Source organism: Aquila chrysaetos, chromosome 26 (assembly GCF_900496995.4).
Source record: "Aquila chrysaetos chrysaetos chromosome 26, bAquChr1.4, whole genome shotgun sequence".
Lineage (NCBI taxonomy): Eukaryota > Metazoa > Chordata > Aves > Accipitriformes > Accipitridae > Aquila > Aquila chrysaetos.
The window spans coordinates 1,254,442-1,319,302 of record NC_044029.1 but is presented as its reverse complement, the minus strand read 5'-3'; the positions used below and the strand labels follow the sequence as shown (position 1 = coordinate 1,319,302).

The 64,861-nt window shown below is 48.3% G+C and overlaps 3 protein-coding genes and 1 long non-coding RNA gene across 7 annotated transcripts; 2 read left to right on the top strand and 2 right to left on the bottom strand.

The window, feature by feature from the left end:
* Positions 1 to 15,589: 15,589 nt before the first annotated feature.
* Positions 15,590 to 24,695, bottom strand: PDE6H (phosphodiesterase 6H). 3 transcript variants are annotated; one of them, XM_030003048.1, is made up of 4 exons: positions 24,562 to 24,695; positions 19,715 to 19,904; positions 19,410 to 19,450; positions 15,590 to 18,513 (listed from the first exon to the last, which is right to left on the bottom strand). In XM_030003048.1, exons 2-4 carry the CDS (start codon positions 19,852 to 19,854, stop codon positions 18,437 to 18,439), a joined length of 258 nt encoding a protein of 85 aa, XP_029858908.1. In that variant the 5' UTR covers positions 19,855 to 19,904; positions 24,562 to 24,695; the 3' UTR covers positions 15,590 to 18,436. The 3 variants fall into 3 exon arrangements, with proteins under 3 accessions (XP_029858908.1, XP_029858909.1, XP_029858910.1); XM_030003049.1 differs by lacking the exon at positions 24,562 to 24,695 and adding an exon at positions 22,958 to 23,191; XM_030003050.1 differs by lacking the exon at positions 24,562 to 24,695 and adding an exon at positions 22,966 to 23,191.
* A 4,834-nt stretch (positions 24,696 to 29,529) lies between these two features.
* On the bottom strand, positions 29,530 to 35,992 carry LOC115336303. Its single transcript, XR_003921689.2, has 2 exons — positions 32,885 to 35,992; positions 29,530 to 30,634 (listed from the first exon to the last, which is right to left on the bottom strand). It is a non-coding gene; the product is annotated as an uncharacterized LOC115336303 (long non-coding RNA).
* A 284-nt stretch (positions 35,993 to 36,276) lies between these two features.
* On the top strand, positions 36,277 to 45,072 carry ARHGDIB (Rho GDP dissociation inhibitor beta). 2 transcript variants are annotated; one of them, XM_030003124.2, is made up of 6 exons: positions 36,277 to 36,405; positions 40,051 to 40,239; positions 40,811 to 40,894; positions 41,723 to 41,799; positions 43,300 to 43,363; positions 44,280 to 45,072. In XM_030003124.2, exons 2-6 carry the CDS (start codon positions 40,062 to 40,064, stop codon positions 44,477 to 44,479), a joined length of 603 nt encoding a protein of 200 aa, XP_029858984.1. In that variant the 5' UTR covers positions 36,277 to 36,405; positions 40,051 to 40,061; the 3' UTR covers positions 44,480 to 45,072. The 2 variants fall into 2 exon arrangements, with proteins under 2 accessions (XP_029858984.1, XP_029858985.1); XM_030003125.2 differs by lacking the exon at positions 36,277 to 36,405 and adding an exon at positions 39,911 to 39,934.
* A 209-nt stretch (positions 45,073 to 45,281) lies between these two features.
* ERP27 (endoplasmic reticulum protein 27) lies at positions 45,282 to 63,929 on the top strand. The gene is made up of 8 exons (XM_041120419.1): positions 45,282 to 45,300; positions 45,566 to 45,703; positions 45,918 to 46,018; positions 48,632 to 48,769; positions 52,223 to 52,336; positions 55,321 to 55,446; positions 62,473 to 62,670; positions 63,403 to 63,929. Exons 1-8 carry the CDS (start codon positions 45,282 to 45,284, stop codon positions 63,445 to 63,447), a joined length of 879 nt encoding a protein of 292 aa, XP_040976353.1. The 3' UTR covers positions 63,448 to 63,929.
* The last annotated feature ends 932 nt before the right edge of the window (positions 63,930 to 64,861 follow it).

The following is a 64,861-nucleotide window of genomic DNA, read 5'->3' as shown; positions in this document are numbered from 1 at the left end:
TTTGCGTCTTGAGCCAGGGAGGCCAATACTGCCTGTGTGCCTTAGGCCATACGGTGAAGCATTTGCAGTGTTCAAGCAGAGTTATTTTTGATCTATTTTCTTGAGTTATTTCACTTGGAGGTAATCTCGTGTGAGGTAGAGCAATGGGGGATAACACCATAGCGTCTCTCTTGTTCGCCCCGTAGGCTGGCGGCGTGTGACTTGATGCCCAAGTCCATTTTCAAATTGCCAGCGTAAGCTAGCATCTGGGCTTGTGTGCTGCCGTGAGGCCTTGGCTGGCTCATGCAGTCCGTCTGCTTTTTGGGCTCTCCTAATGGCACCCAGAATGGCACGGCCCCAGGTTGCAGAGTGCTGACCTCCTACGTACTCCTTCTGCCAGCTTGGATCGGTTCGGAGTAGTGCAGCGGGTTAACTTCATACTGCCTGGCTTTGTGAGAGATCAGGCGTCATCCACCCTTCCCGGGCTGCTGTAAAGTTTGTGTTAATAGAAAAAGAGAGTGACAACTCCATCATGTGCTCTCTCTGATTTGACAGAAATGCGGTCATATGCCCAGACGTGATCAAGATTAAATTTGTGCTGCTGAGCAATCTGACAGTGTGCAAAGCCCTATTAATGCGCATGAAGCCACAGTTCTGGGCAAAAAAATATGCTCTTATGTCTGCTGCTCCTGCTATGAGAGAAAGGGGAGCTTCTGACAGACTACTGGGGCAGACAGGGATCATATTGGTCTGCGTTACAATTACCAGAAAAGATATAGGAGGTTGTTCTGTAAACTGTTTCACTGTGAATTCTGGGAGAATTTGATGCATGGGAATTATGGAAAGGTGTGTGAGGACTGGCAGCACTAACCTATTTCTACCCTCTGTCGGCTCTACATCATACTTGAGTGAAGTTTTTGTGTGTCAGCAGGACTTAATATAAAGGCAATATTCAATTTACAACATTATAAGGTTAATTTAACTCTGCAATAAAGATAAGCCCTGCATTTCTTGCTGCATTTCTATCTATAAATGCTAGTTGTGCTGTGAATAGCAACAGGTTCATTTGGGCGCGGTGCTCAGATGAGAATGCTCAGACACTTTGCAGCATGCAGTTTAAACCTTTTAAAGCAAAAAAAAAAAAGGATGTCAGTACTAGTACGGACTCAACATTCATTGCCATTTGCTTACTGAGAGCCATAACCAACAGACTGAACTGCTGTTTCCTCCATGGAGTCCGTCTTTACTCTTGTGCAAGTTTTTCTCCTCAGTGCTAATGATTTAAACACCCCTTCACTGCTCAGCAAGACTCCATCCCTGGAGGCAAGGAAGGAGTGAAAAACTGTCACTTAATGTTGCACAGAATGAACTCGTGGTTTATATTAGGTCCCTTTCACCCAGTGCTGCGAACATGCACACATGCTTTAAATTTCTCTCCATTTCTATAGGACTATTCTTAGCGGTACAGTGAAATGTGCTCATGTTAAACATGCTACAGAGGAGTTTCAAAATAAATCATGTCCTGACTTGACCTGATTCCCTTCATTGTTGTTTTCCTTTGGCTGTAATATAGCTTATGGAGTGATAAAATGCAGCACTGAAGGTAATGGTCTAGTTTGTTTCTCTCTGATACAATCGTTGATACATTTTTCTATTTCTGGCTTAATTTCCATGTTTTCCTTTGATTTCACAATTCTCAAAGGTGCATCCTCCATTTTACAGAAAGCAAACTGTTTAAGAATATATATTCCAGCTACTTTTAGCTAAATACAAATAATATACTCTCTGCATACTTATACAAGCGGCTCACTTGAGGGATTTAGTAAATCTCTATGAATTTTTACAGGTATTTGAGAAGCTCTTAGTCAAGAAAACTCCTTTAAATCCAGTTATTTCCACTTTGTTCTTTTCTCTTCTTTGCAGATATTTTCTTCTCTCAGGCCATCTCATAAGCGTCACATCCCTAGCTGCCAATACTGATTCTTGTGTCCATGCTTGGGTTTCTTTTTTTTTTTATCTTTTCCCAGCTCCAACTTTAATAAGCCTCCTGGGCTTTCTTTGAAGATTTCATGTGCAACTGCAAATAAACCCTTGTGTACTCTGACGCTTCTATTTGGATTAAAAAGCCAAATGACCTTGTTTTAAAGACTGAACAAAGAGCTCTTGAAGATATATGGACATGGATACTCGACACACACCTGAACTCAAACCTGGAGTACAGAAAAAGTAAACACATTTTTAAAATTTTTTCTGCCTTCATTAACAAATTGCTCTGAGCCTGCTGTAATGTTTAAGTTCCTTCCTGTGTTTACTGAGTGAAAAAGGAGTTCTGTAAATTTTTTTCATTAGATGGGGTAAGTTTCTTTCCCATTTTCCCTCAAACGCTCTGGTACTTATATATATATATAAAGTTCTCCCACATACTTGGGGAACATTTCTAATATTTTTCTTTGTTACCTCATTCTGTTTTAAAGCCTTGGCTGAAGCTCTTGAGACATGTTGAAACAACCTGAGATCACCCAAAAGGAAACCTGAAATGTCATGCTACAAACTTGGCCTTGCAGTGTCAGAAAGTTTGCAAGCAACGATATATGCCCTGTTCTGAGGCAAACTTGTTTTAACACAAGTGCTTCCCAAAATCATGTTACTGCATTCCAGCACAACCCCTTGAGAGAAATGGGAAATGGTAAGGCCCTCCTGGAAATGGTTGGAGAAAAAAAAACCTCAGAGAAAATGGGTGGTGACCATGCATGGATCTTACTGCTCCAGCACATGTTCTCCGTGGATAGGGAGTGTTTTTTTATTATATAGTTGTACAGTGCTTAGCACAGCAAAGCTTTGAACCCTGCTAAGGGTTTTTGGATGTTTTGGGAATGCCAGTCAAAATTGTTCTATTTAACTAACAGTTGCTGTAGTGCTTTGAGAATTTGGTTTGTTCCTGCAGGTTTTATTTTTATCCACATTCCCCAGCTACGTGTCAGTGTGACTGTTGCTGTCACCGTTGTGCCAGGATTGGTCCTCACTGCATTCTGGACTACTTTATTTTTGGATTCTGAGTATGGCACTCACCTCTAATCACATGCAAATGTCTGGGTCTGAGCTAGGCACCTTAAGTTTTTTCCCTTGTCTGTGGAGGATTAATCGATGTAGCTGAGACTAGGGTACGATGCCTGTGTTTGGTTAGATGAAACTGTCCTACAACTCCAGTGGTTTTATTGACAAGATCGCCCTTGGCAGCCATGATAATAACCTTTCTCCCTTTTCCCCTCCGCCACATCTTCCCTCCCTGCCCTGTCCTGCTCTTCCCTTTGGCTAATCTCTGCTGCTGCTGTTCCCAGTGCTGTGCTTGTGCCCACACTGCCTTCTACCCAGTCTGCCTGGTTTTTTGCTGGTTGTTTCACTGGTTTTTTCACTGGGCATTTTTCACTAGTGTCTTTCTAACTGCAGGGGCAGTGGAAATAAGAGAAATTTCTCCCTCAGCTTTTGAAATAGCTTAGGGCATAAGACAAGCTGCACAGGGCCAGCCCCAGGGTTCACCCACCCGCTGTTGTGTTTCTGATAGCTGCCAATAGTGAACGCTGGGAAAGATGCAGGGCAAGCCCACGGTGGTTCCTCCAGCCTGCAGAGGTCTGGCTCAAAAGCTTTCTAAATCAGAGACATGATCTTTGAATCTAAATAAATGAACTTTCACAAACAAGGTGGGGATGTGGCAGTGAGTCTGAGGTTGACATGTCTAACCCCTCCTCTACCCTCCTCGCTCTTGACTGGGCATCGCTGGCTGTGTGGCTGTTTTGTAACTGTGGGATTTATTTACATGAACCAACTCAATTACTTTTTCTGATTTTTTAAAATAAAATAATAATTAATTTTTCCTTAGCTATAAACTCCAGAGAGACTGGCTATAGTAAGAGAGCGGAGAAGCAGTTAATGAAAGCATTGCCATTGGGGTTGATAATGGCCTTGTGGGAAACCAGTAGTAGCAGGGCTGATGCATCTCAGTGTCAGTACAGAGTCAGTGAGTTTGTGACTTGCACTGCAGATTGCCTCTGATTTAATACTCAGTCCAGGACATGGACCCGCTGGGATAACCAGGCTCTGAAGAGCCTTTTGACTTAGGAAGACCTCTGTAAGATGCAGTCCAGCCAGAAGTTCTTTAGCTCAGAGGATACATCCCCCAAATTGTAAAATACAGGCTGATCATAAGCAACAATGTGACAGCAGTGCTGGGAGGAACAGTGACCAACTTTCCAAAATGGCACAGAAATAGGGGAGACAGTGAGAAAAGCTCATGGGGAAGATGATCTAGGGAGGGAAAAGTTGAACAAAAGGGAAGGTGGGCAGACAGTACATACTTGCTGATAGCAAGCTCCAATCCTACAGCACCGCATCAAGAGAACAGCTATCCTGACTGAGTACCCTGTTAAGGAGCATGAACTTGAATTTACATTTCCACAGCATCAGTGACAGCCTAAAGCCAAACCCCTCTGAAGTTAACCCAGTGGTTTGCAGCCTGCTTTCCTGCCTAACTCAAACTGGGAATGACACCAAGCAGTTCCCTGGTGGAATGGCAAATAGATTATTTTGCTATGGTTTTTTGTACCTGCTACATTTGTAATGTACCACCCTTAACCTGCACTGTTTTATGCTGCTGCACAAGAGCATGGAAAATATTTTGTTATTTGCTGATTTATTTCTTTATGGAAACATGCTGTCTAAAGGTGGTGTGCTCTGTGTGAAATACTCAGCATCCCTCCAGTGATTTTTGGACTAGCACATAGGTGGCATGGCTGTACTTCAGAGCTCAGATGTCCTGGCGCTAGCTCCAGTTAGACTGGGAATAGCTGAGCAGTGCTGTGCTGAGATAGCAGTCTGGACCTAGAGAACAGTACAGCAGTTTCACTAGGGACTCCATTTCTCTGCAGGGAAAATTAGCTGGCCAGGCTGCTGTGCTGAGGTGTTAGGCTGTTTCCCAAATCAGAGCTATTTTTGTGGGCATTAACTCTGCAACCTTTGCACCAGGCTCTGTTGTACAATGCAGGTATGCTCTGTTGCCTGTTTCTGCACCAACAGATCCATGATATAACAGACAACATGACAAATATTAACCCAGCAGAGGTTATTTTTGTCTGTCTGTTGCAAGATAGCTGTACCGAGACTAGGATAACATGGAGTAGATCTGGTGATGCTGAACAAGTCAAGAAGATCTGGGACTGGCTGGGTAAATCAGCAAAGCAGATCTATAGTGCAGAAAACAAACAGTTCAATAATGTTCCTACTTTTAAGATGAAAGCAGAGCCTCTTGACAGTGAAATAACAACAGCTCAGATAAAGTAGCACTAGAAAGGTGATGAAACCACTGCACTAGCTTTAAGCTATCTGGCATGGATGCTGCTGAGGAAATTGGTGCAGCAGCAAGAATTCTGCATGGGCTGCAAAATGCTGCTGAGAAGCTGTATAAAATCACCATAGTTTCATGCTTCAACTAGTTGAAACACTTATAATCCAGAATGTGGTATGTATGAAGCAGGTTCCTGCTCTTTAGGTGGGTTCATGGACTCTTCTAGACAGCCTCCCATTTTGGATGATGTGTTTTATCTTTTTCCAATATGTTTCAAAATTCTTTCTAATGGAGTGTGAGTTCCTGCTTGCCTTGGTTGTTTTTCCTGGCCCCTTTAGAAATAGTTCACAGAGTCCCTGGGGTCTGTAGACCACAGGCTGAAAATCACTTAATAATTCTCTTTCCTGGTGCCTTGCAGATTCCTGGACACAGCATCTCTTTCAGCAGAAGAACCAGGGTGATATAGCCACAAATGCATTCATAGCTTATTTGAGACAGAAGGCATGTTTTTTAGGTCAGGACAGTGGGGTATGCATGGCAAAAAGAACCTGACAGAAAACAAAAGGGCTAAGTGACATTTAGTGCATGACAATGAATTATTCATTTCTTTTCGCATTCGAAACTTTTCTTTGGGAGGTGAGCTGAGAGGTAAGTGAGTTTGTAGGGTAGAAAACACTGGTTAGACTTACTCTGCTGTGGCTAGGGTTTTTTTTTATGTTGACTTGGGGTTAGGAATAGTCTGTAGCTGTTTCTTCTTCAATTGTATTTTTAACTTTTGGCAAAGTCTCACAGTCTTGAAGATGCTTATTTTTATAGATTACAGAAAACAAAATAAATAAAAACAGGCTATTTGTATCTCTGTGCTTGTGTCATTCAAAGTCATAGCTATGACTTTCACTGGTCAAAACAGGACCCAACAGCTGGTCTTCTACAGCTGTGGAGAGCTCAGATAATACTTGATAGTGCTAAAGGTACACTATATTTTCACCAAAGCCCCCTGTCTTTGCTTCCAGTAAGAGAAAGTTCTTATTTATGGGACAGCTGATGGGACAGCCAAAAGTTCTTATTTATGGGACAGCCAAAAGATGAAACTCATGTTATAAGATCACTTTTTTCCCAAGTCTGTACCAGCAGCTGGCATTTCCTAGAGTAGAAGTCACTGCTTCCACGTAGGGGGAATTTATCCTGAGATACACACACATCATTGTGGATGAGTATCCCGGACCCCTCTGTGCTGCTCCTGGCCCCAGACACTGCGGTATTGCTCCCCTCCCGCACGGTGGGGTGGGTCGTGGGAGGCAGCAGGGCTTCCCGTGCTCTGCATTCACATGTTGGGTATTACTAATCCCATGGTTCCTCTTCTGAAAACTCTCTAAATGTTTCTATGGATGAGGAACTTCCCTGTGTTTCAGTGCCAGTAATGGCAAGCTCTGTTTGAGGATGTAGCGTGCTGCCACATGCCAGCTGTGGCTTTGCAAGCCAACCGTTGTGCTTTTGGGCAGTTCTGGCAGTGCATTTTGGAAGGCAAAAACTACTCTGGCTCTCCTTTCCCCACTTTCAGCTGGACTTACAGGGCAACAAGAAAGTGGATAAGGGCTGGAAGATGGCAAAGGGCAGCAGGATGGGACAGTGATGCTGTGTCAGGAGGGTCTTCCCTTGGCACAGCCTCACTCAGAGTGATTTTGTACCAAAGCCTGAGAAGCATGGGCTGGTAAGGCAGAGATTTTAGGGCTCTGTTTTTACAGCCTCTTAAAGAATGCCATTGTCATAAAAGGAGCTTTATGGTATTTCTGGATTTTAAAAGTCCAATAAAAATTTAAGTGGGAAAACATACCAAAGTCACCCTTACTTTCTGTATCTATAGCTCCAGTTCTCACAGTACACCACGGACATTGCTGTCTAACCATACAAAGCCGTGTCCTCAATAAGGACATCTCTGTGTTAAGGAAATCCCCCTTGAGTTTGGCATGGTGAGGAGCAGAGCCCCCAGCACTGTGTGCAGTGACCCTTGGATGAACAGCAGGCAGAACCAGTACAAGCATGTGGGGATCCCCAAGAGAGCAGGACATATTTGCCAGCCACCGTCATCATCCTCCAAAGGAGCTTAAAGGAGGCACTTGCGTATGGGGGGGGAGCAAGAGTTGGAAATGGTGCCCACTCACACGCCTGCAGCCTCGCTGCCTCCAGGAACAAAACTGGAACAAAAGCAATGCCAGGTCAGTCCCAGTCTGTGCTTACTGGAACTGACAGCAAATCCAAGGGGTGACCTTGCTTCTTCTGCAGCTGGACTTTGCTCTGAGGGAACAGAGGTGTCCTGGCTACCTTCTTGTTAATTAAATCTTATTTGTTACAAATAAATTATTAGCATCTCTCTGTTTTGATCCCCACAGGAATCTGCAGTTCTCCCTCTGATTCTGCTATGTCAGGTGTGGACCCTGCCTGCTGGACACACTTGTCCTATCCCAATGTTACTCACCCAGTTTCTGTCCTAGGTGTGTCTTGCCAGCCTTTCTGAGGCAGTAATTCTCCACCATAGCCTTGCTTTGCGTAACCCATGAAATGTAATATCCTAGGTTAAAACATAGGTGAGCACGAGGCAGTGCCTTCTGGTTTGCCACAGCTGGCTAAAATGTTAAAGCAACAAACTACCTTGTCTTCTCTAAAATGTTCCTCCTGTCTAGTTACTTCATGCAGGCTAAGAACTTTACATCTCTTTTCACAGTCAAGCCCTCAGCCCCGTTGTTTCAATGAGCTTAGCTGAATTTTACTGCTGGGATCAGCTGCCAACCCTTGGAGGAGCCCAAGGTTGATACTGTGAATGGTGGTGCCTCAAAAACCAAATGTGGAAAAAGACTGTTTGCTGGAAGAAAACACAGTTCCTTGAAACAGGGCACACGAGCACCTGAGCTTCTCCTAAGGACCTGGAAAGCTGGTCTTGTGACCAGTTGCATTAAGTGTATGGTGACTTACGGGAGCAAGGTCAATTTTCAGCAGCAGAGGTTCTGACCCTGTCTGTAGGGGAAAGCTGTGAAGTGTATTTTTTTATCTTGAAACTACTGGGAGAATGCCGTAATTGTAGAGGTTATTTTATCTGCCCACAGGAACTTTACTAACCCAACTTCCAGTAACTTCTGCTAATCTCCACCATGTCCTATCTGAATTCTTGAAATGCTGCTCTGAAGTAACACTGACTTAAAAGAAAAACCAAGCTCCCACTGTCACTTATTACACTGTTTTGTAACTATATTTAAAGGCAGAAAGTTTCCTGACCTCTCTAGGTGAGGAATAATGTAAAGCTTGTAATATTTTTCAAGCAATAATGTTCTAACCTGGAACCCAGCATTTGTAGTTGATTACGACTGGCCAAAAAATGAATGACCACAGCATCCTCTGCTTTGGAGCACCAAGAGAAGGAGGAAAGCTTTGCTTTTGTCAGTATAGTGCTAGTGTCTCTTCCAAGGCAAGTATTGAGGAAACTTGCAGGTGACAGCAAGCAAAATGAGGTGGTTTTTTTCTGTATTCTGAGATAAGCAAAAGGTCACACTTCTATTTATTTCTTTATTAGGTATGAATGGGTTTGTTGTGTGATCTCCTTGCCTAAGGGTACTGTAGATAGTAAAGGTTTCTATGGGTTCAGAAAGTGTCTCTACTGCATCATGAAGAAAATATTTACCAAGTGCTATGAAACACAGAGACATCAACTCCTGCTCAGGATGTCCTTGAGTGCAAATCACTGGAAGCTACTAGATTACATAGTGACGTATATATTGCCACCTTCTTTTATCTTCTCCTTTGCATTGATTACTGACCACAGCTGGAGACAGAGTATTGGGTTTGAGGGACCGTTTGTCTGATTTGGTAGAGATGCTTCTGCCTTCTTAAGCTTTTCTGAATGTTTCTGATTTAAATTAGGTGTGCAGAAGGCAGCAATGAAGCCCTGTTTTGTCTGTCCCATGGCAACAGGCTAGAAATTTTACAGTGCCTGTGTCAGACTCAGTGACATTAGTTTAACGTACATGCCAATCTCCGTTTTTCCAAATACTTATGTATGAGTATAAAGGCTATCATATTTAAACACAGCTCTTGCTCATGGGCTCCCACCTGTGCACCAGTGGGTAAGCATGGGTGACAGATTGTTAAAACCAGCTGGGATCATCCTAGTGACATCCTGTATAGCTCTGACTTGGAAACTTCTCCAGTGGTCCTGCACAAGAGCTCTGAACTGCCTGAGCCACAGATGTTAGCCACAGCATATCTATCCTCCATCCTGTCACACAGTCTTGGTTTGAAGACCTACAGGGCACAGATCACATGGAAAGCTGTTTCTGAGGTTCATTATTTCCTCTGTCAGAACTGAGCAATATGGTTCTTATCTGAATTTGTCAAACACTAGTTTCCAGCCACCAGATCTGATTTTACTTTTGCTGCTTGGAAGATAGACTCATCTCCTATCAGAAATGCATTCCGATGAAGACATTGCTGGGTCTGATCAAATGGTCTTTTGACCGTCTCTTTAGGAAACCAAACTGGGGTTATGGATCCCTGATGGAAAGTAATGAAGCCATTTAGGGTTACTGAGTAGTGCTCAGCAGCTGAGCTGCAGCAATGAGCTGTTGCTTGTGCTCTGAGCTTGCTGCAAGCAGAAGGGATACATGCAAGCATAAGCCACCGTGACCTGCATTTTATTTGGCAACTGGAGCAGCCAAAGAGGTCACCTTCTCTAACCCAGTCAATGAGCAGTAACTTTTAAAGCTGTGGCAACCCGCCTGCTGTGGATGTGTGTTTGAGCCCCGAGCTAATTTGCCCCCTCTGTGCACATTCAGTGCCTCATCACAAAGCTCGAGGGACTGAAGGGGCCGTGGAGACAGATTTCTTTTCTCGTTTTTAAGTAGTGTCAAAGTGAAGATGCAGGAAGGGCGCTGAATGGTTTTTGCACTGTTGTGTAGCTCCTGGCCACAATTCCAATTTGAAAGCAAGCCAGAAGATTTGTACTATTGGGATCACTTGGGACTTTTATCTGGGGCTCAGAGAGAAATTCCAGGTGGTCCCCACAGTATGACTTTTCTCAGTCCTTCAAAAGAGGTGATTTAAAATTTGCTTTGTAATTAAATTATTATAACTAGCAGCAATTTCCTCCTGCTTGCAATTTAGATCATATTAAATTTATCTGTATCACTTTTGTCTTTGTGAACTTGGGAATCTTGTTTTTAATTGACTAATTTAGATAGATCAAGAGATAAGGTTCTTCTGTGAGTAGGCACCCGAAGGCTCCAAACTTCTCATGCTGAATCACGGTATCAGCCCAGGGCCAAGGTAGTGAGGGTAAGGAAATATTCCTTTCTGCAGAGTTTATCAAGAGCATCTTGGGATCAGGGTAGCTAATTATTCAGGTTAAAAACACTGCTTGAAGTTCTTGTGAATGCAGATTTTATATACCTCGAAAAGCTGTGTGTTAAAAGGATATAAAACCACAGCACTTTTTCAGTCAGGCAGTTCACTGGTTTCCAGTGGGTTGAGTTTTTTTTTTGAGCCTGACCTGATCCAAAGCCTGTGGAAGTCAGTGGAAAAACTCCAAAGACACTCCTGGCTTTAAGTCAAGGAATTAAGTTGTATGCCTCAGTGGCATAGGATATTATTGCACTAAAGAGCTTATTAAGATTAAAAATGGGATTAGGCATTACCATGAATGAATGCAAAGAGGTTACATGGCTGGGATAAAGCTGCAAATCTTTATTCCGCCTTTCAGGGAAATGGTCCCAGACTGGAGCCAAATAAAAAAACCTACATATCATAGCATTAGGCAAAATGAGGTGCATCTTGTATCTTCCAAAGTGGAGAAATCTGGCACTAAAGGTAGGATGTGGAACTAAAATCTCACTGTTTTTTTCCAAGAAGCAGTTCTTGCTGATCAGTGAAATGAAAATATCTCATGTACTTCCATGCTCTTTCTTTTGAGCCTTCAATTTTTGCTGCTTTTTTATATTTAATTTTCCAAATGAGCTTTCAGTTGCAGTTGCTCCCTTAGCACCTAGAGAATCAGCAAAGGACCCCTGGTGCTGCAGGAAAGATGGCTGGAGAGGAGAGGAGAGGAGAAGGGATGCAAGGAGACCTGGGCCAGCTGCTGCCGGTGGGAGCAGATGGAGGAGGGAAAAGGCTTTCCTGAAGTGCATTGTCTGGCAGAAAAGAAAAGCGAAGCGCACAGGAGGGAGGAGGCAGGCATGGGAGGAGAGAGGGGCAGGGAGGATGAAGCAGAGCGGGAGCAGGCAGGGTAGTGCCAGGGACCGCGGAGGGGGCACGCAGATGAGGTGGGGGCGAGCTGGAGGAGGGGGTGCTGAGCACTGCCCTCGGTGCGTCCGCGTCCGCACCACGCCGTCGTCGCGCCCGGCGAGGCGAGGCTGTTGCTGCTGACTTCGCTCTCTGATGGGGAAGTGGTCCTGCGGCAGCGGGAGGTCGCTGGGACTGTCCGGCGCTTGCTGAGGGCGGAGGGCAGGTACAGCCACCTTTCCCAGGGGGCTCGCTGGGTGCTAATGGGGGTGTGGGTCTGAGCCAATGGTCCCTACGCTTCTTTTTTATTTTTTGGGGTCCCACAGAGAAATAATAACCCCTGACAGGTAACAGGGAGCTGGGGTGCAAGCTCAGCTCAGACTTTTCTTCCATCATGTTAATGTGTTTCTATTTCTTCACTGGTTTGTTTGTGTCTTGTTATCGGAAGTTTACAGATGGCTGCTAAACAGAGCTTCCTGTGTATTTAACTTTGATATTGTAATGACTGAGCATAAATTTCATATGAAAAACAAACTTGCTTTCTATACATCATTACTGTATATCTTGAGAGAAAGCACCGATGGCGATGGCCCAGCGTGACTGCCCTGCCTCCCGCAGGAACTATGCCTGATCCATACCAGATGTTCTCTGCAGGGGATTCTTGGATGCTTTCTACAGCCCACAAACGTCCTAAGTAACAGAGCCTCCCCACTTCCCATGGGACAAGAGGCCAGCTTTCCCAAGGAAGACATTTGTTAGGACTCCTTGATAACAACTACTTAAAATTTTGATGTCTTGTCATGTTCAGATAGATTTTTCTTGTTTCATCCTAGCTAACATTTGTCCTCCTTTGTTATCTATGCCCTGCACTACTTCCAGTCGGTAATCGCTACTCCACCTGGCTGTTTCAGGGGGCTGTGCATGCTGGAGCAAATTCCCTGCTGACTGTGGAGTCCTCACGCCTCCTTTCTTCATTTTCCTATCCGTATGTTTCTTTCCTCTCTCTCCCCCTTCTACATTAGCTTGAAATGCTTAACAGTTTGTCAGCCTCTGTCCTCAAAACACCTAGAACTGAACGCAGCTTTCTGGATGGGGATGCAACAGTGTTAAGTTCCTCTCAGGTTTCTCATAATATAGCTCCTTGTGGTACTATTTCTGTATAGGCACCTGTAGTCCAAAATGTGCTGACCATGTTTCATTCCAATTTCATTGCTGACCTGCTTTCCCCTTGCTCTTGTCTGGGACTGGCGCTTACCAGTTCTTCTTCTAGCTTAAGATTTGTGTTTGAAAGGACTGTTGCCTGATGCCTCCATCTGTGTGTTCCTCATCCCAGCTGTCTGCGTGGGACCTGGCCAGGTACTGACATTTCCAAGACTGTGCTGCATCTCCACTGTCCCCCCTCCCTTGTTAGTGAAGTTCAGTATCCACAGGCTGGAGTGACAAACTGGCTTGGAGATCAGGATTATTACTAATTCACTAGTTCCCAGTGATGTACTTACACAGTGCCTAGCATGGAAAGACCTTGATCCCAGTGAGGGTTTCTGGGAACACTGCAGTTGCTAAAGGCAGATCTAACACTACTTGTGGTTTCCCATGTGGTTGGCCTGCTGTTATTTTTCTTCCTTTACTTTCAGACCTGCAGCCAGCTCCCCTGGTGCAGACAGATGCAAGCTTGCTATGCCCGTGCCAGCAGCTACCTGGATGAGAAGGTGGCTGTCTGGTGTACAGGTTTGAGCTGACTTGCATCCAACTAGCTTGTAAGATGAGCAAATGAGCTTGCCTTTCCCTTGTGCCTAGAGAAACCAATGTGGGGTTTTGATGAAGCAACGTGAGTTTGTGCCTCACGTCACCTGTGGGGCAGAAGCCTCTGTATGGCTGAGGAACTGGCCCTGTCTCCCATCTGTCTATAACCTGCTGCGCCCCTCTTCACCCTCTGTAAGCCTACATAGATCACACTTCCAAGGGATGTGTTCTAGCAGCCTACATCGGAGGGATTGTTAACAGTCCTGGGATTTCCATCTTTTGCTCCTCTGGGTGTCCTAACCAGAGGTGAGGTGAAACCTCTCACAGTACCAGAAGTCTTCTTCACACGGTAATGAAGTTCATCTATTTGTGTCGTATTCCTGGTCTGCCCAGCCATCGGGACAGCCTGGTGTATGTTGCATATGTGCTGGCGATTGCTGTGTTCAGCCACTTCATTTACAGCCTCAGGAATGTGAGAGGCCCTCAGAAAAATGCCAGAGACAAGAAAGTGTTTGAAAATGCCTGAAGGCAATGAGCCTTCATAGTGACGGTATCTCCTTCACCCAGCAGGAGCAGCTAGGGCCAAAAATCTCACCGCAGTTATGCTAAACTTCACAAGGGCAACCGCATAAAAAATGAGAGCACTTGTTAAAGATAAGCTAAAAGTTGCAACTGATAGAATTAAATCCTCATGCGCTCCCAGCACAGAGGCTTCAGCCATCCCACTCCCTACAGGTGGATTACAGCGGGTGTGGGGAAGCCTGGGAGCCGTAAGTGCTCCCTGCTTTGGGCAGTCAGGACAACCTCCGGAGGTGCCGGTGCCCGACATCGGGGTACCAAGCTGAGCCCGGCTTTAACGACCCTGGCAGCACTATGAGGACTGGGAGTCAGATTTCAAAGTTAAGCAGTCCAGTATGGGGAAATTCCAGTGTTGAGCACATTTATAAGCATGTGATACAATCTTTAATCTGAATTGCATGATCTTCTGTTCTTTTTTGTCAAAAGAAAAAAGATCTGCATCACAGTGGTGTGGAGATGCTGAAACAGACTGTTGGCTGGAATAACCTGCCCACCCTGAGTGATGCTTGAGCCATTCCTGTGAGGCATTGCATAAGTGCTCTCAAGATACATACTCATTGTTCCTCGGATCTCCAAGCTGAGGCCCTGGATCTTACTGTCTGAGTGAGATCAGACTCAGAGAGAGTGAGAGTCACTAATGAGTATTCATAGCTGCAACCACAACCAATGACATCTGTATTTCAAACACCAAGACATAATGTTAAGTACTCTGGAAAATCAGGTACTGGAGACCTAAAGGTGATGGACACTCTTGACATTAATTTTTCTAACTCTCAAAATCCAGTTTATAAAATAAAAAAATGCCCCACAATACACAGAGTGATATTGTCAGAGTACCTTTGTTAGTCCATACCATATTGATCAATACCATAGGAAAATGCAATAGTGGCTTGATACTGAGGTGCTGATTTTCAAACTGTTGGAAGATGGGAATCTTGCACTCAGCATCTTTGGATCTCCTGAAGAATCCAACTTACACTAAAGATTATTTTTTTCTAAAATTGAGATTCCTGAGGTGGTTTAGATATATTAGGGGAGGAAAAGCAAGACAAGTGCTTCTCACTTTTCCCAAGGTTCATTCTTCTTTTCTTTCAGGGGTTTAGGTTTATTTAAGTTTCTTGCTAGAGCCAGAAACTGAGGTCAGTGAGGATGGGACTCATCTTTGAGGGCACTCTTGGTGTGCTACAGAATTTTCTAGGCATCAGCTAAACCAGTAGGCAATTGAACCTGACCGACTTGAAACCCCTATGAACATTTAGAAAGTTCAGCAACAACAAGAAGTAAAAGGAGATGAGCATTTGCAGCTCTATCTTGCAGTCATAGCCATGAGAATGAAATAAGTAGCATTCACATCTCAGCCATTTTTTTTGCTATGGGGTAGAAACATGCTGACACTCAGTTGCATAAAGAGTCCCAGAAGACATAACTGACCAAAAGATTTCAGCCCTAAGGAAATCACGTGCACCGTGCCTGGGAGAATACACCATCACTCAGGGAAAAACTGCTTCTCAGATGATATCACAGTTAGTCTTTATTGCCTATTGTTTGGAGATAAATAGCTGGTTTTCTCTCATGAGGAGTGGTGAGTGGCTTTCAGAGCTTTCCTGAGGAAAGGATTTTAGAATGAAAAGCTAAGTTATCTGCCTTTCTCCGGATATATTTTGAAAACAAGACAGACTACATTCCTAGCATTTTTAAAACATTTTTTATTCATTTTTATTGCTTTTGACTTGTTTTTATAGTAAAAGAACAAAGAATAGCATATTACAATGTTTATAGACTGAAGTCCTTCAATAAGCTTCTTTAACACATTTGCTTTCTTGCACCATAGCCATCTCTCACTGTTTGTAAAATGGAAGTTTCGGGGGTTATAGCTCATTAGAAAAAGCTCAGAACCTCAGACAAAACAACTGTGAGGATGTTTTAAGACTCCTTCCAAGTCTCAAAATTCCTTACAAGTAAAGGAACAAATGTAGTCCCTGTTAATGAATAGAAATTATTTTTAAAATAGCTAACAAACTATGTTGACTCAAAACATCTTCTGATACAGCTCATCAGCCAGGCATGAGACCTGGGGTATGTGTGCATTCCTGCTGGATGCCTCTAGGAAGGAGAGTGGAGTAGGTCTCTGATGGGAGCCGGGGTTACAGCAATCAGATGTGGAACTACACCAGGACCCTCCCAATTGCTGAAATGTTTCAGTCCCTGGACTAAGAAGAACTTTGCTTTTACCCCAGTATTTTCTGACAGAGGATCTCACTATCTTTGGACTGCTTTCCCAAGGCCTGGGATGAAAGGGAGCAAAAGGGCTAATTCAAAGGTTCTCCTCTTGTTGTTCTCCTGCTTAAAAAAGGGGAAACTCAATGATAATAGAGGCAGCCATCTTGCAGGATCCAAAACTGGATGCAGTGGGTCTTCTCCCAGATAGAAGAGGACAGACTCAGGAGGTGGAATAAGGATCACATGCTACAGGGTGGTGTAATATGAGGGAAAGCACAAGAGCATTGACATAGGAATGTTCACATTTAACCACAGAAGGAGAGAGCTAGCACATGAGCTTGGAGAAAAATGAAATCAGTCCCCTACAGTAAAAGCTAAATAAAACATCATTTACATAAAGAACACTTAGGGAAAGAAGAAAAACCTTAAAAGGTGAGAAAGGTGGGAGAAACTGGGAGTAAGTGGAAAGGACAGACTGCCTCTGCCCAAGGAAATAGCTGTGGGCTGCAATTAGCTAAATGGTACATGACTCCTGCGCTGTGACTGTGTTGCGGTTCTGAACTGCTTGTTGGTTTACTGCTGTTTCTAACGGCAGGAGTGCTGAATAATAAAAGCTGTACTCTGGACTGCCAACAGGAATTTCCTTTAGCTTTTGGTGCTGAAGCTGTATTGTAAATGAAACCTGCTACCTCTTACTTCTGGAATAACAGTAGTGGATAACTATAGCACAGCCATGGATTTGTAGCAATGCTTTATGCGTGGGGATTGATCTTTTAGGCAGGATTTGCTCTCCTCTCCATAACCACTCCATGCTCCCGTGAACATGTTCAGCATAGGAAAGATAAGCTGGGGGGAGGCAGTTCTTATGCAATGAGGCTCATCAAGCTGAAGGCAATGATTAAAAATACCACCTCTTCTTGTGAATGTTAGGTAGCTACAACAAAGCTCCCTCCTTGCCTCCAAACAAAATAAAAGCTCTTCCTTAATGCCAGGGCAGCAGGGAATCTCGGTGCCTTCCCCAAGCATTTAAGTGATTATGAGTGCCTCACCACTCACCAGCACTCAGGCTGCCGGAGACCAGGAGACACAAATCGATAGGGTTAAGTGGATTCGCTCTGGGCTTGCCTGCATATACACATCCTACACTCCCCCTGCCTCCCCACCGGCTCTGCCGTTATCTCTCTCTGGGGAACCACCATTTGCCTGCTTGTCCAGTCAAGCTCCAGAGCTTGAACTTGCCAGGGGGTGAAGAGAAAAGCCTTCCTGCTGATGGGGCAGGGTGTGAAGGGAGACTTGCCCCATGCTAAATGCAGAGAAGAGGGAGCAATTAATGCGATACCACCTTCTGCTAGATGAGGCGGGACTACTGGCACTGTCTGGTGACAGATCATAATGATCCTCTGTCTTCTTAACTGGCAGCAAACGTGCTGGGGAGCAAATGCCTCCTGTAAGTATGTATGGGCATGGGGACAGTGCAAGTGTCACACGGCGTGCCTATCGAAGGAGAGGAACACAGTGTCATTTGAGTGCTGCTTCTTTGGAATTGCAGACACAAAGGAATGAATAGTAGGATTAATTCACTTAGCTATTGATCTCAGACACGCATATTTTCATTTAACATTATTGGAACAGCCAGAGTCTCATGGCTCATAGCCTGTGGGCAGTACAGCAGAGTCAACATTTGCAACCCCTTTTCCCCATTTGCTGGTGAGGTAAATCTTAGCAGCAAATTCCTTATGGTGAACCCCTGGGGAAGGGTCTCCTACAGAAAAATAGCCTAACGTCTGGACTGGTGACTCTAATGCTGTTCTCTACAGATATACTCTCAGCAAATAATTGGTGGCCCGGATAACATGGGGACATATCCATGGAAATCCTATACAGAAAGCTGTCAGGGAGGGAAGAAAACAGAACGGGCTTGATATGATTAGGTCTGGACATATATGCACACCCATGCACACAGTATCTCAGCTAACCAGGAGAAAAGTTAACCAGGGGAAAGTTCAAATACAGCCTCCCTCTATCTCCATAAACCTGAAGAGCAATGACAGTGGGAGAAGACAGAATATGGTTCAGGGAGGCATTAAGACATTTTTCAGTAGTTTCACCACATGGAGCATGAGGTCTGTTCAGGGTCCCAACTAACTTCTTTGCCAAATTAATCTGCAAAGGACTTTCTCATAACTAGCTCTTACAAAGCCACCCTGCCCGTGAGCAGGTGGATGTAAGGGCCAAAAATAAGCGTCAAAGGTGATGAAGACCATGCTGGGATCTGTGGAGTCACCAGGTGACACCAGTAGAGATGCTGGCACCTTAGATGATCCCAAATTGGGCCAGCTCGTGCAGTTCCAGATGGCTGAAAGCTTCCCATGGGCAAATCACTGTGATATCTGCAAAAGAGAGAGAATGAGAAATGGGTTCTGGTCACTGTGCTTCTTGGATTTCTTTCGTATTAATAGAAAGGCTGATTTACTCAGGAAACATTAAGACAAATGAGATTCCACTTGAAGATTAAATGAGCAGATGAGCTCTTCAAATCTGGCAGTACCTACCAGACCAAACCAGATCAGTGTATTTCTCCTGTGCCATCTTTCTCTGTGAGCAAAAGCAAACCAGCATTTCCTACAGTCTCTTCAGTGACTGTGTAGACTGGTGTAAAAATCATTCCAATAACGAGGTTTCTTCTGTTCTTATAAACTGCCTGTAGCCAAACTGTGATCTTGAAGATACATGCAATCTTAAATCACATGCTGAATAATTTGGTCTACAACATTTGGGATCTGTAACTCTTTGATAGGTGCAGTTGTTATTGATACCTAAGAAGTTCTGATTGGCTACAGCTCATCCAGTGTGTGTTTCTCAGTCTCAGACGGGTGCATAAAATTCTTAAAATTAGGATTCTCGTGATAACAGAAATACTTAACCAGCTGGGATTTAGTTCCTGTGATTTTTGGTATTAATAGCTCAGCATTTGGCAATTCTTTGAGAACCTCATTCTGCTGAAATTCTTAGGCAGAGCATTAGCAGAAAACAAACAAGCACATTTGCAGCCAAACGAAAGTATTCAGAAATTGAAGCATGCCTAAATAGCCTTTCTGTCTCATAGTGCATGTAAGCACAAGCATGACCGTGGCAGCTCGCGGAGGGAGTACGAGCCTTCTGTGGTGACCCTGAGAGCTGCAGAGATGCCAGGGGGACAGAGGCCACCCGGAGTCCCCTCCCGTGCTGAAGCGTGACTGCACTTGCGTTAAAGCAGGGCATGACAACACCATCCCACAGGGCTTACCTGTGCCCAGTCCCTCCATGCCTGGGATGTCATCTCCAAACCTAGGGGAGAAAAGAGCAGGTGAGGGTGAATTTGGGCCAGCAGCACCCAGGAAAGGGCAGCTGCCCTGCACCCCCAGCCAGGGAAGAGCTGCGGGCGGGCAGCAGACGGAGAGAAGCAGCTCCAGGCAGGAGAGCTGAAGGCAGCGGGGCAGGGTGAAGCCTCCTGTCTCCTTGCCTAAGGGAAGACGGTGCCGCAGAAGCCCAGCTTAGCAGTGGGGAGCCACCGGACTGGCATGGTTTCTTTCCTTTCCAAAACGCCCTTACCCTTTTACTCCTTTTTTAGGGGGCTTGCTCTTGAACTGCCTTGTCTGTCTTTGCTTGAACTTGGGAGGCCCCTTGCGTGGTGTGGTGGGACCAGCTTGAGCATCTCCAGTGCTGAGGTTGGTGGGTGGGTTCTCACTCATCCCTGGGCTGTGGTGTGTGGCAGGCGCGTGCCTCTCTCAGATCCCTCTGTCTGCAAGATAACAGCAAGGACTGACAACACTCTGCTTATCACTTCTAGGTATCAGTAGTCAGATGACAGAATTACGGAAAATATAATTGTGACAGGATTAAAGATAAGGATAGTAAACATAAAGAAAGATTGTAATGCATACAAAGTAAGCAGGATAGCACGGTCTTTCATCTGGCATGCTAGAATTAGGAGGCCAAACAAAGGACACTTGAGCTGAGGACAAAACGACACTTAACCCCATAGTGCAGTGACTTGCAGAGTCACGGAGAGTCACACCTTCTTTTGCCTCAGACATAGCTGGAATCTTGGAGACAGGTTGCTGCAGCAGCTTGCCCCGCAGTTTGGGTAAAATAGGAAGGTTAATGCCAATGTTGTTTGTTTTCTAGTTAGCCTTGGAACAGCAGTGCTGATGTTTTTACTTACTGGTTCACAACATGACTACTAGGACCCACAAAGACACACTTACAGCTTAGAGAAATATCCTATCCTTGGGAATCATTATGATATACGTCACCTATTCTTATACTTTTGCCTAAGCGTTACGTTTTGGACACTGTTGGAGATGGGATGCTGAGCTACATAGCCCCTTAGTCTGGCTGGAGCTGCAATTTGGGCCTCATGTTTATCAATACCAAACTTACAGCACAGAATCTTTGAAAGATTGTAAAGAAGGCTAAGGCAAAGCATTGGAGACTGTCTTTTAGGCAGAAGTTAATTTCTCAGGATTTAGGAGAGTAAAGCCTGTAACTTTCCCCAGGATATGTCCATTTTGGTGTTTGTGAGCATTATATGACATGCACTGACCTCTTCTGCACCACAGTGCACATGAGCCAAACTCCACTTCACAGGGGCTAAATAGTTATTAGGGAGTAATTCTTGTGTGGGAGATATCTCTCTTGCCTCAGAGGGCAGAACTGCTGCATTCAGAGCCCTTTGCTTCCTGCCCAGAGAGGACAGCAATAACTCTCACCAATGCCCGAGGGGGACCTTCCAGCCCTTCATCTAATTTTGTGCTAATTAGTATGCTAGAATGGTCTGAGCAAGTGCATTTATGGACAAAAATAAATGCCATTTTTCACTCCCCTCCTTGAGGTCACATTCTTCCCCATGACCATTATATAACTCCTATCTCCAGGTGTTCATCCCTGTGCAGCCAGGCTGATGGAATTAACTTCAGGATTTGGAACTAAGGGCTAATCTCATTAGGTCACCATAGTGCTCTAGCCTAATACCCAACATCACCTGCAGTGACACTCTAGACTTTTAATCTCAGAACTATAAATGCCATCAAAAATGTTCAGGTTTGTTTTTTTTTTCTTAGTCGGAAGACAGTTCATGTCTTTGACAGTCCTGAAATAGCCAAAGTGCCGGAAAGCAAAGCCTAAGATGCAAGGAGAAAGACCATCCAAGCAATCCTCCCATGTCACTTCCACATCAGTGCAAGGCGAACGCGTTCTGTATCTGTGGCAGTCTGGGAATACTTCACCCCTGACATCTTTCCATCTGTGCTGACAGTAGGATGGATCCTAATGATAGCACCTAGAGGCATGCTAGTTCTCCTGTCGCTTGTGGTTGGGCTCCTGTCTCAGCTGTAATATCTCGAGCAGGAGACTGGACAGGTTCCAGCAGCCCCAAATGGAGCAGCAGATGGTTGTGTCTGCAGCTGAAGTATGCACAGATGCTATTTCCCCGCCTGTAACACAACGCTTCCTAAGCACACACTGTGCCCACAAACACAGGGATCAGCTCAAGTCGTGGAAGTTACTTATTTGGCTGCCATCTCTGCAGCAACTAAATAATCACCCAGTATTTACAGCTTTATCCTCACAGCACAGTGGCAGGACAGGCAAACACTGTCACCTTCATCTTTTACAGAATAGGAATGGAGGTGCAGTGATCGGTATGACCTGGACTGCACTGCTGGGAGGATTGACAAAATCTTTTGACTCACGGTTTTTTAGGGCCAAACTGAGACCTGAAGGTAGTTTGGCTCCAAACCAAAGAGAGAATTTGGTGCCTCACTGTTACTCAGGACCAGTGAGGAATTCAGATGGTACTGCCCTACAACAAAATGCTTTGCATGAGAAAACTGCTGCATGGCATGTCTGCTAATGCCCCGAAATATAGTATTATGCCTCTGCCCCAGGTGCAGTTCTCATCAGTAGGGTGTCTGTCTCAGTGCTAGATACCCCTCCTGAACTACGAGAGGTACACATCCACTTCTAAGCACCATGTTCATCTGACACGCCAAGATACTTGAAACCCCTCTCAAGGGCTACTCCCAAAAGTACAGCAGAAGAAACAAACCGGCTAACAGATTTCCAACCCTTTGGACTGGCATCCAAAACTTGTAAGATGCATTTGAGCTCCATCTCCAAGTGAGTTCCTTCTCTGCTTCACCAAGACCCGCTGTGTGCCAGCGTGGTACCTTAACCACAAAAATGTCTTTGAGGGTCGACTCCTCTTAGTTCCCTGAATCCATGCCTTGCCCCTGGCCTTCACTCAACAGAGAAATAGATAATGGGAAGACTCAGTCCTTGGAGTTTCCTTTTCCCCCAATTTGAAATAGTTGCATCCACCTACTAGCTACTCAATAACCCAAGATTTGGTAGGAAAAAGGATCTGCCCAAATCACAGTTCATCCTCTTTCTGACCTGCATGAATTCAAGAAAGAGCACTCAATGAAACTAAAAGGGACAAATCTTTCTTCCTTACCAACCACCTCTACCTATTCTCTCCATGCATCACCAAAAGAAATGGCAGAGGACAGAGAGCAGCCTTAATGACACATAACAGCCTCCATCCTGCAGCAGGAATCAAGCTGCCCTCCCGCCATTGAGCTGGTGGGACTCGCTTGCCATCACACTTAGGCAAAGATGTCTCCGTTCCTGCTGGAGAGGGACCTGCCCCGCAGCACCGGAGCTGCCCCGGTTCCCACACCTCGGGAACCAGCTGCCAGGCATGGGTCGGCAGGCACCCCGCGATCACAGATGCAAAAGAAGCTCCCACGGCAGCTTCCCAGGGGAATTTCCCAGCCTTTCGCCTCCCCGTACCTGCGTACTTGGATAGTCCTTGGTACCACACCGAACAGATGGCTTGAGAAACGTCGAGGAGACTGAGTCTCCTTCTCTAGATCTCTGCAAGATGCTGCCTCCTCCCAGTGCTTCCTGGGCTGCCAGAGCTCTTCTGCTGCCGCTGGCACTGGGATGCAGCTCCCGGGAGAGAGCTGATGGCTGTGGATGCAAAGGCTGTTGAAGAACAAGATGTTCTTCCACGCACTTCCCCTGCCCCCTCCTCTGACAAGGTGTTAACTAATCACCCCTGACAGCATTTCTGCTCACTCCAGGGTTTAATCCTCTGGGTAAGAGCTTTGCTTGCGTCCGAATGCTAATTATACCTAATAGATGGTAATGGGCTTATCTCAGTTGCGTCAGATATCCCACCTCTGGGTTGCTGGGCAGGTTAATCATCCTTCTTTTAGTTTTCTTTGAACTTAAAGGGACTTGAATACTACTGACAAATGCTGACTCTTTAATCTGCCCTCTCCTTAATCTCTGATTCTCTGTGGAAAATTTCCCTGACAGATAATGCAGATGCCTTGCTTGACCTTCTTCAGACAAATTCAGTGTAGGAACTCATCTTCCCCTGTCTGAAACCTTCAAAAATACAGACTCCTCCGTGTGCACTGGTCTTCGTGGTGCCTCAGGGATGTCAGACACAGAACCCCCATGAGCCGTGGCCCACCATGCAGGTATACACTGGGAATAGACAGCAGGTAGGAGGAAATATCCTTGTTTTCACATTCCTTTTGATGGGGTTCTTGCATGCTCAGCTCTTGACCTCATGAGAGCCTCTAGCATCATTCTTGCAGCCAGGCTTTCGTCAGGGAATATTGTATCCAGTGTAAGATGCCTGTGAGGAGCCTCACAGCTCCAGTCTCAGTTGCTTGAGCTGGCTAATCACGGTGATGGAAGAAGTCCACGCAGGTTCAGCCCTTTCTGTTCCTGTGTTTTACACAGGATCTGAGACCCTCCGTTCTAGCAGCAGTTTTAAGACCAAGAACCGATGAAAGAGGATGCACTCTAAAAGCCAGAACTCATCTCAAGTAGAACTACGTTCCCACAACTGCTTCCCGGGTGGGGATCATTGGAATGACTATCCCAGCTGAAAGAAGGGATTCAGTAACACCGGAGGTACAGCATCACACGGTACAAACTCCCCACCGATGTGCCCCGCATCTACAGCTGGGCACCGGAGCACGGAACACCAGCTGCCTGTCCCGACCGCTCCTCAGGAGCCCCCCCGGCACTGCTGACCTGCCGGCTCAGCCAGCTGAGGACACGAGCCGCGGGCGTGCTGGGGACCCCCGACCGAGGGGTGCTGGGCACGAGGAACCTCGCACGGCCAGGGAGCTTTGAGACACGGCACTGCTCCAGCACTTGCCCTAATAGTGAGAGGAAACCGAGAACGACCACGCGAGAACCACAACTCCCTCTCTTAGCTACTGGGTCTGTTCACGCTCTCCAAGCACAAACATCCGAATTTTCCCACCCTGGGGTTTTATCAGGACTTTTCTCTCCTCTGGGTTTTGCAGCCGGTTCCCCTTTCATCTCCCTGCCACCCTCATTATTGCTTTGAGCTGCTGGGAAACACTTACAGTGCCAAGGGCTCCTCTTGCAAATCATCCAACTCCCAGCCTGCGTCGAAAGGGTCTCGAGGTGTCCTTTCTCCTCTAGATATACCCTGCTACCAGGTGACGTCAGGGTGCCGACCGCGGGCAGGCCCCCGCACGGTGCCGGGGGGGGGGACGTGCGGGGAGCGCCGTGACCTCGGGGCTCTGCAGGCACAGCTCCGGCGAGGTCTGGGGCAGCAGCGGAGCCGCGACACCCTCCCGAGGGGTGACGTGCCCCTTTCTGCAAGAAGAGGTTGTGGCTTCTTTGGTGCTCCTTGGGGGGAGATCTCTGGAGAAGCAGAGAGGAATAAGGAAATCGCCTGCCCTTTGAGCGATGCCGCTGCTCATGAGCGCACACACACACACGCCTGCACATGCAGGGAAGGGAGGAATTGGTCCTAATCACCCCAGGTCCCTCCCCTGTGCTGGTGAATGCATGGAGAGGCTTCCAGCAAACTTCTCAGCGGTGCCGCAGGGGACGAGACGCACCTCACAGAGCGGTGCACTCAGTCAGCCCGGTGCCGAGAGGGCTGAGTCTGTTCAAGGGAGTCATAAGAAATGCTGCTGGGGTGCTGCACAGGGCCCCGGTGAATATTTAATTGCATCCAGCAGATGGGATGGCAGGGGAAGAAGGGAGAACCTTTGTGTTGCACGTGTGTGGCCAGCCAGTGGGGTGGCCTGTCGCCTCTGGGACCCGAGGCGCTGGGCTGAGGGTAAGAGCTAGGTCACGTCTGGGTACCGGTAGCATTGCTGCTGTGAGGGGCTGTCTGAGAAAGAGAAGAGCTGGTGCCTCAGCCCAAACTCCAAGCCAACAAAACTCCATGGATGGTAATGCACACTGTTTTATCAGGTGTTTTGTACCTCTGATGTGTTATAATAGCCTGTTGTGACTGCCTGGGAGATCGGTGTCAGAGATGTGGAAGAAGTGAGCGGAGTCTCAGGATGAAAAGAGAAGGTCCAGGGCCCTGCTAGAAGGTGCTGGAAGATCGTCCTCATCCTCAGCTGCAGCAGCACCTCAGTCACAGGCTGTAGCTGTCTGGCTTGAGACATAACCACAGGGTTAACAATCCCGTGGGGTCTGTTGGGTCTGGGGAAGCACCGCTCGCTTACCCTTGTTGAGCAACCAGCGCACAACATGAGATCAGGGCTGGCAGGGCCAAAAATGGTCCCAGAGAGCAGAGCATCAGAGCTAGGAGCATCAGAGCGGCGCAGGGGCAGAAGGGAACCAAGGTGGGTTTGTGTAGTGATGGACGGGCTTCGTCTTTGGGTGAGGCTGGAGGAGGGGGTTTTGGAGCAGCCATGGCAGCCAGTGCGACTGCACTTGACCAAGAAAGGACCGGCTCTTTCTGACATGACAGACCCTGGCAGCGGGCACCAGTCCAGCACTGCTCTGGTGCTGAGCAAGAGCCCCACAGCCGAGGCCTCTGGCCTTTCAGATGGCTGAAGTTAGATGAGATAAATCCTTCAGCGAGACTCTTAGCTTACATTTAAAAAATCGATAAGGTCCTAGCCCTTGAGTGGGCACAGAGAAGCTGGGAAGTAAATCCTAGATGCAGTCGAGGAGCTTTCAATCTAGCAGAGAAGGAGCAAACACACTTCGCGTTCCCACGTGATTGAGGACGATCACACAGCTTTCGGAGGCTTGTGCGATAATTTCTGGGCACAGGAAAGAGGACGGGGGCAGCACCGCGTTGGCATCGTCTCTTCCCTGGGACGACTAGAGCTTGTATACAAATGCGTGGAGATTGATTGCGCTCAGCAGCTCCTGACAGCAGAAGTGATTACTGTGGGCAGGGACCTGCTTGTGTGGGTATAAAGAGGTGCAGCCTGCTGGCAACAGACTCCGCTCCCATCCCCGCTGCTCATTCCCATGCCTCCATCTGCTGCAGACAGGTTTCCGGGGGCTCCCCCTCCCCTTCTGCCTCCTCCTATGTAGGTAGAGTTGCTGGGGAGATCGGCTCTACAACCCCCGCTCCTCTTTTCTGAACCTTAAAAATTTACATATTTTCAGGCTGTTTGTTTTCAAAACACCCCTTTTGTTTTCCTGTTTTCCCAATGAAATCTGGCTCATTTCTCTTTAACAAAAGTGGACGTGTGGGAGAAAAATTTCCATGGTGTCACGTGAAGCTATTTTTTGGCCACTGGCAAAACGTAGCAGAAACTCCCTAAAGAGCCCTGCTTATCATGTTCTTTCTTATCTCCTGTGCTTATCAGGCCATTCCCCCCTCTCCTTCTCTCCGTCCATCCTCCCTCTCTCCCTTCCCCTCACAAAGCGGGTGACATTTGCTTCACGGGGATGCGGGTGTGCAGCTCCTCTGCAGAGCAAGAGGCGCCAGCTTTGTGTCGGTGCCCGGTTGCCACCCCAGAGGGATGAGGAATTCTGCCCAGGGACCAAGTACCTGATCCCTGTCCCTCCCTGCCCCTGCCCAGGGTCTTTGTCCCCTGGCCCCGGGAAAGCCAGCACCGGCCTTTCGGTCCACGTCAGTCGCCACCCGATCCAGACCAGAGCTGCACCAGAAGCCATGGGGTCCAAGTGGTAGCAGGGGTGCAGCCCCTGTGGCCCCAAAGGAAAACCCATGAGCTTCGTTACCTCTGGCCGGTTTATTCCCTGTTGCAAGGAATCACTTAAAAACATCTCCAAGGTTTCTGACCCTATTTATGAGCTGGTGTAGCCATGGTAACTGTAGTTATACCAGAAATAGCAGCTCCCTTGAATGACAAAGAAAACACAAGTTTACAAGACAGTGACTTTTCCAGGGGCTGGCGGAGCTCATGGGACTGTGGGAGGAAATCCCAGCCGGGGCGCAGACTCGGGGATGCAGCAGATGAGGGCTGTGGCTGACATGGGCCACAATAACTCGTTTGAAATCTATCTGTACAAGCTTGTGCCAGGTGCTTGGGAGACTTTATGCCTTATTGATAGAGCTTTATCACTTGCCACACAGACATACTTGACTGGAAACGAGCAGGGAGTTTCCCAGGCATCTGCAGTTAAACCTCGGTTTCCCTCCTGCAGACAGGTAGCCTACCAAGTGCCTCTGAATCCCTGGCGAGAGAAGGACAGCAGTAGGACCTGGATTTGGAATGAGATTGTCTACTGGTCTTGTAGAAGGTCAGTGAGGTTGTCAAGTCAACAGCATTTTGGTGAGAAACTCAGCGTACCAAGGTGCCTGCAAGCGAAGATTTGCATGCTGTAACCCTCTTTCCCCAATGGCCATCCTGTTCCTAAGCTGCCTGTCATTTGTGCTAGTGAAAAAAGAGAAACAGATATAGAGGGTTGGGCTTTGCCTGGCACAGATATTTAGCTGTTTGAATACATGCAAATTAGTCCATCAAAGATGCAGAGAAGAAGGCATCCTCCTGGAGAGTTTTATTGCTCTTCCTTCAGGAAATCATGCACCACTACTCTGGAGTCAGGATTAAGCATCTATAACAACCTGCAATAAACCGGGTGTGCTGACTTTGGGAATCTGTGCCTGCTGCCAGGTACAACAGTTATGTTGAGCGTCTCCGAGCTCAGCTTGCAAAAGAGCCTGGTCTCGATTCTCATTTCCACTCGTGCCCTGGAGGCTGCTCTGCCAATGGGGCAGAGATTAAAGAGGCTGAGGTCTGTTTTTCCACTGCCAGGGCTCTAGGGAGAGATTTCCAAGGTCAGTCTGGAGAAAAGGGTCCTTTGAGGAAACATAAATAAAGCTGTAAGGTTTAGCCGAACTATCAGCAATGGCCCTGTCTATGTTAGAAATGAGGCGGTGCTGGGGACATGACTAAGTCCGCAAGCCAAATGGCCATTGCCAAGGCTTCTTCAGGAAAACTGAAGTCCCTGCTTTTCTCATTCAGTCAAGGGTGCTCAATTTGTGCATGTCAGAACATCTTTACAGGCCCCAGGCTTTCAGGCACCAATGCTTTAGGACACACTGGGGTTTTTTATAGCAGATGATATAAAAACCGCATAGCCTGTCATATACTTCATTAGTTACCAGAGAGTTACGTTTTCTTCTGAGTAGTGAGTCTGGCCTTTCTTGGAACAGATAACCAAGCCTTACCATCTAATACTCACAAGACTGCTACACTGGTATGATACCCTTAACTTACATGAACTTCTCCCCGATGGGCATAAATAAAAGGAAAACCAGAATGAATCCTCTCTTTTTTTAGGTAGCACTTTTCACCCACAGATCTCAAAACACAGAGCTAAATTTTCATCATCCCTATTTGTAGGTATGGAAGCTGATGGACAGAAAGTTCACAGACCTGCAGATGAGACCCAGACATCCAGACATCTGCTGTGGGGGCTGATGTGCTTAGCCACGCAGCACAAAAAGCTCAGTGCTTTATAACTGCTTTGTGATTCATTGTTTAAGAGCATCCCCCTGCTCACTGCAGAGTTGTCCCATGAGAAAGCAGTAACATTAGTGAGTGTCCTCTCCCTGCACTAACTTTGCTTAATGTCTGCATCCAGGCTGTTGGTAGTGCTGCAATGGGATTGAGTTTGTTAGATCATTTTAAAAAGCTTCCTCTCTTTCCTGTTTTCATACTGCCCACAGTTAAAATATCTGGTTTTTTTCTTTTATAAGATTATTTTTCTCCTGAATGCCATTTACAGTACATGCTTGACATTAATATAGTGAATCATGACCTGATATTTTTCCCTTTTTTTGATCAAACCCAGGTAGTTAATCTTGTTACCTATCTGACTGCCGACTGCCAGAAAGCAGAGCATACGGTTGCTCTTAAAAATGTACGTGAATAACACAGTTTTCACAGTATTGTCTCAAGGGTCTGTCTTAGATTTTTTTTTTTCCATAATTGATTCCTTCTCTATGAATTACATGCCATATACCTGTGAACAGTGATTAAATGATGCACTAACACTCATTAAAATGATCATGCATTGAACTAAAGAGAGAAGTAATACTGCCTTGTTTAAAACAAACAAAACCAACGACAAAAAAAGAGACTGCAAGAGGGTGTTTTTATTTAAATGGAAATCAGATAATTCCAGAGCTTTATTCAGTTTAGAACAGTGAAGCAAATGATTCAGTGTCACTGGGCTAAGAAGAAGAAACTGTACACAAGTCAGCTCCAGATGTCTTCTTTCCTGACAGCTCCTTTTCTCATCTTTTTTCTGAACGATCAATTCTTTCTCCTTGGCAACCAGCAGCCCAATAAAGAAAGGCTCTTCTAAAACATTTTGGTAAAATGTTTCTTTCTTCTTCTTAAGGGGACACATCTCTTCCTATGGCTTTCACACCATGCTACAGACATACTCTTCTTTCCTCCTCCTACCAGATAAAAGCACCGCTGTGCAATCTCATTCAGTTCAGCTCTTTGCCACCATTATTATGATTTTTTTCATGTAACAGCTGAGGCTTTCAAACAGAAATGATTGCTTCTGGGGAGCATCTCGCACTCTCCTTGGGAACATTCAACTAATGGGCAGGGGAGGCAGCTCTTCCTGCTCCATTATCTTGTCTCTTGGGTGGCTGCTCACCTCCCAGACACGTGGATGCTAAATGCTCTAGCTGCCATGTGATAGCAGATCCCTGGTGGAAATAACTCTGAAAGGGGAAAAGCAAGGGGATGAAAATGTGAATCAAATTTTTTTTTTAATTTTCTCCTTCTATTGCTCAGGTGTATTGCCAGGTACTAAGCCTTCTGTTCTCCCCTCAGGATCTTGCAAATGCATAGGGTTTAATGTTTTAATGGGTTTTTTTTAATAGCCTTTCACTGGCAGATCCTGACCTTTCTTTTAATTTAAAGTCTCTACACTCTTGCTTTCCAGTGGAGGTACACACCTCTATAAAGTGAATTAGAGCCTCTTACTGGGAGGCTGTAAGGATATTTCTGTGCTAAGAACGTGAAACTGCAGCCTACTTCTGGGGTCCAGTCAAGCATCATAAACACATCACGTACTAAGTGAATTGTTTAGTAGCCATCATTGCACGCTGGGCGAACACATGTTGCACAAAGGATGTTCTGACAGTTTCATATACACAAAGATTTATTTGTGGGGTCCATAGCTGATGGCGTACTTCGACTGTAATGGTGAAAGTTATTTCTAGAGAAAAATGAAAATAAAGGAAAAGGAGAGAGAGAGAAAAAGGGGAAACTTTCCCCAGTGGCCAGCTGGGAAGGGCAATGAAGGGGTCCCGTAGGAGCATCCTCCTCAGAGGGCTCTCTCCAGTGCAGCAGGTGATGACAGTGAAAATGATGAGGAGGATGATTTCTTGCCGTGCTTTGCCTTAGCATTATACACTTTTCATCAGGACCCACTTAAACTCCCTATTGGTTATTCCCGGTTGTGATTCTGTTAGATCTGGGTGGAGAATGCTCCTCGCGTGCGAATGTTGCACATTCATTGCTTGTTAAGCTTCTGTGAATAGATATTATTGGATAATACTTACTGAGAATTTAAATAGCTGTTACCTGCTTTGTTGAGCACCACACTTGTTTTTCTCTTTTCTATACTAAAGTCTACAAAACAAGAGATAAAGGAGAGGGAGGAGGGGCAGTTCTCACACCAGTGCTTTCAGTGAGAATCCACCACAATAACGCTGTGGGGGTTTGCAGAGGCAGGGCTGGGAGAGCAATAATATGGGAACAGCACCAGTGCAATAAAGGAAAAATGTTGCCACAGAGACGCTGATAATTGCTGCCTCCAGGCTTCAGGGAGAGGTTATGTAGCTGCAAGCAGCATGCTCTGAGCACTGCTAAGGCTAAAGCACCAAGGTACATCAGGCACCTAAGAGGTAGTGGGAGCCTGGACACAGCCTGACATGGAGCCATGAATTCCAGTATAAAATCAAGGTCTCTGTTGAGAGGAGTGTTTAGTGCAGGCAATGCAGGGTGCAGCTGGCAAGAGAGATTTTCTAAGGCCAGCAGAGGAGGAGAGGATGCCACAGCTTTCCTAATTTAGTCCCAGCTTCGGCTCTGGCTGTTTTGGAGGAAAGTCACAACGCAAGGAGGAGTGCTTGGATAAATACCTCCTAACACCCTGCCTGGTGATCAGCTTAGGGCTGAGATTTGATTACACTTGCTGAGATTTGACCTTACATAACCACCTGTTTTCTGAGAGGTCCTAAAATAATCCAGTCCTCTTTCAAATCCAGCTCCGGTGGGTGACTTCTGTAGCACCCCGCTCCCTGCAAGACAGCGGCTCCCACCACGACATCCACTGAGGGATGGAGAGCAGAAGCTGCTTTCCTCCATGCTGGGCTCTGGAGTGCAGGGGGGGCAGAGAAGACACCCCTGCTCCCCGGGGGCAGGGACCTTCTTGCCCTCACCCAGCCCCGTCCTCCCACTCTCCCCCTTCCACTCCCTTAGCTCTCCCTCTCCCTTACTGGGCTGCTCTGTCCATCCTCAGCCTTTCCCGGGCTAGCCTCTGGAGGAAACTGGCTCTGCTTTGCCCCCACTCTCTCGTTCCCAACCAAATCCTTTTCCTTTCTCCCTCTTGCTGTTCCCCTTGCTCCTCCAGGGGAGTCGAGTCATCCAGAAGTGACATGTGAAGTCTTTGCGCACCTTCAGGCTGGAGATGGGGGTTATGGGATTAGCACGTTAACCGGCCTGAAAGCTGCTTAGACAAGCATTACATCTCCAATCTTCTCTCCATCTCTCAGGGAGATCTCTTCTGGAGGAGCTGGAGAGACAGCGCACCCAGTCACGTTTTCTGGGGTCAGCTCCTCACCCAGCTGAGAGCCCTCAAGTCCTGTGGCCGGGTGGTTTGAAGGGATTGCCATGGGATCGGGGGGTGGGAAACCCAGCTGAGCCCTTACCAGGGCCTCTGTGGCTGCAGCCCAAAGTGCCTTCTTCCTCCTTGCTCTCCATGCTGAATATTGACTCCCTTGCCCGGCACCATGCCTAGCCCCCATCCCTTTCCTCCCTTCCCACCCCACTCCTTTGCAGAGCTTTAGGAGGGGTGAGTGGCACCGAGTAGGAAGAAGATGGGCTCCATGTGTGCTAGGCACAGCAGGATCAACCTTGGGATTGCCTTTTAAACCAAATCCTGTGTTGTTTTTTTATGCGGAATGAATTCATGCTTCACTGGCTGCATCTCCCTGTTTATCCTGCTTAACTGGGAGGCGGAGGAGGCAGTGCTGGGTTTACCAAGGAGTTGGGTGGCACCTCGTGATGCAGTGAACGTCTCCTCCTACGGCAAGGAAAGGCCTTGTGTCTGAGCTCCCTGACCTGTCACCTTCCCCCACGCTCATCACCTCGTGACTTACCTCCTCCCATCCCTGGAGGAGAAAGGGTCTCCGCACGTAGTGAGGGACACCATCTGGGGACACCCATGCCCAAAACTGACGCTTACCTCGCAGCAGCTGTTGACGTGAGTTTGCTGCACCGTGGGGTTGTCTTCCCGACGTACCCCTGCGGTCTTCCTGGAGACTGCAAAAAGCTTGAGGGGCAGGTAAAGGTCATCACAGTGACAGGATTCGGCACCATTATTCATTAGAGAGAAATCTAAGTTAGTAATGCTATGTACTGAGTTCAGTGCAAATGCAAATGAGGAGCCCCAAACCAAACCACTTTACAAGAGCAGTACTAAAAAATATTACACTATCGGGCCTCTTAAAATTACAAAAATGGGTTCCCTGCCTGGACTGAAATCTTGCTTTATTTTTCCCCTCAGAGCTTTCAGCCTGGGAAATTTCAGCTCCAAATTAGACAGTTTTGGAAATTAAGAGTAGGTGAAAGTAAAGGATTCTAACAGGTGAGGGTTTCCTGAATTAGTCACTTCTAAAGGCTGTAAAATAGTTCCTTGCCTCAAACGCAGCCACCTCTTCTGCAGAAGATGGAGAAGATGTTTAGCAGCACGCAGCAGCAGTGTACCACCAATCTAAAAAATTAAAATCCAGAAATGCTGGGCAGCTTATGGCAGCAATCCAAACTCAAATAGAAAAAAAATGCCATGCCTCCTTTTTTTAATCTTACAACTTTTAAGAAATCTCAAGATTTGTTGGGTCCAACAAGGTGCTGCAGAAGGTATATGACTGTTGAGAGGAAAGGCTGTGTAGTTGAAGGATATACACTTAAAAATTTGCATGAACTTTTAGCTATTTACTTGAAATAAGTTCAGACACTAGCGACTGATCACACATATTAATGTGATCAACTAATTGTACAACCAACTGTGATCAGTGAGGTCAAAGTAAATGAGACCTAATCATAGTATTTTAAGCAGAAAATATTATTTTCCAACTAAGAACACATTTGAAATACTACGGTTTCTTTTGCAATAAAGCAGGTACTCTCTAGCTGTTGTCCTTGCCTCCTTCTGTCACAGGCATAAGAATTGGCTGGGGTTGGGCAACGTCTGCCAAGAGGTCATCTTCATTGCATGGCATCAGTTTGTCAGAGATTAAATACCCGGTGGTAGGGATTTGCTTTCAGTGTTGTTCTGCTCCAACACGGTTCAAAACCTGCCCTTCTTCCAGCAGATCAGTGACGTGGTTCCCCAGCAGGATGCTGGATATGCTGACCCAAAGGATGATGCCTGGCTTCTAAGCTCCCATCTGCTCGGCATGGTGCGTATCCAACGTCTGCAGCTCGTTCTCACCCCTCTTACCAACAGGAAGATGAAGCACAGAGCAATGACATGATTTGCCCATGATTATATACTGGCTAATTTCTAATCTAGGAGTAAAATCTGTTTTGCCTGCGTGCTAGGCAGACGTGCCAATATAGGCTGAGCATACATACCTATGGTGGCACACAGCTATACACCCCTATACCTCTATGCACATTTTTGGATATACTGGTCTTGACATATGCTGACACACATTTAGAAATAGTGTGCAAATAGCTACACAAAGACACAGGCAGTCTGGTATTTATCTCCAACTAAAAAAAACAAGGGAAAGCTAAACCCTACTATCATCCAGCAAAAATGATCATAATAACGCTACAGTTATGATTGCATTGGTGTGTCTGTACACAGCTGCTAAAACCAAGGAAATCTCAAGCCAAGCCATGAGCAAACTGTAACCTCAACCCACACACCCTCCCAGCCAAAAGGGTGTTCTGGTCTCCCAGTACAAACTGGGGAGTCTACTGAAATCAGAGAGTTAGTCCAGACAGCACAGGAACCAAGACAAGGAGTTGATGTACAAGACGCAGAGGCTGCTTAACAAGACCATTTCCTCAAAGCTCCCCATAATTAACACATCCAACTCTTCACACCTTTCCCAGGCCAGGACTGTTCACATGAAAAATTTGAGCCACCATAACATGGCACTGTCACTGAAAGAATTTTCTCTGTCCTTTCCCCATCCCTATCCCACACAGCTCCTTCCCTTGTGCTGGCACAAGGGTTGAGCCACATTTGGCCATCATGAACAAGGACTGGGAAACGTATCTGGGTTTAAAACTCAGTGGTATATACTTATGGCTTTGCTTACATATATTTGTCAGGTACGTTTTAAGCTCAGCTCAGTGCTGTATTCAGCTCAGTTCTCTTGTGCTGGCCCATGGGGAGTGTTAGCGTAGGAATGAAAAAGAGCAGCAGAGAATAAAATAATTTCTTTTGGTGGTGAAGCTATTTCATGGAGGCTTAAAATGTTTCTGAGGCTACAGCCCCTGCTAAATGGAAATCCACTGCCAGCCAGACATATGTTCTGTTTGTCCCTTGAAATGCATGAGGTCAGAATTAAAGTGCCACCCGCATCCTAAATGAAAGCTATGGTAGGCTGGGAAAATCAGTCCCCCTCGTCTGAGATCTGTCCATCCCTGAAGGAGAGCTCTCTTACGCAGTTGTTGGCAACCTTTAAAAATTTGTGTACAAGAAATGTTTCCTAATGGAGATGTGGATGTGGGGCAGTGAATTTAAGCCCATTGACAATAGATTTGCTTTGCTTATTTTGCTTCTGCAAGTGCATTAAGAGCAGTCTATCAGTCATTGCAGATCCAGATTTGCTGGTTGCAAACCAATGATCTAATTTGTTCTTAAATTGTGCACCGAGGACTGTGAGTGTGAAGGATTTATGTGACTGAAGAACTAAGTGGGCACTCCGTGAGTGGAAAAGAAAGAGAAAATATGCTGATATTTCAGAAAGGAAGTGCTGTAAAATCTTTCCGATCATTTAAGCATCCCTGGGAAATGAGAGCTTGTTCTTCCTGAGGTAGCTGATCTTTGAAACTGCTTGCGTGAAAATGGCTGGGAGTTGGGAACAATTAGCTGATTAAGTACAGCAGGTAGCATGTGTTAACCAGGAAAAATGAGGTTCATCAGCAATAACCCCCATTTGCCCACCCTCATATCCCCCCACGTATGCAGAAATACACTCAACCTGATTCTCCGCTTATTTTAATCGGTATAAATCAGGGCCAGCTTTTGAAACGGACCCTAATTACACCGGCAAAATAAACAAAATAAAGACCAGGGCTGAAAAAACAAAGCCCCCCCCCCCGCCGGTGGGCACAGCAGCACGCCCCGAGAGCCCGCAGTCCCGCACGGAGAAGCCCCCCCCGCGTCCCCAGCCGGGCTCAGCGTCCGCAGACAAAGCCCTGCGCACCCCCCCGCGCAAAAAGAGCGCAGCGCCGGGCGGGCGGGCGCGCAAACAACGCGGGGCAGCGCAGCGGGCGGAGGGCTGCAGCATGCGGGACCGCGCAGGGCTTCCTCTGCGAGTGGGCTGGGGGGGGCGGCGGCTGCTTTGCTTTTTCTTTTTTTTTTGCCTGTGAGTGTGTGGTGGTTTTTTTTTTTTTTTTTTTTTTTTTTTTTTTTTTTTTTTTTTTTTTTTTTTGCTGCTCTCTCTTCACCAACTTCCTTCCTGCTCCAACTGCCAAAGCTCAAAGCTGAGCGCTCAGCGCGGAGGACCCCGGACCGCTCAGCCGGTGAGTACGAGGGGAGGATGCGGGGGGAGCCTGCCGGGGATGGAGGGGGGGCCAGAGGAACGGGCTCTCCCCCCCCCCCCCCCCCCCGGCTCCTTCTCCCCTGACGCCGCGCAACTTTGCGCCTTTGTTCCCGTTGTCCAGCCTTGCCCGGAGAGACGGGCAGGGCCCTGCCCGCAGCCCGGGGGGAGTCGGGCTCCGCGCTGGGATGGGGGGGGGGAGGGAGGGAGGGAGGGGAGGGGGCGGCCCCGGGGCCGGGGGGGGGGAGACCCGGCGGTCCCCCGGGGTGTCTGGGCGGTAAGGGTCGCTTTTTGCCTTCGCACCCCAGGGGGGTGGGATGGGGAGGTCGGGGCCAGGGGTGCTGGTGGGGGGGGGGGGGTTACTCCCACCCCGGAGGAAAATCGCTTCCTCCCTGCCAAACCCGCTTCCTGGAGATAAGCCCTCGATCGGGGAGGCGGGGGGGGGGGGGGGGGGGGTGGTGCGTGCGTGTGTGTGTGCTTTGGAGGAGTGATGCACAGAGCGAGGGCAAATAAAACGCTGCTCCTGTGACACCCCAATTTGTGCCCTGTGGTGGCATGGGGGGGGGGGGGGGTCGAGGAGGTGCCCACCATCCAGCCTGACTGCTGCCCCCCCCTTCCCCTCCTGCTGCAGGTGCGAGGGCAGCCACCCACCCCCGGCACAGGCAGAGCCGCTCGCACCCCTGAGCGGGGCACGATTCCTCCTCCGCCTCCCGCAGCCAGGTCTCTCTCTGGCAGGGGGTCCCGAGCGCTGCCCCTGCCCCTCTCTCTGCTGCTTTGTGGGTGCTGCCAGGCCGCAGGGGTGCAGGTGATGCACAGCGGCGGGTTGGGGCTGCAGGAAACAGGAAAAACGTGGCGGGGTATCACCCAGATTTCTCCTTGTATAGAGCATTTATAGGTTAATTTTCTCATTTTTAATGAGGCTCGAAGCCTGAAGGCCGTAGGGGGTCTCCGTCTTAGCCCAGCCCCTGGCCTGGGCAGTGACACAGGAGCCCAGGGACCCCGAGAGTTGGGCACCAACATGCTCGCTCCGGGGAAGTGCTGGTGCCCGAGCCCAGTAGCACGTCTAAGGTTGCAGAAGGGACCAGTCGCAGAGCTGGAGCGAGCAGAGGCAGGGGCGGCTGAGATGGGAGCTTTCCTCTTGGTCACCTGCTGCCTGGGAATTTGACGGGAAGGCAGGGTCAGGTCCACAACCTGGGGAGAAATGCCAGGACAGGGTCTGATCGGTGCGGTCCTGAGACACGTGTGAGCCGGGGGGTGTTCAGCCCAGGCAGCCTGGCTGGTCCCGTTCCCCTCAGGCTCTTGCTGTTGGCACTGCAGGCTGCCTGTCCACCTCTGTGGGAGGTTTTCAGAGCCTAAAAGCATCCTCCCTCAAGCGAGCCACCCCCACAGGCTGGCAGGGAAAGCCTCTGCGGCATGCGTGATGCAAAGGGAAGGTCTGAGGGATGGGAAACAACCTGCTGGTCCAGCCCTGACTCTCTGCCTTTTCTCCACATGTGGCCAGAGATGTCTCTCTCCATCGCCTGGGTCTCTCCCTCTCCTGTGATAAACCACAAAAACCCCGTGGAGGATGGGGGCAGGCAGGCAGCTCTGCTCTGTGGTTGTAGCTGTGGCAGATGCAACCTAGTATCACGAGAGATTTTGGGAGAGTGGAAATGACTCAGATCCGCAGCTGGAGCCCAAGTGGAAGGCAAGACCTGGCGGTGGCTGCCAGGGCTCATCACGTCCTCTTCCTGCGCCGAGCGCGGGGTGGCACTGAGGGGATCGCGAGGCTTTGTAAGGTGACCGTGCCGGGGCTGCAGAGCAGTGGGGCCTGAGCAATCGTTGATTTCATGAGGGAGCTTCTGGTTTCCTTCCTCATGAGGACAAGCTCAAGGGCCTTTCCCAAGGTGCGTAAGTCCTTAGCACTCCTAGGGCTGAACGTGAACTCAGCCAAGGTTATTCAGCTGCTGGGACATGCTTCCTTTCCCGTTCATGTGAGTTGGGATTGCCTTTTATTTCCCAGCTGCCCGCTCTGCGCTAGTTCCTGACTCACCACAAAATGCCATTGCAAAGTAGTCTTGCATCAGAGCCGTTGTCCATTACCGTGCCCGACTGAGTCGTCTTGTTCCTGTGCTGCTCCGTCCTTCTCTGTCCCTCTGTACCACGCCAATATACCCCTCCTTGAATTTTTTCCATGGGTCTCACCCGTGCTGGGATTGCACCGGGAGGTCTGCGTATTACACATCGCTGCCTGATGACACTTGCTGATTCACCCTGAACTGTTGCGTATACTTTTTTTTTTTTTTTAATTTCCTTTCTGTTTTAATGAATGAGAAAACTATCCTGGTAGCTCCCAATTTAACTTTTGGGAGCAGGGGCAAATGTTAAGGCCACAGCTGCAGAGAGGGTTAAAGGGCTTGCTGGGGAAATTGCAAATAAGCAGGCAAAAGGGGAATTTTCAGCAGGGACAGCCTCTGAGAAGGAGCTAATGTAAGGATAAGCTGAAGTGAACTGAATGATCTGTGTAGCTTGACCAAATCTCCTCGCTGCCAAACGGCAAGATGGCTTGGCCGTTGACGACACCCATCACGGCACCAGGGCACTGCTCCGTTTGTCAGCTGTTCTCTGAAGAGTGGGAAGGTGGCTAGGACCATGCGGCTGGCTCCGTGAGGCAGGCAGCTGACTAAGGGGGACCTGGCACAGCTCTGCTCACCTCTCCTGCCTTTGTCTCCTGTTCCCCATTCCCTGCCCTCTGCCTGGCTGCCCATCAGCTGATCTCTCCCCGCTCTGGCTCCCATTTGGGATGCCACCCAAGGAGCTTCTCCTGCGTTCAGCGGCGCGTGTACCGGCCGTGCTGGCTGCGGGTTCCAGCCGTCCTGCCTCTCCTTTCCGAGAAGCCCCACCGATGCAGCGCAGGTACGCGGGGCTGCTCCGCAGCCAGGCTGGATGCGGTCACCATCACCGTCGCGCGTCCTTCCTCAGCGGGAAGGAGACCTGATGGGTGCGCGAAGTGAGCTGTTCTGGGGAGCAAGCACCGGGAACGCCAGCAGATAGACTGTAGCGGGTGCGTTTCCTTGAGGGCTTCAATTAATTTGCTGATATAAGGGAGTTGCTGTCAGGTATTCGATCTTTGTACGAAATGCTGCCTGACCGTGGCTTCTAACCTGTTACGAGAGGGTGAGTGAAACCTCTGGCCTGGGCTTTATTCATGTCTGTGTGTGGCAGTGGCTCTTTGTGCAAGATAGCTCGCAAGCGCTGAAACCTCGTGCGGTGGCTTGTAATTGCAGGGTTGCCGGCCAGCAACCGTGCTGCAGAGTGGCTGTAAATCACTCCGGTCTCAGCCTCCGCTCCCGCACCTCCTCCCCGGGAGGGAAGAATGGTGTAGGTCTGCGTGTGCGCGTGGTGCCTGCAGGGAGAGGAGCGGGGGCAGAGGGGGATTGTGTTCGAGCCAGAATATCAGCACGGCAGTGTCGGGATCGCAGCCGATCGCCGTCGCCATTTGCCTGTAACGATCCCGCTGCGTTCAGCGCTGGGCGGGTGCCTGCCTGCCCACGGGGACTGAGCCAAACCGTGGCCAGAGCGAGTCCCCCCGGGGACGCGACCCCCCTCCAGAGCAATCCCATTGACTGTCCCCTCCTCTGTAACCCAGACCAAGCGACCATGACTGAGAAGACCCAAGAGCCTCATGTGGAGGAAGATGATGATGAGCTGGATGGGAAACTCAACTACAAACCTCCTCCCCAGAAAACACTGCAGGAGCTGCAAGAGTTGGACAAGGACGATGAAAGCCTCGCTAAGTACAAGAAGTCCCTGCTGGGAGATGGACCTGTGGTAGTAGGTAGGCTGGGGCACGCTGATAGGAAGGGACTGGGGGGATGCATCGCACCAGTGCGCTGCGGGGATGGGGCAAGGTGGCCTCAAAGAAGAGGGAGCTTTTTTCACCAGGCACATGCACTGCTTCTGCTGGAGGACTGGGGATGGGCAGGTGGAGAGGTGCACGTAAAGGAAGCAGGGAGGGTGCTCTAAGCATTACGTGTAAGGTTATGAGGGGGTGCTGGCGTCGGAAAGGGACTTGTGGTGGGATGTGTGTGGGCCTTGAAGGACTCCTGAGGGGTTAGAAACATGAGGGGACCGGTCTATGCTGAAAGGGGGTCTTGCTGCTCAGAGTGATCTTAAGAGGGGAGTCTCCTGTAGTGGAAAGACCTCCTCTAGGTATTGGGATGGAGGCTGGAGGGATCCGTGCTGAAGGACTAGGGTAGATGCATGGTCCTGTTGTGCCAAGAGAAGCTGGGTGTTCCATGAAGCGCAGTTTCTGTGTGGGAAAGCAACTCCATTTCTTCAGTGTTGTTCCCTCCCCCTGCATTTAATTTTGCAAGCTGACAGCTTCCCCCTGACTTTCCTACCTGCAGACCCAACAGCTCCCAATGTGGTGGTCACCCGACTGACCCTGGTATGTGACTCTGCTCCGGGACCGATCACTATGGACCTTACAGGTAGGCACAGACTCTGTCCTTGGGCATGAAGGGGAACAAGCAAAGGCCCTGGCACGCTTCCAGTTGGAAGGGAGTTTGTCCTTGGGATGCTACAATGGGTTTTAGAGGAACTCTGAGGGCATCTTAGCCTTGTTTCTTATTTTAAGGTATATAAGTGCGAAAAAGAGAAGGAGATGTAACAGAGGAAAATGTCAAGGGTCTTTTTCATCTAGACTGCTCTAGGAGCTCCTGGGTTTCTCCTGCCTTCTCTTCTCGTTTCCTTTCAATGAGACTTCACGAGCACAAGCGATGTGCATGTGCTCGGGTAACGGGCTGTTTTGAAACTTCAGAATCAAGCAATGCTGCGGTTCCGGCTCCTGGGGACATGGGGAGAGAACCAGGCTTCACCTTATATGGGCTTTTCTGCAGAGAGGGGAAGCTGGGCCCGGAGGAGCGGGGAGGCTTCCTGTTCAACCGAAACGCGCGGAGCCGGGGCAGGGGCTGTGAAACGCGCTCCGCTCCCCCAAACCGGGGCTGCGCGTGGGGAGGAGCACGCACACGCTCCTGCAGGAGGTGCCCAACGGCGAGTCTGTGCGTAAATATCTCCGTGTATATGTGCCCAGACCTGTGTTTGTTTAGGCATTATCTTCACAGATGTGGACACGGACGCGTACGTACGCCCAGGTGTTTCTGTGTGCGTGCTCTCGGTGCAGTTGCTTATACGTACTCGTTTTGCAGGTGTGCCGTCCTTCCAAGGGATGCTCACCTCCGACACCAGCCCCAGCCCCCCGTGCGTGGTCTCTTCTCGCTGTGACACCTCTAGCTAATGGCTTGATCCTCTCCTTACAGGTGACCTTGAAGCACTCAAGAAAGAGACCTTCGTATTAAAGGAAGGAGTGGAATACAGAGTTAAGATCCACTTCAGAGTGAGTTGGTTTCCTTCCTGTTGCTTCGTATCAGTTGCTGAGGCCGGTCAGCGGCAGTCTGTCAGATAACTAGAGCCAGGCAGCATGCCTGCCCAAAAGCTGGGCCCTTGTAAAAGTCCCCTGGGTTCAGGTGACATTCTACCCAACAAGGGACTGGGTATTTCCAGGGAATTGCTTCTGCTTGCTCGCCCCTTGGAAGAAGTTGCTTTCTCTCCACTCACGATGTTGAACAACAGGTGGTTTGGAAGCCAGATGGGCAGCTTTGGCTGAGTTTGGCTTGGCTTTTTAGCCACCAGAAAAATCTTTACTTCACACAAAGTGGGAATAGACAGGAGAAGAGAAGAGATAATGGCTTTCCGTGAAGTACTGGTTAAGTTGGCATTGCTGGGCTTCATGTATGGATAAAAAAGTTTTAATGCCATAGCATTTCGCTGAAGATACCGGAGTTGTTCTGGATCACGATATACCCAAACGGGTTCATTTCTCCCCCTCTCCCATTAAGCAGTGTGTCAGCCATTTCTTCTGTTTCCAGCTGGAAATGAAACTTGGCCACATTGCAGTGTGGCATCCAGCACTGAAGTGATCATCTCCACAAATGTTTGCTGCAGGCAAAGCTGGGCTTGGCAGAGCAGGCAAAAAGGGGAGGAGGATAGCTCTCCTGAAACGGACGAGGGAAAGTGTTAATGTTGGGGGTTCTGTAGGAAGGATTTCCCTTCTCCTCTGAGGCTTGCTCTCTCAGAGATGACTTTGTCCCTGGAGACACCTCCAGCTCTCCTTTGTGCTATGAAATATTTCCGTCTGTATCTGAGCCCTGTTGACAGGAGATGCCTGGAGCCAGACAAGTTATTCTAACTCCCTCCCTCAGTCCCAAGGCTGGTAAGAGCTGGCACCATGTGAATTCTCCCCTGGGATGTAAAAGGATCTGCCCGTTTTGTTTCCAGATTGAGTAGTGCTGTGGGGAGGCAGTGTATGCTGGAGGGGGACAGCAAGGGATACATCCAAGCTATCCATGGGAGATCTGAGGAAAGATTATGAACAAAACTGTGTCCCTCTGTCTCCTGAGGAGAAACTCGCCAGCTCCCTGTGGAGCTTAGAGGGCAGCTGGGAGCGCTCGGCTAATCTTGCCCACCCATTTGTGCTGGAGGGATGACTCTAGTCACCCATGTCTGGTTTTCAATGTGGGAATTATTAGCTGGGAACTACCTGCTTCACTTTTCTTTGCCCTCATCAGCCCGTCTTGTGGAGCTAACTGATGCGTTCCTGTCAGCTTCAAAGTCAGGGAGAGGATGGGGAAGTGCAGGAGATGCACAGAGGATGCTGTAGGTCTCCTGGCGCCTATGGAGAAGTCATGTTAGGACCCGCCACAATGTGTCCTGTGCTGAGCCTTCGAGAGCAGTGGTGTAGGGAGCCAAGATGGGTATATCTCTAAGGAGAAAGAAACCCAGCAGATACCGAACCAAATCCCTTCCCTTGATACTTATGTCTGGTCACTTCTTGCAGGTAAACAGGGACATTGTGTCGGGACTGAAATATGTGCAGCACACTTACCGGACGGGGGTGAAGGGTGAGTAAGAGCCCCTCGTGCCCTGCACACCAGTGCTCCTAGCCCTGTGTTCCCTCCGCTCAAAGAAGCGTTCCGGCAGCTCTGGGCTGGCACAGGTCCCCCCCACGTAGGAGGTGAGACTTGTCGGCAGAGTGCATTAGCCTGCACTCCGCATCGCCCAGGCCAAGCGTTTCCTGTTCCTGTGTGAACTCGGTACGAGGCGGCTCCGGTGTCTGTACGCTACACCACGTCTGCAGCAGCAGAGTCCCCGGAGACACTGCTTAGACAGTGCTTGCCACAGGTTTCCTCTCCGTACAGAGCTCTTCGCCTCCCCTCCAGCCTCTGTAGAGTGGCTCAGCCTGTGCGGAGCTTCCCACCCCTGAAAGCTCTGCCAGATGCACTTGGTAAAATTCAGAGCTGCTCTCAAGCTCCCTGCTGCGTGCAAAGCCCTGCGTTTGCCCATGGCCTCTCCTGTCTGTGCAGCGCTGCCCTGCCGGGGCAAGGCAGAGGAAAGCCCCCTTTTGTGCGCGTGCACATCCCACGTGCATTTTTGCATGCAACCACCTCTAAGGCTCCAGCGTTCTGTTCAGCACACGTAAGTACTGTCTTCTCACCAGAAAAAAGAAGTAGCAGGGATCAGGAGAGATCTTGAGCCATGTGCTGGGTTCCACTCCCTTCCAGCAGCGCATACACGTGAGAGGGTACAGACTGAGTTGCCTCTCCATCTGCCCTTCCATCCGTTTATCCTTCCAGCTGTCCTCGTGCTTCACTAACCCACTTTTTCCACTGATTCTGTTCCCCTTGCTGACAGGGAGCATCCCTTTCTCTCCCCACTATCTCCTTTCTGTCTGTGATCTGTGCTCATGCTCGTGGCTGCTTGTCTCCTTGATCGTTCCCCACCTGAGGGGCTCATCCCTTGTGGATTGTTTTCTCTTAGTGGACAAAGCCACGTTCATGGTTGGCAGCTACGGGCCACGGCCAGAGGAGTACGAGTTCCTGACGCCTATTGAGGAGGCTCCTAAGGGCATGCTGGCTCGAGGCACCTATCACAACAAGTCCTTCTTCACGGATGACGACAAGCACGACCACCTCACCTGGGAGTGGAACCTGTCCATCAAGAAGGAATGGACGGAATGAGTTCACCCAGTTTGCCTTCCCCCTTCCCATCCCCTCGCCTCCTGCACCAGTCTCCAGGTGGGCCATGCCCACCACGCTGCTCCCTCCTGCCACCGCAGCCGGCCACGGCCCTGGCAGCCCTTTGCGCGGGCGCCGGGGCTCTGTGCCAGCCTCGGTCGATGCACAGGCCTGCAGGCGGCCTTTGCTGCTGCTTCTGATACACTGAAAATCACCTGCCCGTCCTCACCGCCGCCCCATCATGACACATAGTGGGTTAAATTGGGAAGCATCTCCCTCCCTCTCTCCCAGTACTTCCTCCTGCAGCCTCCGTCTCTCCTGTACCAACTCCGGTCCCAGAAGTGCCTTTTCTAGGAAACAAGATCACCTGGCAGGGCGGACTGGTCCCTGGAAAATCCCTATCCGAGTTACACTTGCCATGTGCTCTGACTCATTGTAAATGGTTACTTACCTCCCGTGATGGTCTCCTGGTCCGTATCTGGTGCCCTACCCCGTTAAAATCCATCCTTGTGCAGGCAAAACCAGTCAGGGGGAATGCAGCTAGATGCTGTAACAAGACTTCAGTGTTTCAAGAATAAAATCAGTTTCTTCTTTTCTGCGTGAGTGTCACGTTCTTTTCTAGAGTATGTTTTTCAGTGACGTGTATGTGGAGATTGCGTTATAGGAAGGCTCGAGAGCATGTTTCAGCAGGGAAGTAGCCCTCCTCCATCAAAACGTCAGCCTCGCTCTATAGGCAAATTATTTTAGAGCTGCTTCCTTCAGGGGTTTCATGAATCCTTCCTTGAATCCCAAAGTCTGGCCCGCGATGGGGGTAGACGCCAGGGGTAGACAGCCCCCACCTCTCATCCCAGGTGGCAACTGAACGAGCCCCGGGAGCTATAACATGGCCTTCTCACGTTTAACGCTTACGCACCAGTGTCGGCGAGGGTCTGCGGGGCTGGTGCCCGCGCAGCAGAGAGGGGTTCTCTCCCACCCGGGCGGTTCTCTCGGGAGCTGAAGGCTTCGCCCTGGGCCAGCTGCTCCCTTCCCACCGCCCCAGGAGCGGCCGCGGGCCCCCGCCAAGGCTGACGTGTCTCTTGCCGCGGAGAGGACCGGAGCAGGGCGGCACGGCGAGGAGAGGGCAAGCTGGTACCATGGGCGCCTCCGTCCTCCCGTGCCTCTTCGCCATCCTGCTGGCCGGGGGGTCCCCAGCAGGTTGTGCTGGAGACGGCAGCCCCGCGCCCCACGGTGAGTGAGCTTTCCTCCTGGCTCGGGGGAAGGCTGGGTCTGCCGCGGGGAGTCCTCCTGAGCCAGGGTGTGCTGCACAAGCGTTGTGTCGAGCTTGCAGGAGGCATGTGTGGGTGAGCTCGTAAGGGGTGGGATGCTTGCGTGCGTGTCGGGGGGAGCCTCTTTGGGCTGCGCTTTGTGCACCCTCTGTCCGACCCTGACCTCTCCTCTCCAGGCGCAGCCGGCACCGCAGAGAAACCTATCCTGTTGAACAGCATCGTGGACGCCGAAGCCTTCATCAGCGGTGCAGAGGTGGCGGTCGTTGGATTCTTCCAGGTGTGTTGGCAGAACCTCCCCTCCGCCAGCTGTGAGCCCTATCCCACCCTGACGAGAGCGTGGGGCTGGAAGTGGTGTAAGCACTTCCCAAAGGCAGCTCCTGTCCCCAGAGGTGCAGGGGCTGTGACAGGCCACAGAGAGAACACGGGGAATTTGGTCCGTGTGCGGAAAGGGAGATGGAGGGAGGTTGTAGGAGCCCTGGAGCAGGAGAAAGGGAAATGCTGCAGGGGAAGCAAAACAGGAATGTGGGTGGCAGAGAAACAGCGTTGGTGAGGGATGAGTGGGAACGTCAGTTGTTTGCTTTAGGCAGCAAAGACAGAGCAAGGCACTGCCTGCGTGACGGGGCCGAGGAAGCCGTGTCTCAGGGAGCAGTGCTGGTGTCGGTCCTCTGAAGTCCAAGGGGGTTTGGGCTCAAGCTGCAGCCTCCTCCCAGGGAGGGTGTAGGCATGGTCTCTCTGTCTCGCTGCTTTGTTCCCCAGAGTTGATGCCCTTGAGATCTCTGCCTCTCTGTGTCTAAATTCAATTGAATTCAAAGGTGAGTGATGGGTATGCGCCCCTTGCCCCCAAAATGGCATGAATATTTTTCCTTAGGAAACAAGATAAAAATATTTATTGAGCAGGAGCACCATAAAACAGAGGGCTCTTTGACAGGATCCTCATTACTTTTAAGGCCCCCAAGTTACACCTTTTTCCCCCTCTTCTTTGAGCTCTCCCCTGGGCTTCTGCTGCCCACACACTGCCTTGTGGCTTCTGTCAGAGAAGACTTCACCCTTTGAAAAACAACTCCTTTCTGCAAGCTCCTTCCTCTTTCTGCCCGATGCCCGGGGCTGGAGCGCAGCCTAGGGAGGTCCTCATGCCCTTGGGATAGGGCAAGGGCATCTCGCAGCCCACGGCAGAGCGAGGACCGACGGTGGGGCAGCAGGAGCTGCGTGAGCGCTGGAGGCTGATGCCCCGGGAGCCACGCTAAGCCCGGATCACAGAGCACCAGCTGCTCCGCCTTTGGTGCCTGCAGGCGTTCGGAGCTCCCGGAGGGTTGCTTTTGCAGAGCTACAGTCCTGCAAACCAGCGAGGCAATCTGCACGCGCAGAACGAAAGTGTTGAGACACCTCCTTCCCCCAGAGCAGCTGGCTGGGCTTGCGGCCGCGCCGTACCCGGGGGCACAGAGCCTCCCCACCGGCTACGGCGAAGCGGCGCGGGGGGCATGACCGCCGCCGTCTTGGGCCACCGCGGCCTCCCTCCCGCTGCAGGATTTCATTCATCAGTCAGACGGGAGGCCGCTGCCATGCGGCCCCGGCTGCCAGGAGCACGAGGCAGCAGCCAGCGTCGTGTCCGGCGTTCAGTGCCTGAAGCACGACAGGGCTGCGCTTAAACGGTAGATAAAGACGTATGTGTGCCATGAGGGCTTGTCGTGGCCCTCTGCCTGAGAGTATATTCATCCAAATAATGTCCATGTTCTCCGTTCGCCCTAAATTATTCCTCCGCTGCAGCCTTTCAATTCACTGCGGTACGCGGCTCGGCAAGTTCCCCGTATAATGAGCGCGGCCTCCCTGGCTGGGAGCAGCATGCCATGATGGAAAAACAGCACGCTGCTCCAGAAACCCTGCGTGTCTGCAAGAAAGGGTCATGCTTGGCCTGATTAAACCCCAGTTTTCCCAGGAATGCTCCGAAACTCAGTGAGGTTATTCCCACCCCAGGCTTTAGCACTCTCTCCAGAGCCATGTGGATGCGCTGGCATTTCCAAAACAGGTCACGAAGAGTTGTTTTTCTTTTGAATGAAGAAAGAATTTTGTTTTCCATTCTCTCTGGGCTCGCAAACAGCTGAGCTGAAGGTTGAAACTAGAAAGAAAAACAAACCAATTTCCAAGCAGAGACTGCGTCTCGAGAATTTAAATCCAAAAAGTAGAAGTATCAAAAATACATCACTCAAAAGAAAAGTCGGGAATGGGACTAGCAAGGGAGGCTTTAATATGGGCTAAGGCTGTAGCTAATGCTCTCACTGCAAGAAGGAGAACGGACCTCAAGTCACGGAGAAATTGCACATTTCTGTCCTTCCATGTGTCTGCATTAGCTACTTTTTAAAGGGTATGTCCAAGGCACCTTTTTAAAAGGAACCAGGGCACTGCGAATGCAAGGTGTTCAACAATTGTAACCCCCTGACTCTAGAATCACCGTTACCTTAAAAACTGTATTTTTTATGTATTTATTTTATACAGACACACGTGTGTGTGTATTTGGGCGTGCTCCATCCAGGTTCTGGGTTTCTCCCCCCCCCTTTCTGAGAGCTCTAGGCCTTCTTTTGCGGGGGGATCTCTGCAGCATCCCAGCCCCGCAGGCAAGGTGACAACGGGAGAAAAAGACGCTCCCCCCGGCACCCCGCCGCCCTGTCCCGTTTTTTCGGCTGCCCCCCGTCCCGGTCCCGTCCCTCTCCCCCCTCCCCAACCGCGGCGGGGGGGGGGGGGGGGGGCGCGGAGCGGAGCGGGGCCGGCGGCGGCCGCTAGGTGTCGCCCTCGCGCCACGGCCGGGCGGGGCCTGTGCGTGCGCGCGCGCTGCTCCTCACAGCCGCCCTTCCTCCCCCCCCCTCCTCCTCCTCCCCCCCCTCCTCTCTCTCCACAGGAGCCGCGGAGCCCCGCAGCGTCCCAGTTTGAGCGGGCGGCCGGCCGGATCGCGGAGGTTCCCTTCGGCCTCAGCACCAGCCCCGCCGTCCTGTCCCGCTACGGCGTGGCGGCGGACACCCTCACGCTCTTCCGTAGGGTGCGTGGGCCCGGCGGGGCGGGGGGGGGGCCGTAGCTACCGTGGCCGGAGGAGCAGCTCCCTCCCGGGGAAACCGGCTGCCGCGCAGGGAGGTTGGATCTGCCAGAGGAAGGCTGTGGGTTCGGGAGTCGGCCTGCCCGCTGGTTTGGGTGGGAGAGGCTCTAGGGCAAGGGCCTGAAAACTGCCTGCGGTCAAGGGCAGGAGAAGCGGCATCTCCGGGTGGTGGTGATGGAGAGGGAGGTTAAAGCTGGGCACTTCACCTCAGAGCGAGCCAAAAAAAAAGAAAAATAGGCTGGTTGGTGAGAGTCGCTCCGCCTGCCCACCTAAAAGCACGTTTGTAGAGCTTCCCGCCCCAAAGAGGTCTTTCGCTTTTCACTTGCCCATCACTGAGACGTGCAACATTTATTACACCTGACGAGATTCTCCATTTTAAGTGTTTGCCCTATGGATCTGGTCCAGCACCCAGAGCTTTGCACAGAACAGTGTCTGTGTCTCTGAGTGACCTGCCTGGAGCTCAGTGTTACTTGGATGGGGTTTCTGTGGTTTTGGAAAGGCTACCGAGACACACAAAAAGCACCTAGAGGCTGTGTTACAACAGATAAATGCAGCAGGCTAGATATCGAATCCTGCCAGGTGTCACTTCAGGCAGGCAAGGCCATCTCCCTGGGTGCACAACTTTTCCGTCGTGACCAAAAGCAGATCCAGACTGGGTCTCTGCAGTTACGGGTGCTCCGCCACCAAAAGAAATCCCAAACGCTCTCTTCTGTCTCCTACACTGTGGTTTGCAGAGCTATCCCCTAAATACACTTTGGGCATGGGCCCATTAAGAATGTTACTTTGCAGTTTCTTAGGGATGGATGCTGTGCAAAGTCAAATCTTTGTTGACTCCAGCTGTAAGTGCTGGTGCCTCACTGAATTTGAAGCTATGTTTGCTGAAATTTAAGGAGGCAATACTGCGAAGGGCCGTGTACTCGCTTCAAGAGTACCAACAAAAGCTAAGAGCAAGTATTCTAGTTATATCCATTGCCTTGTGTTGCCCCTTCTCACACAAGTGTGGCACTTGAAAACTGGAGAGTGAGGTGTATCTGAGGAGGAGAGGGGCCCTAGGTAGCACAAGATGTCCTAAAAGCCCGCGAAGTGTTGTGTCATCACAGCTCTAAGCGCATGGGGGAGTGGGGGTGGACAGGACACAGGGACACGCTACGTGTACTAGGGAAACTAAATGTGGCAGCTTGCCCAAGGTCTAGACCCAGGTTGTACAAAGATTGGACAAAGCCAGTTTGTTCCCCTTTCTTTCTCATTATTTCCTGCACGGTGTTTACCACTGGCATAATCCAAATAACTCAAAGAGAATGATCTAAGAGTGAGCAATAGGTAGGCAGGTCCTTTTATTTAACCTTTTATTTGCTATGTGCACATGTTGCAATTTGAAGCAACACCCATCTCAGTTTTGGTTCTTAGTCATGGTGGTTTTCTTCCAAAAATACTGAAATTTTCCTTTGTTTTTGTGCTGTTGCAGATAGCAAGGATGACTGCATTGAGAGGGTATTTGATAAAAGAAAGTGTCTGGATTGTTGGAATTTGGATTGTATTGAATATTCTTTGTTCACTGTCCAGTTTTTGCAGCTGAACTCTTGTTTAATAGGAAAAAAAAACCAACCAAGAAAGTAATATGCTAGTCAGGTTCAAATGTGGTTGTCAATTCGCTCATCTAATTGTCAGTGTTTCTTAAGTTATTCAGACACATTATTTTTCCTTTTATTCTGTGCTGAATACTGTGTAGGAGTAAGGGGTCAGAGATAAAAAGGAAAAGAAAAAAGAAAAGAGACAAGAACTTGGAATCAAATACTCATTTGAAGAATACGAAGATGCGTGACCAGGATAGCAGTGAATCAGAGGCATAAACTCATTTTTTCTTTGCTTTTGCAGAGTATGAAACACTTTCAATGCTTAGAAGTTTAAACCATAATTACAGTAGTAGGAGGGGCTGCTGTCAGCTGGTGACTTCTTTGCATATAGTGGAGGAAAACTGATTTATTCTAGTGAGGAATCTGGCCTGATAGACCTAAAAAGAACATAATTAACAGATGCTAACAAGCTAATTATATGAAGTGATAAAGACATTTTGACTAGAGCTTCAACTATTAGATGCAGGCTATTTTCCAGCCTTATTTTCTTAAAATCGTAAATGTTGAACGCAGATTCAAGATGTTATTATCCCAAAATGGAAATCAGGTGTTTCCAGAAGCCCATGAAAGCCAGGAGAACACTATCTTGGGAGTCCAGGGTGCTTTAGATTGGTTCCCAAGGTCTGTCTGATCTCCGGTGTTGCACTGGCCTGATCTCATTTACTTGAGTAGAGCTGTCCTTTCATTTTATGCAGGAGCAAATCTGTGAGAGGAATTGGGCCACACAGTCTGAAAAGCATCAGTTTGGGTTGCCAGACAGGGCACTGTGCCCCGCTACCAGATCAAAGACCTTGCCAATGACCACAGAACAGCAAAAAGGGCTTTAGATGTCTGCACACCACTGGAAAAAACTAACACAAGCACTTTCAGAGGTTGTACAGATGCAGGGAATAAAATCTGGGCCGTGCATGTGGACCTTTCCTCAGCCCCAAGAACCTCATTCAACATGGGTATCAAAGGCCTTCAAATCCCAAACTTTGAACCTATTGCATGTCAGAGCCCAGCGTCCCCATGGCTCAACTCAGTCACGTCCTGCGGTGCTACTGCACAGCAACTCTTCAGGTGGTTTAGCTGTCGTTCAGTGATTGCCTGCTTTTTTTAATGTTTACCAGGTCATGAAAACCTCAATAAAATCACATTGTTTGCATGGGGCAGTGAAGTGTGGGGAGATGTGTAGCAGGATGAATTTTCCTCTAAAGCTAAAATGTGCTGTTCTCAATATTATTTTTTTTTTCTGCTGTACTGGAAAAAAAATAATCCTCTTTTTATTGGAGAGATTTCCTACTTGCACAACGTTTCCAGGAAATCCATACGAGCCCATGCCAAAGTTTATTACTTGTAGAAGTAAAAGAATAAGCAGATGAAGATTTTAAAAGGGGATATAAAGCCAAAATCGATGTGAGGAGTTAGGCTATTTAATGATCTCTCCCCACAAGGCCTAGAATTATCAGCTAATCCTCTCTTTCTCCAGTGCATCAGGAGCTGATACCGTAGGGATGTCTGGAGTCCTCAGTGATTTCTGTTATGCCATGAGTGTGCTGTGTCACTGGGAGACTGAAGGAGGGTGGAAGATGATTGTCGCAAAGTGCAGGCTGGTCTCTGTAGGTTCTGGACCTCCAGAAGTGGGGATTACGTGGTGGGGGGAGAGAGGATGGTGGTGTCCCAGGGGATGGGTGTCTCTGTGAGGGAGTGCCATCAGTGCCCCTGGAACGGGTGCTGAGAGGAGAGGACAGCTGTGACTGTAGGTTTCTTTGCATGTCTTCAGGTAGACAATGACCGGAGGGATCTGGATATGAACAGCAAAGATGTTGATGCCGAGAAGATGACTCGTTTCATTCGGATGAACGAGCTCCGCCTGGTGACAGAGTACAACCCTGTGGTAATTATCAGCTCCCCACAGCCCTCACCCTGGCACCTGGCCTGCTCATGGGCATCCTCTGGCCCAAGAGTTGGCATACCCAGACGTGTGCGGGGGTTGCAGCAACAGTGTGGATGGGGTTGGGGAAGCCACGCAGCTCTTCACTGCTAATCCATACGGGGGCTGGAAGCAGATGCTGTGCTGGTGCGTGCAAGTGGGGTGGGGGGAGTAAGGGAGGCATGGCGATTCCTTTAGCTTTCCAGTAAATTTGGGGTGTTGGTGGGAGAGAGCTCCATTTCTTACCACTCCTGCTGGCTGTGCTGCCTCCTCCCATGGGCATTTGCCATGTTGTGCCATGCCTGTAGACCCTGCTCAGCTAGGATCCCCTCTCTTTGGCTGAGAAGCCTTGAGAAACATGGAAACTCGAGTGACCTACTCCCAGAAGGCAGGCTTTTCTTCATCACCCAACACATAGGGCTTGACATAAGCCTGGCTATTTGAAAGCATATTCAAGAGCTGTCTGGAAACCTCCCAAGCAAAATTTTTCCCATCCCCTCTATCCCTTACTCCAGAATTCATCAGTTCAACACCCCCCCCCCCCCCCCCCCCCCATACATAGGATGCTTCCATGTTGGCCACCTTCATTAGCTCACCCCTCTGACTGGCAGTGGCAGGGTCCCAGTGCTCCTCCCTGCTATAGAGAGTGATCAAGGATTTAGGCTGCTCTGAAATCTCAGCAGTTCACTGGGCTTATTGCTGTGGAGTCAATAGGTCTTAAAAGCCCCGATGGCCGCAAGGCTGAGACTTTGTCATTGCCGATGGGGTCTTTTGTGGACTTCTGGATAGCTACAACAGTGCTGACCAGGCTCGATTTAATCAAAGGAGAATGACCCAACCTGTTTCAAAGCTATACATTTTCAAGCTGATGCCAAGTATCAGCTAAGAGGGCTGACACATTTCCCAGTTCAGGTGCAGGCCACCAGTAGAGAGAGCATTTTGTTTTGGAAATGTAACATTTTGTTTCCAGAATGAAATATAGTATAAGTTCTGGTTTTTTGGTTTAAAAAAAAAAAAAAAAGGAAAAAAGTGGATTTGTTTTTCAACTTGATAAGGGATGTGAAAAATGCATTTCAAAATCACAGAATATTTCTGGGGACAGAAAAGCTATATCCTTCCCCACTGTCCTCACAGCCGTTTGAGATCACCGAAGTCACATCACCGGAGATGTTCTTGTTATCTTTATAATCATCCAGGCCTTCTGAACTCTTGGAGCCTACACTGCATCTTTTGGCAATTGATTAGGTCATGGCTTGTTCTTCATGCAATCATGGCTCTTTCTTCATGTGTTTCTGCTGATCCTTTGGGCTCTCGCTCCTGTTCGGCACCCAGGCTGTCTCCCTGACCAAGAAGTCCTGAGCTGTTCAGCAGGTCCCCTCCACCCTGACTGGCAGTACACATGTTGTTCCAGTTTTTTTCCAGACACTGGAGTCCTATCAAGGTGCTGCAGTTAACAGTGCCTCCTGCAGTCTCCAGCCCAAAGCCCTCCCAGCTCCACTAATGTAGCTTGGTTTTTCATAAATATTTATTCCCAGCGCATATGCTGTTTACATCTATGCTGCTGGTCAGCAGAGGCTGGGGTCATGCGGATCACACCGAGTGCTGCCAAGAGTTTCTCTCCCCATCCTGGGGCCCTTACTGTTTCTCCCACATACTTTAGGCATTTTTAGGCAATGATTACCTTGTGGGCTTTCCAGGAGAGTCAGATGTGACCCAGCCATGCTGATGAGCTCTGCGGATCACTCTTGCACAAGGTTGCGTGGACAGGCACGCCTTTGTGTGGAGCTGCTGGAGGAACTGCTGCTCCAGCCCTGCCTGCTCTCAGCCCAGCCTTATCATGGCCCTTGGTGCTGGCTGGCTTCACCCTCACCTTCAGCCCCGTCCTCTCCCATGAGGTCTTCTAATGCTCTCCAGCCTTGGTTTGCATCCCCTCTACTCTCCCCTGCCCCATCCGCACACCACCAGAGAAGCAAAGGGATGCAAAATGTCTGATAAACATTAGGCTAATGGCAGAGTCCTGGCTGCCAAAAACTAGATGCTTTGCAGTGCATGGCCCTTGCTGGCATGCACTCCCCGACCCCTTCCTTATTACTCCTGGAGCGTGTGGAAACTTTCTTCTCCGGCTGGCAGGGAGCTGCATGGTCTGTGCCTCCGTGGTTTTGGTGGTACAGGGGAGGCAGCAGGTCTGGCCCAGCTGCTGTTTAGTTTGAGGGAGAGGCTGCAGGAAGCGGGTGGAAGGAGAAGCGAGATGACGAGTGAGTGAGTGAGTGAGTGCCTGGAGATGGTGCAGCGGCTTCTTGGGCAGCGCCAGACCTGTCTCCTCACAGAGGGCCAGTGTGTGCTGACTGCTTGGCCCTTGCCCAGGGGACGAGGGACAGCCGGCTCCAGGTCTTCTCCCAGTGTGGGACTGCAATTTTAACCCTCAGCACTCTGGAATGCCCAGGCCCGGGGGTTGCTGAAACTCTGGACTCATCCCCATCCTGTGCACAGCTTAACCCTAAAGAAAGGAAATAAGGGGAGACACCAACCCTGACACCACAAATCATTCCCGCTTTCTTGCTCCCATTTCAGCCAAGTGCTGGACCTCAGTGATTCAGGGCACCCTGATGTTCAGTGTTTGCTGGACTTCCCTCTCCACTTCCTTGCCCCTCTAGACTTCAGCTTGCTGTATCCAGGCAGTTCCCCTGCCTAGTCACTGACTATCCTGAGGGCCAGGGATGAGCCCTTGTGGTCTTCAGACCCTCATCTCGGGAATAAGCAAAGCCAGGAGGTTAAGCGCTTCCACAAAGAACCCAGATTGGATCCCTCCTCCTTTAAAGAAAGCTGTCCTGTTTGCGAAGCTGATTTGCAAAGAAATCTTAGCTGAGACATGAGGATTGATTCCTTCTGGCAGTGCATCCAATGCAGATTGAATGTTCTCAATCTCCTTGTCTGTGTGTGTTTTGCAGACAGCAATAGGTGTGATGCAGAGTTCACTCCAGCTTCACCTCCTCCTGATCACAGACAAGATGTCCCCAAGGCACCCCGAGCGAATGCGCAGATATCGGGCGGCAGCGGAGCTCTTCAAGGGGAAGGTAAGTCCAAACAGAGAGGAAAGGGAGCCGTTAGGGAGAAAAAAGGGAGAACAGTGATTGCTTCCGTGGATGGGGAGGGCATAATCTCCTTCTCTGTGCATTAGGGGAGCAAAAGCCAAGTGGCAGAAAAAGAGGATTAGCTGGGTAATTAAGTGGAGGGGTTGGATCTGTTCACCTTTTGCCATTTTGCCTCTTTGTGGGGAAAATATCCTCTGTATCCTACTCCTGTACTCCCTCAGTGGGACATTATGTACTTCCTTGCCTCTGGTCCAGTTTTGTTCCCTTGCACTGGGAGAAGACAAACAGCTGCTGCACTTCAGTCTGGTGATGGTTGCATTCCACTGGTGTGAGAGGTGATGTTGTATGTACAGCCTGCAAGATGCCAAGGAGCATTATATAAGACAGCAATTAATGTTGCGGTGCTTCTTAACCCTTAGCCTTCTGGTTGGATCCTGGGGAAATAGCAATTTTAAAGGAGTTGCAAATGGGTTTGTCGGATTTCCCACACTAACGTGATGGGATAGATGGAGTCTTTCAGAGAAATTCCGCCTGGTTCCCACCCCTCTGTGGGCAGAGCTCCCCAGACAGTAAATCTTCTAATGGCTGATTCTCTGCCAGCAGCTGGATTACAGGGGAATTTGTGTCCAGGGAACAGAGGAAGGAACTGGCAAGCAGAGGAGGATTGGGAGCAACAGGAAGGCATTTGGGGCAAGGGAGAACAGCAGATGGGAGGGGGCAGAGGATCACAGCAGCAGAGAAGGCTAAGCTGAGAGGCAGTGGAAGAGATCTTCCTGGGAGAAGAGTGGAGCTGGAAGGAGTTGGGGTTTAAGAACATGAACATCGGCATGCATCTGTTTGTGGTACTGACGGGTCAGATTAAATTAATCAAGTATATCCTCATCTTCGAATGGAGGGGCCACCTCAGAACTGTGCACCCTCAGAAGTCCTGACGTTTGTTTATGGCAGGACTACTTTGGACCTTGCCATCTGTCCCACCCATCGGCAAGAGACCAGGCATAAACCAGCCATCAAAGTCAAAAGGTCTCTCGAAAAGTGTTTTGCTTCGATGAATACATAGTGATAAAAGAGAACTCATTTACCTGAAAAATTCCTACCGTCTCATGTGAGGTGTGTGCTATAACGACACCATTATCCCTGTTGTCCATAAGCAGCAGAGTCTGATACCAGGCTCTCCCCAGGCAGCTAATTCTTCTAACACAGTGCATTGCTGTTTAGCATCACTCTCCTTTGCTGATGTGACTGCAGGCAGTTTTCTCTTCATGTGACATGCCCAGATCTGAGCAAATGTGAGGAATACTTCACAAAACATTGGGTAAAATGTTGTACTGAAGTCCAGATAATTTATGAATTGCCAGCAAGCCAAATCTAATTTTTTTTTTAATTCATACAGGCAAGTTTCCCACCCAATCAGTATAGAAGTTTGCAAGAATATAATACAGAGATTAAATATGTGGGGATTTGACTAATTATTTCCACCTGACTGGAGTGGTACTGCAGGACATGTAGATGAAGGGACTTAGAGTCTAATAAGTTGTTTTTCCCAAAGGAGTGGCACTTGGAGGAGTAAATTGTGGTTTGAATTGCCCTCTTGCAAAGAAATAAGAGAGAGCTAGGATCCCGCTGTTTGGGTCTTAGATCTGGATACTAAGGAGTAAGCAGAGCAGTATGCCCACTTAGGTTTGTCTCCATTGCTCTGTCATGTAGAAAGACATGAATTAGTTTCAGTACCAGAAGCAGCCACTGCACAATACCATGGAAATCTCTGCTGGCTAATTTCCCTAGGTGGAATTATCTGTTGTCAGGACTACCAAGTTAACTCAGGTTTACTTCAAAACAAGTAAAGTATTGAGTAGATTTTGCCTTTTTGTGGCTTGCAGGTTGTCTGTGAATAAATGCAAGATTCTTGACTTGAATTTTATTCAGGATTACCAGTGAATAATTCATAGCCTGTGGCTGGTGGTGAAAGGCTTGTTTGTGCTGCGGGATTAGTGCTGTCACTGGTTTGAGCAAGGAATCATTGCTGTGCAGTGGAGAGGTGTTCAGGCTCCCTGTGAACATGTACCACGGCATCCAGCAGCACTGTACAGTGATTGCAGAGTGCCAGAACAGAGTGGGGAGACACGGCGTGTGTTGCAACTTCTCTACAAGCCAGTGCAGAAGACAAACAGAGCCTTGAGAGGGTTCCCAAGCAGGAGAAGGGGTACTGATCCTTTCACCCATCTCTGCTGCACTCTGAGGGAAGAGGAGTCCTTGTCATTGTCGTCGCCAGCTGGAGGGAGAAGAGAAACTTGTTGCTTGGATTGATGGAGTGATGAAGAGGAACTGCTGCTGCTGAGTGACTGACCCCAAAGAATGAAGACAGTTGTAGAATCATAGAATCATTGAGGTTGGAAGAGACCCTTAAGATCATTGAGTTCAACTATTAATGGATCATGAGGAAGTGATTCACCTACCAGTTCCTGGGTTATGGTCCCTTCATCTCTGGTTTATGATCTTCTCATTTTTGCCTTAGAGGAAGCTGAGATTTTCGGCTGGAGGATCCCTGAGGCTGTATGGTGAGGACTGTTATTTGAAAACAGCCGGAACTGCACCCTGAGCAGCAGTGAGTGTCTGAAGGCAGTCTAGATTCCTCTAGACTTTATCGTGGAACCTGGGGGCTATAAAATGCTGGAAAGGAAAGTGCAAATGTTAGATGATGCTAAGCCAGCAAGAGCTGACAAGAATAAGAAGAAATATGGTACTTTTGTAGCAGACTTTGAGAAACAATTGTGGGTGGGTGACAGTGAACAGGCAGAGCTCAGAGCACTGCAGCTGCAGGACCGAATCCACCAGCCTTCTTGGAAGGATCCCACTGCAATCAAATATGTGCTTATTTGAGAAAGTACTGCCAAGAGTCCAGGCTTTCTACCGGAAATGAAATGTCAGGATTTGCATTGCTGAGCCAAATTAGCATAAGCATCTTCAGTTTTCTTTCCACAGTGTCAGAATATAACATAACAATTACATCTGGTGTACCTCATGGGTGTTTGCAAGAGTTTCAATAAGGTGATGTTGGGAATAACAAAAGCAGCTTTTGCTGCAACTGATATAACTGGTTTACGATGTCAAAATTATTTGGGTAGACATGTTTGCAAAGTCCCTTTTACTTTATATGTATGCCCATTTAGAACTGGGTTCTCAGAAACTCCTGAGAGTCCTTCAGGTGTTCTTCCATGGAAACGAAAGGACAGTGCCCTTTCTCTTGCAGAGAGTCATTCATAGACTTTTTATTTTTCTTGTCAGGCATTGATGGCTCCAGAACTGAGAGAGATAATCTTTAGAGATGCCTCTTTTAGCCATAAATAGGGGAACCTGTAAATATGGATGGTCTATGTCACTTAACAGATATCTGCAGTAAAGTTGTTTTTATAGCTTGCTTTTTTTTTTAATTCATGATTGATGTTTTCATTTTGCTTTGATGTACTATGTAAGCTATGTATGAAATTACTCAAACTTCAGAATTTGATCTTTTTGCTTCTAAAATCTCCTCCAAGAATGAAAGTTGCAGCTCCGTGAAGTTCAAAGTCAAACACTGGATATGAGGCTTGATCATCCTTCCTGTTTGTCTTTGTTAGAGGAAAAACTAAGCAACATCAAATTGTTTTCTACTATTGCAGTACTTTTTTCAGTTAACTTTAATTCCTTGGGCAGTAACATCATTCCATATCTTAGTATTTACCAGGAACTCAATGTTCTAAAAGCACTGGGCTAGGAATCAAGTTGTCAAGACACCAAGACAGCACCAGTGTACAAAATTTTCTGAAAGAGACCTTATTGCAGGTGGCAGTGCACAGATAATACCATGTGTGGAGGGGAGAATTTGTGTCAGGACTTCCTCATCCATGCAGGAGATCCTTCACTGCCTGTAGCAGCAGACCTCTGAACACAGGCAGGAAGATGGCTACAAAATGAAACAATTTCATGGAAGTGGTTTCAGAAAGAAAAAAACAGCTATTGTACAGGATAGTATGAAATAGAAAATGAACTTTCTGTTTGGGATGGAACTACCTGGTTTCTAGCAGTGATGTGAGAGTTGGCATCATAAGTGGGATTTGTTTTGGTGAATTATAGCTTTGGTAAGTTATCTGAGCAAAGGCTTTAGGCTCTTTTCAGCGCTGGTGGAGAAGGACAGGCACGTCCTTCCTTCCCTTCTAAAATAGGTGGGATAAAGTTCCTGTCACTGTTCATTGTAGAGGTTACCCAGACGGCTGGCCGAGACAAGACTAAGATCTAGATGGCAGAAGTTAAGCAAGGTGAATCTTGTCTCATGGTCAGTATCATTTACCATGGTCACTGCTTTCATTCTTTATGATTAGGGCTGGCCAGGAATCTTTGAACAAAATAAATTCCTCATGAGAAAATGCCATTTCCACCAGGTGGCATCTTTCGTGGAAGTGTCCCCATTGAGAAACCTGCTTGGTTTCCAGCTGCTGAGGGGAGCAGGCTTCCAGTGCTTGTGGCCTCGGTACCAACAGACCTTACAGACTGCCTCGCAGGTGTGACTTTGAGGCCACACAGGCCTTGGCAGGACTCCTGGAGGACGTCCAGTGTAGGGTGCGTGGCCTGTCCTTTTGCTGAAGGAGGATTCATCCCACATCACAGCACCTACCAGGGATGTGTCATTCTAAAACGCATATGATAGGCATTAAGGTGTCTTCTTTCGAGCAATAGTGGACAAACACAATTGCCGTCTCTCCTGTATTTTTTGGAATATAAGAGGGGAAGGAAACTTTTGCTGTACTTTGGCACCCTATAACTCTGTGAGCCAAATGTGAGTCATTAGAGACATCCAAGTCAGGAACTGTGAATGATGATATCTTAGCCTTTCTAGCTGAGGGGCCAGTTGTTTGTGTGTTTTTGCTTTCTTCGATAAGGAAGAAGGTGTTTGGAGTTCTAAACCCCAACCTTTTTATTCTTATGTACAGCTTTTTTAGTTTTGGGATTTTTAACAAAGGCTGGAAGCTTGATAAAGTGAAGAATGTTGACTAACATTTATTTATATTACCATTTTAAAATGCTATTCATCTGTTTTAAAGGTGGAGGAGATTTTGTATAGAAAGTGACAGCATTTAACAACCTAGGTATTCTAAATGTTTTTTTTTTATTAACTTCTTGTTTAACATTTGATTAAAAAATTGTTGTTGTCTAGTGGATTTTTCACAGAGAAAAACAAAAGCTGGTGAATGAACTGGTGAAAATGTGATACCATTTCCTGTACCAACCCTCTGAAAGTGCTTCCCTCCAACACCAGCCTCTGTTTCCAGCTTGCCAGTTGGAAGGAGAGCCCTAAAACATAAGCATTGCTGCTCCAGCTGAAAGCCTGTTAGATCAGGTCCTTAGACCTCTGACCCTTAGATTTGTAACCCTTCTCTAGCTTCGTGTTTTATCCTGCGAAAGGATGAATTTGGCACTCTAGGAGAAGTTCCCCCCAGCCTGTGTGCTCACTAGCTTGTTGCCCTTGGGGCACAGTTGACTTTTGGAAGAGACTGCAAGTGGTAAATATCACATATCCATTGAAAGTGTCGTTCCTGCTTCTGTATTGCAGTGATAAACTGCAGTTAAACCTTACACCAACCTAACTATCCCTCCTTCCCATAGGCTGTTGCCTAGGAAAATTTCCAGATGTATTTGGTTTTTTATAGAACATAAATTTAATAAAGTAAAGAATTTGAGATTTACCAAGTTTATTTTTAGAGAAGAAAAAAGTTGAGTGTTCCTGATTGAAAAGAAAGAAAAACATGAGTCACAGCCTGGGAACTGGGCACATCATCTTCACATTGCATTATTTTTCTTTTTTAAATTCTCTTTTTTCCTTGTGTAAGTTAAGTCATATCCATGTCTATAGGTACCTTGAAGATGCTAGGCCCAGTAGACTGCACAGGATAAAGAGAAGACAAAATGACACGTTAGCTGGATGTTTGTTTCATTGTCTTGGATATCACCTGCCAAGGGATTGCATTTAATCAGTCACTGATTAAATTGTTCAGTTGCTGTATTTACTTTCTCTTATAAAATTTATATGTAATGTTTGTGTTTAGTATTTACAGATAATTTAACAAAGATTTTTGAGATAGCTGTATATTTTATTGATAATCTTTCAGATTCCAAAATTTTAAATTTGTACCAATTCCTACTGCACCTGTAAGATCTCAGTTGAACTTTACTCTTAAAATAAAATCATGGAGTTGGTCACCAATTCTGATAAATCCATACTATTGAATCATCCCAGCAGAATCCTAATCCATATCTTGATCTTGCTCTTTAAGACTATTTGGGAGCCCAGAAAACTGTAGGTCATTCTCATCCCGGCTTATTCATTGTTGGGCTTCTCTCCCCAGGTCTGAACAACCCTCCGCTGAGCTGGGCTATATGGACATTAGTGTCTTGCCAACGACTCCTGTTTCTGAAATGATTGCATCTTCATTTCTATTCACTGCAGCTCACTTAAATACGTCCTTTGTGTTTGGTATTCTCATGTTCTTATCCTTGCAGGCTCCCGCTGCCCTATACTTCACTCCCACATTCTTGCAATTGAGTTTGATTTTCCACACAGCAAAACACCTTTTTACTCTGCCACTCTGGGTCTTGCATGGATGTAAGCATCTTATCCAAATAACATGCAAGTAGAGGAGTCAGCTTCTTTTACATGTGCCACTAAGATAAAAGACATCTTGTTTCCTCATCTATTAAGAGAATAGAAATGGAGACTGCCTTCCTGCCATACTGGAGATATATTGTTAAAGAAGGTGAAAGAAAACATTTTGTTTGGTAGTGTAAGTCTGGACTTGATAAAATACAGAAAAATGCACTGCATGAGGAGTTAGTGGCAGAGGAAATTGTTGTCCTAAGAGAGTCTACCTCTTTATAAAAATATCACTGTTAATCTTCCTATGATCACTGTCTGGGGATCTGTTCTTTCTCTCAGTCTCTGTTTTGCTCACGTTTCCTTTCCTATTTCCATCGCAGATTCTTTTTATCCTGGTAGACAGCAATTTGAAGAGCAATGAACAAACAGTGTCATTCTTCAAACTGAAGAAGTCCCAGCTGCCAGCTCTGGCTATATTCAACACACCAGATGAGAAGCAGGATGTGTTGACTCTGGATGAAGTCTCTGTTGAGCGTGTACAGGACTTCTGTAATCGTTTCTTACAAAGAATGCAGAAGGTAAAGGGAGTCTCCTGTACAGTCTACAGGAAGCTGGGATCTTGTAGGATGATGCTGTTGCTCACAAGGCTCTTGAAGAAAATGACTTCAGTTCCTTGAACTCCCCCCCACTCCTGCCACCTCCTCTTTCATTTTCATTTGCACCTGAATATCAGAAAAGCATTAGACCTAGAGCAGAGCAGAGATAGATGTCTTTGCAGAGCCTGTTTCTTCATTGACCTCTACCTTCTAGTCTACAGCAAGAAGACTTCACTGACCTCTGCAACTGTATGAAGGTCTCAGCAAAGCATCTATGTTCTGGGAACAGCAGCTGGGGAGACAGAGTGAAGGGTGCTTTTGAACACTGAGAATGGGGGTGGTGGCTGGCAGCCCATAGGAGAGGATCAGAGAGACAGTGGCATGGATAGGCAGGAAATCTATCAAGAAGGCCACAGAACAGAGTGCACAGACTAGTATACCAGTCAGGACTCTACCAGAGGTCTCTGCTGGGAGAGGGACAATTTAACCTCCCTGTTCATTCAGTGTTAAGAGTACTCTCTTTGTCAAAGCTCATCTTCCTATAGCACAGAGGCTTTGTGTGTCAGGAGCCTGTGTTGTGCAATTGAAATGGGATAGGCAGAGCAGTGGCACAGACAGCAGAGGGAGGCGTTTAAGTTGGTTTGTTTCCTTTTATCACTATGCTAAGAAACTGAGCAACATCAAAACTGATTTCATGCCTCTAATGTGTTTTAGAAAGAAGATGAACCTGAAGAGAAGACCCTCAATGAGGAGCTCTGATTCTTTGTCAGACGACAGGATGACTCTGCCCAGAGTCATCTGTTTCTGGTGTATGAAGAGTTCACTGAGCCCCGCAGCTCAGGAATTCCTGGGATAGTAAGATTAAGGGGCCAAGTCAGTCACGGATTCCCATCTCCATGCTTTGTATGTATATGCTGTCTGTCCTCTCGAGGAATCTCTTCTCCCTTCTCATTTGCTGGCTCCAGCTCTCTTTTCTCAGTACTCCAGGAGCTCTGGTATTGCCCTACACTGTGTCTTTCCATGCCGCCTCTGTTGGAGCAAAGAGTGATATAGCAAAATGGCAATATCAGAGATAAAGCTTGTAGTTCCCAGAGATCTGTTTCCTTCATTCTCTTTGCTTTTGGTGCCATGCTGGGATCCACTGTCAGCCTCTCCTGACACTATGAACAGATTGGTTGCTTGACGTCACATGAACTTTTCCATTTATTTTACTAAATAAAGCAGAAAGTGAATAGCCTGAATTTTTATGCAAATATGTGATTTCCCACTCCTCGTGTCTTTCACTTAAGGACAAAGCGTGTGTATTTCTGAGTAAGCAAGCTCAAAAATCTCCTTTCTCTGAATTTAACCAGGCTTGCAATGCCTAACCAGTCAGATTGGTTGCTAAGGATCATTCCCCTTGAAACTGGACCCATCATCAAGAGATATTTCCACCAGGATGAGAGATTTCTATGAAGGTTTGGGGTCACAATAGCACTGGGTAAAGCAGGTCTGAGCTGGTGCAGCAAAAACGAATGAGCCTAAGATGCAGATTGAGGCTAAGAGGAATGGGAGCTGTGGCAGAAGGGCAGTAGAAAGTTACATTGCAAGATAGGGGATATCTCCACATTGCATTAGAGGAAAAGGCTAATGTCTGTGTATTGACCTCAGACATCCCTCAGAGGTCCCAGTGCTGGCGTATGGGGGATGGAGACTTTGCAGGCGAGGTGTATGAGCCATCCCCGTTCTGCTGTACTACATGCATGCAGTAGGCTTGCCTCATACTTGGCTCAGCATCCTTTGGCATGAAGTATGGATGCTCCTGTCAAACAGTGACTTCATTGTCTCTCAGGGCTTGAGAGACTTGGCTTGGGAGAGGGAGCCTAGGAGGTGTAGAGCTGAGAGACCTCAGCCCTTTCTCAGAGATTAGCCCAAGGTGAAGAACTGGAAATAAAAAGAAGTTGTTCTTGTGAATGAGGCAAACGCAGATCCCCACCACAGAGGGAGAAGTCAGGAGCTGGAAGGGATGCAAAGTAACTGCCAGCCACCACGATGAGGGCCACGGTGGGGGGGCTCTCAGTACAATAGAGAGGCAGGTACCAGCCCTGCATTAGCTCTTGCCTCTTCCATGTGGATCAAGCTGATGTCTTTCATCTCCCCAAGGCTCTGTCTGCCATGCAGCTGGACTTACCTC

What these genes read in the sequence shown, in the direction of transcription:
- PDE6H (XM_030003048.1), bottom strand. Translation starts at nt 19,854, where the DNA reads ATGAGTGAGAACCCACCCACCAACCTCAGCACTGGAGATGCTCAAGCT. An exon ending in CCTAAAAAAGGAGTAAAAGG is followed by an intron (nt 19,451 to 19,714) that starts GTAAGGGCGTTT and finishes TTTCTCCCCTAG; the next exon opens with GTTTGGAGATGACATCCCAG. An exon ending in CATGGAGGGACTGGGCACAG is followed by an intron (nt 18,514 to 19,409) that starts GTAAGCCCTGTG and finishes TCTCTTTTGCAG; the next exon opens with ATATCACAGTGATTTGCCCA.
- ARHGDIB (XM_030003124.2), top strand. Translation starts at nt 40,062, where the DNA reads ATGACTGAGAAGACCCAAGAGCCTCATGTGGAGGAAGATGATGATGAG. An exon ending in GAGTTAAGATCCACTTCAGA is followed by an intron (nt 41,800 to 43,299) that starts GTGAGTTGGTTT and finishes CACTTCTTGCAG; the next exon opens with GTAAACAGGGACATTGTGTC. An exon ending in TTACCGGACGGGGGTGAAGG is followed by an intron (nt 43,364 to 44,279) that starts GTGAGTAAGAGC and finishes GTTTTCTCTTAG; the next exon opens with TGGACAAAGCCACGTTCATG.
- ERP27 (XM_041120419.1), top strand. An exon ending in CGGAGCTCTTCAAGGGGAAG is followed by an intron (nt 55,447 to 62,472) that starts GTAAGTCCAAAC and finishes TTTCCATCGCAG; the next exon opens with ATTCTTTTTATCCTGGTAGA. An exon ending in TCTTACAAAGAATGCAGAAG is followed by an intron (nt 62,671 to 63,402) that starts GTAAAGGGAGTC and finishes AATGTGTTTTAG; the next exon opens with AAAGAAGATGAACCTGAAGA.